The 70,867-nt window shown below is 47.1% G+C and overlaps 2 protein-coding genes and 1 long non-coding RNA gene across 4 annotated transcripts in view; 1 reads left to right on the top strand and 2 right to left on the bottom strand.

Moving 5' to 3' along the window:
• The window catches only part of LOC138112218 (uncharacterized), a 25,482-nt gene extending 13,317 nt beyond the window's left edge, over nt 1–12,165 (bottom strand). The window contains exons 1-3 of one of the 2 annotated variants that reach the window (XR_011151604.1): nt 12,123–12,165; nt 8,407–8,500; nt 4,579–4,724 (exon numbers count right to left, since the gene is read on the bottom strand). This is a non-coding gene — a long non-coding RNA (uncharacterized lncRNA). The remainder of the gene's footprint in view (nt 1–4,578; nt 4,725–8,406; nt 8,501–12,122) is intronic. The other variant, XR_011151603.1, reaches the window with a different exon arrangement.
• Nucleotides 12,166–24,570: 12,405 nt separating this feature from the next.
• Nucleotides 24,571–30,370, top strand: PCBD1 (pterin-4 alpha-carbinolamine dehydratase 1). The gene is made up of 4 exons (XM_069018950.1): nt 24,571–24,689; nt 28,151–28,282; nt 28,621–28,701; nt 29,213–30,370. The coding sequence occupies exons 1-4, from the start codon at nt 24,687–24,689 to the stop codon at nt 29,309–29,311; spliced, it is 315 nt and encodes a 104-aa protein (XP_068875051.1). The 5' UTR covers nt 24,571–24,686; the 3' UTR covers nt 29,312–30,370.
• Nucleotides 30,371–31,107: 737 nt separating this feature from the next.
• On the bottom strand, nt 31,108–62,898 carry SGPL1 (sphingosine-1-phosphate lyase 1). Its single transcript, XM_069018949.1, has 14 exons — nt 62,763–62,898; nt 54,007–54,172; nt 52,076–52,143; nt 50,346–50,493; nt 48,970–49,049; nt 47,585–47,713; nt 39,429–39,517; nt 38,623–38,728; nt 38,082–38,180; nt 37,187–37,336; nt 35,920–36,158; nt 35,192–35,338; nt 34,186–34,306; nt 31,108–34,104 (listed from the first exon to the last, which is right to left on the bottom strand). Exons 1-14 carry the CDS (start codon nt 62,763–62,765, stop codon nt 33,964–33,966), a joined length of 1,686 nt encoding a protein of 561 aa, XP_068875050.1. The 5' UTR covers nt 62,766–62,898; the 3' UTR covers nt 31,108–33,963.
• Nucleotides 62,899–70,867: the final 7,969 nt, after the last annotated feature.

The following is a 70,867-nucleotide window of genomic DNA, read 5'->3' as shown; positions in this document are numbered from 1 at the left end:
ACCCAAATCATTCAATGAGTCCATGATTTCCCTGTGCTTTCCCTCAGGGGGGGACCTCTCCCATTGCAGCACTGCCTGTGATCACTGGAACTCTGCTCTGGAAAACAACAACATTAGTGACATTTTGAGAAAGCATCAGCTCAGTTCTCTCAGTACCTTTTTTGACAGATCCACCTTTCAGTTGCTGCACTGAGCCACATCCACACCCTTTAGTGTTTCAGGAGCATAGACAGGTCTAAGACACTATGAAAAAAAAAAAAAAAAAAAAGAAGCCAAAAGACCTTTTGCCAGGACAGAAACAGTTCTGGGAGAGCCACCTGGGGAGAGAAATCCAACCAACATCCAAAGAACTCTCTGTTCCCTGGTCTGCTCCAGCACAGCTTCACCAAGAGCTTGGTTCCACCGTGGATGGGTTGGGCAGAGGCGAGGATGTCTGCCAGAACAGACTCCTGTCACCCTTCCGGGGTCACCCCTCCCAAATAAGCACACACCATTATGAAGGATCAATTAAAACCAGCAGGAGCAGAGGAGAAGGTGCAATTCCACCCAGTATTCAACTTTTCCATCCCAGTTTTCCTGGGGTTTTTTTTGGGATCGGTATCTTTTGCCTGTGAGCAGCAATAAAACTACTGATTAAACTTGAAAGTGGGACTGTCTTTGAACCAGAGGAGAGGCACAGCAGGAGGGTTTGTGTTTTCTACCCCAGCAGGCACCACAAGATTTACCAGGCAAAGCACGGTACTACTACAGAGTCAAAATCCAAGTGCCTGAAGATGAACATTCCATGGTAATGCATGCCTGAATAATCCCTTTATTACACCTTCTGATTGTAATTTTAACAAGGAACAAGTTTTACAGCTAATATTTTGGAGAACTGCAACAGGATTTTTTAATGGCATGCCAAGAATTCACGGGAGAACGAGTATCACCTAAGTTTACTTCTTCCATCAGGGGACTAAATCGATTTTTCACATAAAATTACCTATCACCTGCTGCCTATAAAAAGATGTGGCTGTAAACATCCGGGTTTTAACCTCAGGGCTGGAAGCAAGCATCACAAGAAGCAAAAAATTCCTACAGGAAACCTGTCTGGCAATCTCTTCCTTCCCTGACCTGGCATCCCAGACACCTCCAGCCCCCTGCCAGCTGCTGGAGCAGGGCTGTGCTGTGGATGTGCAGCGAGCGCTGCCAGGAAGGCGAGACTCTGTGTGTGTTTGCCCATCATTTAAAGTCAACGTTTCTCACTTCTTTTTTTCCTCTTAAATCAAAGAAGAATTAACCTTTGGGGGGGAAAAGATAAATTAAAAAACCACATGGTCCATCTCTTGCAGTGTTGACACAATAGTTTTCATTTGCAAGCAAATGGAAGTTGAACTTAAACGTCAAATATTCATTTATCAGCATTAACCCAGATGCCCCTTCCCTCTTTGTCCTCATTCACTCAGGCATTTTTCTTGTTTGCCTTTCAGTGGGCTCATGAGTGCAAGTGCAGAGTCATTTCTGTGCCCCAGATTACCCCCAAACTCCTCTGATCCACCACTTGTCCCCATGACAGGATTGCCCGTTCTAGGCAGCATTTAAAAAAAAAGAAATAGAATCGACTTTCAAAAAGGCTGCTATCCAGGGAGATCCATTCTCATCAGTGGTAAGCCTCACAGAATCTGTTCTTCATTCCTTTTTCATTTGGAAACGTCAATGCGTGTTGTCAGAGTGCAATTGTTTTCTTTAATCATCCGCAGCAGTGAAGTAGAAAGTACTCATCTTTGCGGTGGGGAAAAGTCACTTGCTTTATTCATACCCCACTCAATTTCAAGAGGATGCTTTCCAGGCTGGCTTGGCCCTTGGGAATCAAGGCTTATACACTCATCTTTTGTACGAGCGATAAAGATCCTTCCACTGGGAAATTTGGGTTTCTTTTACTATGGTTGCTGCTGAAGGAAAGGCACAAGCACAAGGACACATCCTAGAAGGTGTCAGAGAAACCTTAAGGAAAAGCCATCAAGAAATCCAGACATCCTCTTACTTTAGATGCGGCAACTAGAAAAAGAAGCAGGTTGTCGTCTCGATTTTTGTCAAAGCCAGAAAGGCAAACTGCGGAAGGTAGTGGCTTTATCCCTCTCCAGAGCTGTTCCTCGTGCAACAAGCTACTTACAATATTTTCAGTTCAGTAATTGTTGGGTTTTTTTCTCCCCAGCAATCACAAAGAAAAGCTGCTGAAAGGTGCAGGTAATAGACTTCTTAAAGAGCTGTTGACAACTCCGAGGAAACTTTTACATTTTGAATGCATTCTGCCCACATTTCCTGTATTTTCTGTGCTTCTTAAGTTCCTCAATTTAGCACACAAAACTATTTGCATGAAAATAACATCTTGAGAGTTTCTTACAGAAGACATACAATACCTTCCCTTAAAAAAAAAAAATACACCACATAATTGTAGAATTATGTGTTGAACATCTCAGGTAGCCAGGCTAAGAGGAGAACGAAGCACAAAACTGATTGCAAACATTTTTCTTTAATTTTAGATCCCATCGAGTTCTCATTCTCCAGCTGCCACTCACAATGGTATTCCTGGATACACTAATCTAGTGCCATTATCATTCTCTAAAGGCAAGAAGCGCCTTTATTAAAGCAAAGACAAATTAATTTAATGGCTCCACTGTGTTTCTAAATATACATGTAGATTTCCTCTTGACCTACAGAGAGAAAATTCTGTATTGACATATTGGATAAACCCACTGATGAAAGATAAACATCCCATCTGGTAAGCACCTTTTTCCCAAAGTCACAGAGAAATGGCTGGAACCTGTGATGCACCACACAGGTCAGCTGAGTGTTAGCTGAGAGATTAAATCTCTTTCTAGAGGAGATGATCCTCACTAAATCCACCAGACTACAAATTCCACCACGATAAAATGTTTTGGGTAGCCAGCAACTTTCACCTAAGGATGCTGCACCTCCATTCAACATCTTAAATTACACCAGGCAGTAAACAGGACAGTTCAACATGCTCCAGATTAAACTAAAAAAACAAAGCCAGAGAGATGTGTTTACCAAATTTTACACTTGCTAGTGTTTCTGGGTGAAAGTCTCACAAAGAGAGATTGGTCCTAATGCTGGATGTTGGGATGAGCAAGGTATTTTCCAAGTATTTTACTTGCTTAGGTCCTGGAGTCCACATTTCTGCTTCAGAATTCCTAGTAAAGAAGAGCTATCTGGCCTCAAGCTGTGCCAGGAGAGATTCAGGTTGGATATTAGGAAGAATTTCTTCACAGAAGGGGTTGTTAAACAATGGAAGGGCTGCCTAGGGAGGTGGTGGTGTGACCATCCCTGGAGGTATTCAACAAACAGTTGGTGGCACTCAGTGCTCTGGTCTGGTTGACCAAAAAAACCCAAACAACCTTACCAAAAAAAAAAAAAAAAAAAAAAAAAACAAAAAAAACCACACTAAACTAAACTAAACTAAACAAACGACCCACAAAGGATACCAAATCACTGGAAAGAAGCCCAGGCAGCAACTGGAGTTTTCTTTGTGGACATCCCAGCTTCCACACTGCTTTTCTCACAAACAACATCAAGACCATCTCCTAAAATAGCACATAGGAAGAACTTTTTCTGTGCACAAATGCCGAATTATCTTGATGGCTGGCAGTATCCAGCACATCATCACACAAATTCATTTAAAAAAAAAAATGACAAGGTCACCTCCAAACAACTCTTAAGTAGCTATTCTCATGCAAGTGTTTGTGTGCACAAATGCCAGAAAAACACAAATAACAAGAAGTATAACAAGAAGTATTTTTTACTGAAAGTAAAAAAAAAAAAAAAATAATAATTAATTAAAAAATCATTGCATGTAAAGGAGCTCTCTCCCACGAGGCAGCAGGAGGTTTTTATTTTTTAACACTTCTGACTGTTATTGCAAAGGCAGGAAGAAAAGACAAATTAGAAAGATGAGAAGGTAGCAAAGCACAAGGTCAGCAATAATGTGACTCCAAGGTATTATGAATTCAGTCAAGGTTAATCACAGGAGCCAAGTTTTTACCTTGGTGCCTTCACCAGGTGGCTAAACGTGATGTAAGGATTCAGCCCAAGAAACATTAGCTTCTCTCATTTCTGCCTCACAGAGAAGTATTTGCAAAGCCCTGGTTAATTAAACTAATAAACCACAAGTGAAAGCCTGGCCTCGTGCCACTTTTTGACAAACACATTGTGCAGGGGTGTCGCATTAACAGCCCTTATCCCATCGCGAGGGGATGGGAGCCGGGAGCAGGGAAGGAGCAGCACCAAGGAGAACAAGACAAACCAGCTGATTTTCAATTAAGAGTTGAAATAAAAATGAAGTGCTTTTAGTGCTCGGCCTTCAAACTGCCAATACTCTTGAATAGCACAGATACCTGCCGTCCTACAGCCCTGTTAAATCAACTTCATTTGTTTAAAGCAGAGCTCAGCAGCACTTATTATCCAAGCACTGCTTCAAGCATGACTCAACACAGGGAGAAAGCCTTTCGGGGCAAAGGAAACTGTCTCAGAGGGATGTTGGGAGAAAAAAAAATTCTCTTTGGACTAGAAATCACTCACCACAGCAGCTTCTGGCCGGGCTCGGAGCATTTGACAATCATCTGTCTGCTCAGGCTGAGGTAGGTCCTAGTTTGTCCCAGGAAAGAATGCTGATGTCCCCGGAGGTTAAGCAGTTGGTGAGGTGTTGAGGTTGGGATTGCAGGCTCCTGGAGAGAGAAGCAAACACCTCAGAAGGTGGCCGAGTTCAGGACACCCTAAACATCCTCCTCTGTTACTGCTTCCTCCTTGTTGGCTCTGCGTCTGAAGCCTTTAAAGCACCGCACCTGGTTTTGGCCTGGGGGTTGGAGGTTGAATTTGAAAAATGGGTGCTGATCTCATCACAAACAACTCAATGGATGAGAGTCTTTAGGAAAAATGGGTGTTAATGTCCTCGAAATGCGTCTTAATGCCTGTACCGACCTCAAGCCTAAAGGGTTTGGTTACAGAACCCAGGCAGTTTGAACTCCTAAACTTTAGGGTAATAGGAGAAATGGGTCTGCGCAAAGTTTATTGCAGAGCCCAGACGGTCTGAACGTCTGGTGGATCCGCAGAACTCAGACAGCCTGAACTTCCGAACTTTGGGGGGAAATGACATGTTAAAGGGAGGGAATATGTGGTACGTGTTCGGGAAGGCTGTGCCTTCCTAGTACCTCAGCCAGTGGGGAAAGGAAGAGGACAACATGCAGACCGGAGTTTAGGATGAAAGGAGGCTGCACCCTCCAAACAGAGAGAGAAACCCCACGGGCATATGCCCCAGTGGACTCTCCCCCTTTATTCGAATAACGTTGCAGGACTCCTCTGTCTCCTTTGTGGACAATGGCTTTTCATAGCATGGCTTTTCCACACAAATTGGACCCCTGTTTTGGTGGGTCATCAGCATCCAAAGTGTCAGTGGGATCCATTGTTGGTGGATGGCTTCAAAGCTCCGCCTCTATATCCATTTCAGTCCCTGTCACATTTCACAGCCTGTCCCTTGTAATTTGGCCACCTCCCACCACAGGTCGACCTGTGCACACGTTGTGCAGATTCCAGCTGTTTCTCTGGGAGTATCTAGGCATCCATTGCCATCTCCCACCTGTACTGACATCTCCTTCCTTACCAGTTCCATCTGGGTGAATGTACCTCAGGCACCTGCTGCTGCTGCCACCTCACTATCCTGGTTATTTACGGCTGAGGGAAGATCCTGGACCTTCTTCACTGCATTTTAAGTGCTCATGGCTTCACGTTTCATTAGTGGTGACTCTTGCCTGTCATTATCTTCTGCTCTAGTTTCTGTATCCAGATCTCTTTGATCCATTTACTCCAATCCCTAACCCCTCATCTTTTGATGCAACACACAACTAATTCTTTGCAAGAGCCTCTTTCCTTCTGTCAAAGAGCTCTCCAGGAGCAGCTTTGTGTTACAGCCAAACCCATTAAAAGGCCCCTTCACACACTTATCCTGAAGCTCTCTCTTTTAATCAGTTCTCTTCGTGGAAGTGCTCTTGTCCACACGTGCTTCAGGCTCTCATGCTCTCCGTACAAAGCCTCTCAATGCCTCCAGAATGGGGCTTATGGACCAGTGTGCATTAACCTTTCCTCTCAAACCTGAATATGGAAAACCAACGTTATCCCAAAGGCCTAATAACCAGTAGAGAGCAGGAGGAATGGCTGCAGCCTCGCAGAGTGTTGAGCTGTCTTCTTGGGATGCTTGGATGAGGGAAATAAGCATAGAAGTCTTTTGAAAGAGTGCTCCTTCATCTCTCTCAAAACTACCAATAATCAGGAGCTAATTTTCTCTGTCCTGTTAGAGCTTGTTTGACTTCTTGAGAAATTAGTATCTGTCCTTAAGGTTAGGCTGGTAGAAGCACCAGTGATTTTTCAATAGCTCAGCTTCAGGCTTGTAGAACAGCAAAATTATCATCACGTATCATTATTTAAAGCAAAAAGAATATGCATTAATATTCTCTGTGATAAATGCAGAAGCACATCTGATAGAATCATATAATACCCAGAGCTGGAAGGGACCCACAAGGATCATCAAGTCCAATTCCTGGCCCTGAACAGGACACCCCAACAATCCCACTCTGTGCCTGAAGAGCATTGTCCAAATGCTCCTTGAACTCTGGCAGGTTTGGGGACATGACCATTCCCTGGGGAGCCTGTTCAGTGTCTGACCACCTCACTTCACACTTCTGGATACAAATATTTTGGAAAAAAGCCTGAACTCTTCTGTACTATCAACATAATCCGAAATATGGATCAAACTGGAGCTGTGGCAAAGGAGCAGCACCACAGAAACACATGTAGTTTACTTCTCACCTGCCCCCATGCATCTAAACTTAAATCATTATGAGTGCCTCACAGGAAAGGTGTGGAGGAAATGGCAGCATTCAGATCCTGGGTTTAAAACATTTGCTGTCCAACGCTACGTGGCCCTTTCCTTAGAGATGCACCCATGCTTTGGGGAGGGGGAAAAAGGTATGAAGGCATTAAGTGCATAGGAGCACTCTACTCTGCCAGCCACATCAGCCCAAAGCATAGGATGATGCCAAACCAGCCACCCCACTCCGTTCCACTGATGAGCTCCAAACTGCAAAAATTGAGGCTGTGCAAATCACCCCACTCTGTGAGCCCTGCCAGCCCCACAGGACACTCACACAGAGCACTGAGAGGGGTATGCCTTGCACGCTCACCCAGCCTAGGGCTGACACTCTCTGCATGCTGAGGAAAAGGGGGTGTCTCAGCCCTCCATTTCAGAAGCAAGAAGTAGAAAAAGGGAGAAGGCTGCAGTTATTATTCGAGGTTTTGGAACCGGGAGGGATGGGGAGGCTGGAAAATGTCACAGAATTCTTGCGGACATGACACAGGCTGGCTCGTGGGCAAATTAACACAACCAAGAGAATTTGCTCAGGCTCGTCAGGGTAATGAAATGTGATATCCACTGGAGAAAGCAGGGGCAGGGACAGCTCCACTTTGCCGTAGCAGTGATGCCCTTTAGACAAAAGACTCCCTGGTGAAATGCAAAACAACTCTGGGACAGAGTGTATTCTATCAGGATCCAAGGATAGCAAACCTGTAACCTCCTAAGTAGATCTCTTCTGCTTATTTCTGTGCTGCAGGATGTGCCTAAGAGTATTTGGGGAGCAGGCACTCAGAAAACACTGCCATTTTCCTTTTCTCCTCCCTAACAGTCCTGTTGTTCAGGGTCCAGACCAAAAGGTCTCAACCCAAAAATCCTTGCTAACTACACATGTACAGGCCACATTTATCAGCCACAGGTTCTTTAAGACTGACTTACAGCAACTGCTGGACCACTCAGGGAGGCAAATTCACCTGGCAAACAACTCTGCCCATCCAGACAACTCTTTTCTCCTCCAGATCAACCCAAACCTGCCAGCACTCATTTCCTGTGAGAACAGATAAATTTCAGCTTCTTTTAAACTCTCCTGTTTGAGACCACTGGTTGTTAGGATGGTCTGTGTCATCTCAAGACCAGCAAGGAAATATTGCTTGCTAACAAGAGGAACTGCCATTCCCACCTCTTCAGAAATGCTTTTTGATGCTGTCCCTACCTCTGCTCCTATGGCACATCCTTTTAACAGCTCCCAGCCTTCATGACTCTCTCCAGGCTTGTAGATGAAGACTTATCTTTTGAGCTATTATAGTTTTTCTGCAAATCAACCTTATTTCAGGGTCCTCTGCCTTACCCTTAGCTCCCCATCTTCTGTCATTACAACCAGATTAATTTTTCTATAAGCAGGACTGCTGGAAAACTCTTTTAGAGGAACTTCAAGGAGATCATAGGAAAGGTTCTCCAAAACAGCTCTATTCTTGCCCTAATATGGTTTGAGCATTATACACACATACAGAGTAGGAAAATTCCCACGACCCTGTGGATAACACCACCTGAGAACTCCTCTGCGAGTCTGCTGTAGCTCTGAGTAAAAGGGAGTCACCAGACCTAGGGAGAGAAAAAAACAGGGATCACAGCTTTAACTTCACTTTTCACACTTTCCTTTGCAGAGGAAATGCTGCATTAAGATGTTGGGTGAAGCATAACACATCCCACACTTCCCCTCTCAGCTCAAAACCTGTACCCTTCTGTTACAGAATCCCAAATTGCTGTGCTTGGGCAGGTGATTCATTTATTAAATAATTTCTTTTGTGCTGCCTGGACTTGAATTAATTTTAGTAGATCCATAACCAAAGATGCCAACCCTTGTCCCTGAAAGCCTGAGCTGCTGTGACATTCTGTTTTCCCTGAAACTATTGCCTCAAAACCATCTCATGGTCCTTGGTACCAGCAACACACTGATATTTGTTTCTCCGCACATCTTGTTTTGGGTTTTTTAAGGGCTTTAAATAAGCTTTTGCAAAACCATTGACTTTGCAAACAAAGTTTCTACACGGAGCAATTTATTTGCTGCATGGCATCTTAATTTGGATGTGTGTTTTAAGAAGGGTTCTGTGGGCAGCAGCAGCCGGGCTTTGGGAAGTTACATAAATCAGTACATTCATGTCTATATGTGCTAACAAGGAATGAATGCCTCTTTCCCTTCCAGTTAGCATTTGTGTGTGTCACAAGGGCCGCTCCCTCTCCCCACCTTGCCCACTGTCTTCAGGATAAGACCACAGAAATTGTCATATTGAATTACACTGATAAACCATCCTATTTGGTGCCCTCTCTCCAGTCATACCCCACACCAGCTGCTACAGATTTAACACTCCTGCTAGTTGACAGTGATGGAAGAGCACCACCACGAGGGACATATTTCCTTTGCATTAGGGGCCCTCCTCCTTTCCTTCCACATTTTATCACATGGATCTTCATCCTGCCTCACATACCTGTGAATGTTGTACACTGAGAACATCTGCTGTGGGATTTTGGGGAAGGACATGGCAGTATCAGCCACAAAGATGTTCCAAGGGCTGGAGCACCTCTGCCACAAAGACAGGCTGGGAGACCTGGGGTTGGTCAGCCTGGAGAAGACTCCAGGGAAACCAGAGAGCCCCTTCCAGTGCCTAAATGGGGGTGTATAAAAAGGAGGGAGAATGACTTTTTACATGGGCTGATAGTGACAGGACAAGGGGCAATGATTTTGGACTAACAGAGGGAGGTTTGGACAGGATATTAGAAAGAAATCGTTCCCTGTGAGGGTGGGGAGGCCCTGGCACAAGTTATCCAGAGAAGCTGTGGCTGCCCCATACCTGCAAGTGTTCCAGGCTAGGTTGGATGGGGCCTGGAGTAACCTGGGATAGTGGAAGGTGTCCCTGCCCATGGCAGGAGGGTAGAAAAAGATGGTCTGTAATGTCACTTTCAACCCAAACTGTTCTGTGATTCTGGCAAAGAGTTTTGCGGTTTGGCACATTAACTGAGTGAACAACTATTGATTCCTGTATTGCCCCTCAGTTGCAGGTGACCAGCTCTTAAACATCCCAAAAAGGGCTACCTACACAAAGGCACAGGGTGACTTGCCAGTGTTGTTCGGTGACTTGAACATCTCAGTTATGTTCTGTCTCTTCTGCAAATGGGAACTGTCCTTGCAACTAAAGCAACCTCAGGAAGGACAATTTTAAAAAATGTGACACTTGCTGTAGCAGGGAGGCCTTCCCTTGCCTCTAATCACTGTCAGAGCCTATCTTCCCAAACCTTCTCTTTGAGCTGAATTGCCCTTCCTACCCGGCTGGAGGCTCCAGGCAATGCACCAGCTCCCACAGATACATGCATGACCTCCTCCCACCCCAAGGCAAGGGAAGAAGGAGCCATCAGCCCAGCTGGAAATCCTCCTGTGCACTGGGCATGCACACAGCCCCGTGACTCAGATGAACAAAACCCATGGATAATTGGATGTTGCAGGGATCCCATGGCAATGAGGGGATGGGGTTGGGCTGCCTTGCAGAGTTCAGCTTTATCCCTCGGCCAGGAAATTTGAGGCATAATTAAAATGAAATGCTGGTGTCTGTGTTGCACATTGAAATATTGATGAAGGGAGGCATAAAGCATTTTATGAATGCAGGCTTCCATTTTGTGATTTACTGCCCCCAAACATCACTTTCACAGAAACTACTTGGGAAAAAACAGGGAGAGATTAAAGAGCAATAGGGATTTTATTGCTGCAGAAAATGGGAAGGGAATTGGACAAAGTTAAATACAATGTAGTGAGATAGTCTTTGGCTCTGAACTTCAGATACAGCAGGAACTGACTCACACCTGGAAAAGGTCTTCTGAGGTCTATGGGGACATTTTTTTCCCCCTTTCCTTGTGACATAGCAATGCTGGGAAGGGGCTACACTGCTTTTAACTGGAGTTAAAAAGAGGTCAAGCCCCTATTTATGAGACTTGGAGTGAAGTACTCAAAGCTGTGTGGGAAGGCACAGGAAGGACTCTCCATCACCTTTACCTGCCACTCTGTCTTTATTACTCAGCCCTACCAAGTACAGTTCAGCCAAAGGGAACTGGCTCCATCCTTATTTCAAAAAAGGGAATGAGGAAATATTCAGAGAGTATTAAATTAATGACTTAATTACAGCACAGACTAAGACAGAGGCCTTTGCTGTAGCAACAGGAGCAGCTAATTTTGCCTGAAGTTTATTTGCCACAGAAATGAGTGGCAAATTTGCCTCCAGGATGAGAGAAATCCCACATCTGAGTCAAAGACGAGACATTCACTGAAGCACATGAGTCTGTAAGCTGGCACTCAACCTACCCAATCCCAGGCTCCTTGCTCCCAGTCCCAGCCACTGTCAGGTCCAGCTGAGGTCATGGACAGACCCTGGTGGGGTCTGCCTGGTGGGTTCAACACAGCCAGGGGGTGAGATAAGGTGCCCAAATGCTTCACTTCAAGGGTCTCTGCTGGTTTGGGCTCAGCCTAGCTCCAACAACTGGAATACTCTCTTGCTATTTGATGAAGGCATAACCTTGTCTCATTTATTTTAATTCCCATTTCTTCAAGATATGAAGTTCATTAGACTTCAGCTTTACATTTTCTACCTATGTTTCTTTCAAGTTCCATTTCCTCTGCTAAGCTTAAGAATTTAGCTTTCTGAGCCAACTTAAAACCATTAAATTTTGACCGTTCATTTGAATTCAAGTGTTTACAGATACAGCTTTGAACCCCTGGCACAAACCAGCTGTTGTCCCACAAGCTGAGGCAGAAGAGGGAAAAAAACAGAAGCAAAACCAACCACATTGAATATTCAAAGCTGGCTGGGTGGAAGAGCCTTTACTCATCTGGTGAAAATACTTTTTGTTTTAAGGTTTGAGTCTGTTTTAACATAAGGGATTCATCCAACAGGGCAACTTCCTTGCAAGATGAATTTTTATATTCTGAGCTCCCTTTACAAGTAATTCACTCAGAGCCATGCAACAACTTTATGAAGTCCCTCAATTTACTGGTTCCTCAGCAGAAAATATCAGCAAGAGATCTGTGGAAAATTAAATATATGCACATCTTGAGAAAAACAGCAAGTGATAGATACCACTCAATGAAGTTTTATGTGACCAATTGCTGTTGGTGGGTATGTGATTTAAAGGTTGCATTACATATCTGAAGCTTTAACTAATCACTGTATAAATAACTTACAGTGGTGGCTCCAGGCAAACGACTGCTTTTCATCTTCTCAGACCTGTATGAACAGAGGTGGATTCAAATTAAGATCTACAGGAGGACAGAAGAAAAAAACCTAATTCTAGGAACACTGTTGGAAAACCAGAGAGCAAGCCTGAGTACAGCAGCCTGCAAAGAGCAAAATTGTCATCTGTTGTTCATCTCCAACACCCATGGCACCACAGGAAGTAAGGCTCAAAAGGTCTGAGATACACAGGGAATTTATCCGCTGTGCAATCCTTCTCTGGGTCATCCATGGGACTGTTAACAGCAGACAAATCCGCCACCCCCAAGACATTCATGGGGGATTGGAGGATCACATTGTGTAACCCAAGAGCAGAGGACAAACTTCAACATCTCAGGAGGTCTCACTGAGTCCTTTTAGCTCTTCAATTTAAATAATTTTAATCTGACAAAAGGAGGAATTGCTTCAGGGCAGATTCACCTGGCAGGAAGGAAATTACACGACTTCCCAACATGACCAAGTATTTGCCATGTTGCAGGAATGTTCAGGAAATGACCTCATGGATGAGTGTTGGGGTTTTAGGAGTTCTGGGGGTTTTTTTCTGTTAAAGGAATTTTGCCCATACATGTTGCTAGGGGAACAAATGACTGGATACTTAAGAAAAACAAAAGAGCTGGCTGCTCTTTTTCTTTCATCTGGATGTGTGGGCAGTTCGGTCTCCTGCATTTGGACAGAGAGGGAGTCTGCTTTCTTCGGCTGCTTTTCCTTTCTGCTGGAGAAGCCCCGGGACCCCAAGCCCGCCTTCCCTGCCCGGCTGGGAGCTGGGCCGTGGCCGCCCTACCTCTGTCGTTGCTTCGAGCCTTTGCCACGTTGTAGCCATGCTCTCCCTACCTACCCAGGCCTCCAGGGGGGTTCCCCGTTTGGATACATTGCATCTGCCACCCGGGATTTGTGCTTGTCCCTGCCGCTCCAGCCTGCTGTTCCAGCCTGCTGTCCCCGAGGGTCTAGCCGGATACCGGGATCGGCTGCCCAGGGGTTTGTGAAGCTTCTTTGTTCCATCCCTCCCGGGATTCTAGACCACCAGTGCTGCGTGCTCCCCGAGCTCTCTCCGGAGCGCCCCCTGCAGCCGCGGGGGAACCATCGCACCTGCCCTGCTCACCAGGAGCCGCCAGCGCCCCTGCCGGCTGTGAGCGGAACTGCACCCGAGGGGAAAGGGCCCAACAGCCGAGAAGGCTGGGACTGGGTTTGTGATTGTTCGCTATTACTGCCATGGTTATTGTTGTTTGTTTGACTGGTTATACACATATAGATATATAATAGTAAAGAACTGTTATTCCTATTTCCCACATCTTTGCCTAAAGGCCCTTGATTTCAAAATTATAATAACTCGGAGGGAAGGGGGTTGCATCTACCATTCCAAGAGAGGCTTCTACCTTCCTTAGCAGACACCTGTCTTTCAAACCAAGACAATGAGCAAGGACAGCAATATCCTCTCATTTTGGGGAGCAAGAGTGAGCACACAGCCATGGCTTCCCAGGAAAACACCAGATGTTTGGCTGGGTCAGGAAACACTTCCAAAACATTTCCTCCTTCCCAGTTTTGAGGTTATGCATACAGGTTTGGACAATTTAGGATTACCTGTGTGCACATGTGGCTCCACCACTGGCCAAGTTAATTGTTAGGAGGAAGAAGGTAATTCGGATATCGATAAATATTGCTCTTCACTTTCTCTCCTTCATGACCCAAGAGACATTATTGGATTCCTTACAAAACAAGGATAATCATATGCTATTTATCACCTCTAAAGAGCATCCTGTCTCCTTTTTCCCCAAGGATAGTCACTTGGGATAAGGAGAGGAGCTGAAGCTACTGGCCATCTTCTCCTTTAACCAAGACACAAAGGGCAGGGAAGGGAAGAAAGAAAAGTATCATCAAGGTCAGTTTTCACTAGGATGAGGAAGGAAAGTGCCCTTTTACTGTCACTTTTGGCTCCTGCTACTGATGTTGAAATCTAAAAGCTAATGAAGATAGATGGGTTCATCCATACTGTTGGGGTCTGGATACTAATGAATATTATTTAATGGTCAAGAGCTGTCACGGGGCACATTGATTAATTAGCAGAGTTAGGAGGAAAGTGACTCCACCAGCATATCAGCTACTAATAATAGAACCCAAAACAGTCAGGAAGCATAGCCAAAAGGATGAGGCAACTGCAGGCTCTCAGCTCACCTTCACCACAAGAAACAAAGGCAAAAAACTCTTCCAGATGGATTTTTTGCATTTCTTGCCTCCTGCTAGGAAGTGATGTGTTGTTACAGGGCCAAGTGTCCTCAGGAAGGACTAGTGGGGGTAGAGATGAACATGGCCGTGGATCGGTGCTGGGAGAGGTCTGCAAACAGATGCTCCTTTTCCCAAAGGATTTGCTGTTTCCTTTCTGCAAGGGGATCTACCCCTCTTTCAGACCTGACAAGAGACCTCAGCACAGCCCCCCTTTACAACAACTTTCTACCTTTTGAGGATACAAACTTTTACTCTGAATTGAGTCTTAAACACATTGAGGTCCCAATTTCTCCCTGCTTCATTCCCTACCTCTACAAATAAAATCTCCTCGCATCCATTTTGTCTTGGTTTGAAAGACAGGTGTCTGCCAAGAGTGGCAGGAGTCTTCCTTGAAATGAAAAAAAAAAAAAAATGCAATCCCCCTTCCCTCCGAGTTATTATAATTTTGAAATTAAGGAACTTCCAGGCAAAGATATGAGGAATAGGAATAACAGTTATTTATTTATTTGTAAATATAAAACAAGGCAAACAAACAACAATATCTATGGCAGTAACAGCAAACAGAGCCACAAACCCAGTGCCAGCCTTCTTGGCTGTCAGGCCCTTTCCCCTCGGGTGCAGTTCCGCTCACAGCCGGCAGGGGCGCTGGCGGCTCCCGGTGAGCAGGGCAGGTGCGATGGTTCCCCCGCGGCTGCAGGGGGCGCTCTGGAGTGAGCTCAGGGAGCATGCGGCACTGGTGGCCTGGGATCCCAGGGAGGGATGGAACAAAGAAGCTTCACAAACCCCTGGGCAGCCGATCCCGGTGTCTGGCCGGACCCTCGGGGACAGCAGGCTGGAACAGCAGGATGAGCACAAATCCCGGGTGGCAGATGAGATGGATCAAACTCCAGAGCTGCAGCGGAACCCCCGGAGGTCTAGGCAGGCAGGGCGTGAAGAGCTAAAGAGTAGCAAAGGCTCGAAGCAACGACAGAGGGCCGCCCGGCTCCCAGCGGGGCAGGGAAAGGCAGGCTTGGGAATCCTGTGGTTTCTCCGGTAGAAGGAAGGCAGTCGAAAAAAACCCAGAAACCTGCAATGCTGACGAATTCCTTCCAGCCTTCCTCTCTACCGGAAGGCAGAGAGCTACCCCCACAAGCCCAGGTGATAAAGAGTAGCCCATTAGACCCCTCCCTCTATGGTCAGGTCTTTTGTTTCTCCCAAGCACCCAGCAATTTGTCACCCCAGCAACATATAAGGGAAAAATTCCTCAAGTAAAAAAAAGAACAGAAGGGGAACTCCCAAAACCCCAACACATTTCAAGCATAATCTGCTCAAAACATGAAACCTTTCTCCCTGTGTGTCTACACAGCCTAGGAAAAAAAAAAAAACAAACAACACAAACCAACAATCCCACAACCAGCAGCTTGTTATAGAAATTTTCTACACTACTGTAAAACAAACCAAAACACAAATTAACAAAAGTGACCCCTTGGAGAGGAGAGCTGCACTTAAGATAAGCTTCCCAGGTGTCTGGAGAAGTGCAAGGAATGATGACGAAATAGCTATATCATATATACACACATTTGTTAGAGTACACACTGACACAGCTGGGACACACTGACAGCTCTGCAGAGTAAGACTAATTTCTAAGCACTGAAAATCATCTTGGTGGAAGGCTTAGGAGTAAAAATTATCCAGCCAATCTGACAGAGTGGTCATAATTTTGGCATCTAACATCTCAGTCATGCCTGAGCCACAAATTATCTTTCTGCCTCAGCAGAAAACAGAGGTTTTCATGTTTTTTGTTGACATGGCAGATTTGATCACTGGCTACAGAGGTTAGGAAAATAAGACAGGTGGCTTTTGCACTATGCTTACTGCCAATGAAGACAGAGGCACAGGCTCCCTTTCTGGAGCTCTGTAAGGAAAAACCACAATTCTACGTGCTAAAGTGCAACTAAATCTGCCAGCAGTGTAAATGGAAGCAAGTGAAATAAAAGCCAGTAACCCTTAAACTAAAACTGGAGTATATCTCAGGTTGTCCCTCAAATTTCATCAGAAGATGGTACCACAAAAACAGCAAGAAACTTCCCCAGCTCCTCCCTCCTGGTTGGTGACTTCTGGCAACGAACACCCAATATGTGCCCCAGAACCACAGCACCTAGAGTCAGACTTTTCTGATTTGTAGCCCACAAACCAGCAGGTTTGTAGCAGATATTTTAAAGCATTAATAAATGAAAGCTATACACCACTAATCAAAACGGGAGCCTGATGCTGCAGTCCACATCTAAGCTCCAGACACAACAATTCAGATCCCAAATTTTGCTGTGCAGATGAAGTGGGTAAGAGACACCGGGTGGGCTCTCACTCCTTTCCCCTCACAACAGCCACATCTGTGCACTGGAGAACTGCAGCAGAACCAGGAGGGTGCCCAAAACTGCAATTGCTTTCAAATATCATAGTTCTCCCTCCTGCCCTATGCTGAATTTGCCTACAAAAGCAAGACTGAATTTCCAAGGAGCTATTGGGGTGAGGCACTCTCAAACCCTTCAGCTGATTTAAGGCACCCATCAGTCATATAAACCCTCAGTTACCTGCTTAAGAAGGCAGAGCAGCTGCAGTCACCAGGCTTGAGTGAATCAGCCTCACCTGCTCCACTGTGCATCAGAAGAGACAGCTGAGTTATCACAGAGCTCCTTGTGGCCTCAGGCTCAGGTCTGCAGCAACACCACCACAGAACCTCTATTTATTTCCATGCTAGGCATTTATTGTAAACTGCTGATTGATACGTGGAGAAAAACACTCCCTTCACTGACTGATGCCACTGCTACTGCCCACAGTTGCTTTTTGATCCTTCTGGCTTTAGTCCTTGCTGTCATGGTGGTCAATATCACAATCTCCCAGTTGCCCTGGAGCTCTTCATCCTTTTTGTTATTGCAATGGGAATAGGAGTTTGGGGAGAAAAGTTCGTGTTTTGTTCTCCCTCTTCTTCCGCCCTTGGCCTTCTTTACTTTCCAGTTTGTCCAAAGCCACTAATGAGTTCTCCTCAGCCTGATGATACATCAGAGGTAGATTCCCCAGTACACCCTCACACTGGAAACCCTCCCATCCCATGAACAAACATTGTCTGCCCCTGTGGGACACACTCCCACTCTTCTTCCCTTTGTGTGACCAGCATGAGAACCAACCTCTCCAAGGACAAGAACCTTCTGAGGGGCTCATGGCTGAGAGAAATCCTACAAGACACAGAATGGTTTGGGTTGGAAAGGACTTTAAAGATCATCCAGTTATACCGCATGCCATGGGCAGGGACACCTTCCACTAGACCAGATTGTTCCAATCCCCATCCAACCTGGCCTTGGACATCTCTAGGGATGGGACAGCCACAGCTTCTCTGGGCAACCTGTGCCAGGGCCTCACCACCCTCACAGGGAACAATTTCTTCCCAATATCTCATCTAAATCTTCCTAACATCTAATCTAAATCTATTCCCTTCCAGAAAACAGTCGGGTCTCTTTCCCAGCACTACAACACTGTCACCAACATCTTCACTCCCCATGGTGCCTCGAGCAGGCAGCAGCAGCAGCAGTTGTAGTGAAAGCTCTCTTGCCACAGGACATTAGCTCTGAGATGATAACCCAGGACAGCTGGTGCCACCAAGCAATGTCCTGCAGGAGCTCACAGCACCAGCGATTTCCTGCTCTGGATCAGAAACAATCACCTCCCTTTCTCCTTCCTCCCCTCCAGCTCCAAAACTTCAGTTTTGCAAGGTCATAAACAGTGAGGAATAATTTCCAAGTCCAAGGCACCACTCAGACAACCTTCAACAGCACTTCAGAGGGATGTCAGCAGAAGTCCAAGAGCTGAAACAAACCACCATGAGTGACAGGTCCCTCCTTTTGAGCCCAAAACCCTTCCAAGCAATACAAAGCTGTCACAGAGGGAAGCAGAGCTGGCTGAAATCACACACAGCTCCATTTTGCTGTAGCACATCCACAAACTTCCCAGCCCAGTGAGGAAAGGGCAGTCAATAACTAACTCGTGTAAGCACAAGTTAACTATTGGGAGACAGCAAATGTTAGTTCAGACAGCAGATGTTAATTACAAAACCTAAGAAGCCGAATTCACCCTAATCTTGTCAAGATAGAGGGGAGAAGGATTATCTCAGAGACTGCTGAATCACTCCTCAAAGGACTACGCATGCCCAGGGAGAAAGGTGAAAAGTGCACTGTGAGGAAGACTACTGATCTTCATCAGAAAGACCCCCGAGGAAGAAGAGGAACCTTCCTCAGCGCGACCACCAGGACACACAGCGCATGCATGACCCGTATGCTAATGATACTAATGACTTCCGAGAAATAATTTGTATAACCACACCTGTCCCAAGGAATGTGAAGAATATTCATAATTTAACCCTTAATACTGTGTTGTAGGGAGCACCAGCGTGTGTGTTTGGAGAAGCGATCCCCACACACCCGGCGTGCCGAATAAAGCAAATACCCACTTCTCTGACTCTGAATCTGAAGTGTCTCCTGGCCCGGTTTCAGTGCAATTCACCAGGCTGTGAATCAATGGCACTTTGTAGTTATTTCTTCTCTCCCCTCCTCACCGTGCCTGCCTCTGGAATTCTTTATCCCCACACTTTGAAGCAAGCTGCTACGTTATCTAATTCACTACCCCCAGCAGTTGAGGCACAGTGGCATTTTGGGTTCTTAAGATTGCCACGTACACAATTTTCCCATTAATTTTGATCCTGCTTCAAACAAACAGTGCAGACAGTGTAGTCCAGTGGTCCTTCCCACTAATAGCAAGAACAAGCAGAGCAGAAAAATTCAGTTTCTGAGAAGCAGCACAAAGCTCATTAGGCTGGGGAGGAAGAGAGGTGGTAATGTAAGCAAGAGAGTAACCTCATCAAAAGAGTATGTTTAATGCTAACAAGGAAAAAAAAAGTCAGTGCTGCATGGTGCACCTGACATGAATATCATGAGTTTCCAGTAGCAGGTTCTGCACTAGGAAAAATACACAATTCGACAATGTATCTCCAGCAGCTCCCCGTACACCACGCTCCACGCCTGGATACTACAGTGTGCTTCCAGACTTCCCCAGCTCACCTCCTGGGAGGGCTGCAGATGAAGCTGAGCACCTGAGCACACTCCCACAGACAATCCGTGACAGACAGGCACACCCCCCAACCAGCAGGGGACCATTTATCACAAAAAAACCAAAATTACTCCATCTGCTTTCTCAGCCCTGATCCGGGGGGGGGGGGGAACACACCAAAAAACAAACAAAAAAAACCCCCAACACTACTATGAAACAGCACCCAAAGGCAGATTTAGGAAATAAAGTACAGCAAAGCTCCTGGAGTTGGCCCCTATGCCGTTTAGCACCTCATCATGTGCCACGGCGCATAAACTGCTTCTCTGTCTCCAAGGAAACTGCTGCTTTAGCATATCTTTTCTCCTCTCACCATGTCCTGTATGCTACAGTCACTCCTTCCTTCTAAAGCATCCCCAGGTGTTAAATACCTCACTAATCTCTGAGCAACTGTTTTCATCTGGCTTTGGAGCCTGATGTTTCTGGTTCTGATCAGAGGGTTTGTTTACTCAAAAGCTTCCCTGCCTTCTCTAATTCTGCCCAATAAAACGTTTGTATAGACAGACCTCACCTTTACATCCACACCCAGGGCCCCTCTCTTGTCCCCTTACTGCTTTTTTTTCTGCAACTGCAAAGCTGGGAATAAAACCCGAGGACTTCCAGGACTTGAAAACAGCAATGGCGGCCAAATTATATGGGGACAAGATTTTAGCAGAGCCTGTTGCAATAGGGACCCACAAATTGGACAGGGTCTCTTCATCAGAAACTGGAGTGACAGGACAAAGGGGAATGGTTTAATACTAAAAGATGAGAGATTTAGAGGGGATATTGGGAAGAAATTCTTCTGTGTGAGGGTGGAGAGGGACTAGAACAGGTTGCCCAGAGAAGCTGCAGCTGCCCCATCCCTGGAAGTGTCCAAGGCCAGGTTAGATAGGGCTTGGAGCAACCTGAGATAGTGGAAGGTGTCCCTGCCCACAGCAGGGGGTGTAACTGGATGATCTTTAAGGTCCTTTCCAATGCAAACCATTCCATGATCTCCAGCAATCTGGCTGGAGAGACATCCTCAATGCAAGCATGTCCCAGCAATGGCACTGATGCTTTGGAATACACCAAAGGATCTGGAGATGCTTCTCATGGGAAACAACTTGATCCCGAAGGTCCAGCTGAAAAGCTGCTTCGCAGAGCACAGCCACACTTTCGCAGGGGTGGCAGTGCCAGGAACCACTGCCGGTTTTCAGGATCAGGCAGGTTTCTGAGAGCCCTCATCCTGTGCCCTCCTGCAAGGGACTGCCGTCTCAGGAACATCTCCAGTTTTCCAGCATTTTCCTGACCCCTAGTGACAAGATGTGGCTATACAGCAGCCGCCTAACATGGCGGTGCCGAACTCTCCCTGAATAAATAAGGAACAAAACTCTTTAACATGGGAAAACGGTTTCCAGATCTGTCAAGATACTTACCCTCCGCAACCCCTGCAAATCTGCCAGAAAATCCAACCGGTTTAGCCAAGAGATTCAAATTTGGACTGGAAGTCAGAAAACAAGCTGAACGAATACAAGAAGCTTCCCTTGCACTGGGCTCCAGCTGTGCCCAGGGAACCCAAGTTACAGGACTAATCCATCAGCAAACCAGACAAAACAAGGGGTGGGGAGAAGGCAGTTTTGATGGACTGCCTTCCCCCGGGGCAAATGCATCCTGTTGCAGGGACCTGGGTGACCTTGGCAAGGCCACAAACTCCATGATCTCACCACTGTCTGCTACGGACCATGGAGCAAACTCCTGGGAAGCTGGAAGACAAGATCTGTGATACAGGGGTACATTAGCTGCCAGGACCCAGGGCCCTTGGTTTCAAGGGCAAACACAGAGTCCAAACAGGATTATTCTGTCCCAACTCTGAGTTTCCAAATCTAAACCATGCCAGGTTTCTCCATGCATTGGCTTGGAACAGGCAGTGTCTTCCAGCACTGTTACAGCGGGGGATTACTGCAACACCTGTATCAAACAACAAGGCCCATGGAAAAGAAATATATATGGACAGATTCTTGATAGATGTTTCAGAGAGATGTTTATTTCTCCAGCCGCATGGCCGGAGCTCTGCCCAGGAACTGCGGCAATCACAGGACCCGAGAGTCCTTGCCCGCACAGGGGAACATAAAACAACCAATGGGGAACGAGGCTGACCAGGGGCCAGGGAAACCCCGTGCTTCCCCCCAGGGCCCCTCTCCCAGGACCACATGGCAGGGGGAAGGGACCCTGACACAGCACCAGTCTGACACAGAAAGGATACACAGCAAAGTGCTTTTGGATATTTTGGACAACTCAGGTTTGCATCATCCTCCTCTGGGAAACCTCCCTTCAATGAAACACTGCTCACTCCTTTATGTTCTGATATCCCTTGGAAACAGTCACCTCCCACTTTGGGATTCATGTTTTCAACATATTAGAAGTGGTTATGCCATTTTATTGCAATTTTTTCCACCTTATTTTCCACGCAGGGTACCTGCACTCTGCCTGACACAAAGAACCTTCACCTAACATCCACTGTAAGCAGAACAAAGCCCCAGTTTCTGCCAGCCTCCAATTTATTTTGTTCATTGCTCTGAGGGCCTCACTGATTTTGATAAAACACTGCTACAAGAGGAAATCTCACACATAATTAATTAATGCTTCATTTCTGTTTATTGGGCCCTTTTGTCAACTTAAACTTGTCACACCTGCCATAACCCCCCTCCTTCCCCCCTCCCCATGCTAAACAAACTCTTTAATTAAGTCTATTGTGCCATGAGAGCAATGCTTCAGATTGCAGATGGTGAAGGAGTTTGGCCCACCCTGGCTTAAAACACCCTTTGGGTCACAGCTTCTCTGGGCAACCTGTGCAAGGGCCTCCCCACCCTCACAGGGAAGAATTTCTTCCCAATATCCCACCTATCCCTGTCCTCTGGCAGTGGGAAGCCCTTTCCCCTTGTCTTGTCCCTCCAGGCCCTTGTCCAAAGTCCCTCTCCAGCTCGTTGGAGCCCCTTGAGGCACTGATTTGCTATTCTTGTTTGCTCCTCTCCCAGAAAGACAGACTGGGAGAGCTGGAGGTGTTCGGCCTGGAGACCCAAACCAACCAAACAACACTTGTTGCTCTGTTGGGCCATCAAAATGTTTCAGGGAAAGTGAAATGAGGAGGGAGGGCAAAATTCAAAAAGCAAATATTGAGATGGGAGACAGAACACTGCTCTCAAGCAAAGCAGCTTTCAGGGTCAGATATATTTCGTTAAAAAGTTATTGACAAAATATCTGTAGGTGAGTGATATGAGACCTCCCTCCAAATATGCAGAATCCTGTACGCATGTGGGTTTAGCTGCCACCAAAAGCAGCACAACTCTAAAACAGACAAAATGGAGAGGGAAAAAGAGCAAAAATCCAGTAAACAGGTTCACCCCTTGCACAGGGTGAAAACTGCTCTGAGCAAACACCTTGCCCAATGCCCCTCAATTAATCATTAAAAACAAACCTAAAGGGTCCCATCTCAGAAAGGGAAATTAAGGCTGTGAAAATGGGGAACTTAGACATTCAGAAGTTTGAGTCAGCCAAAGGATTTCCCTGGACACAATTCCACAGTGTAGAGTGAGGAAAATCACGGCTGCCCTGTTGTTTTTCAGGATCAGCCCATCCCTGTGCAAGAGACCCCTCTCACGGAAGGCTGGCAGTTAAGGCTGGATTTATCACCCAGGAGAGAAAATGCCATTACAAAGGAGCTGAGCAATGAAAAAACAGTGTAAGGAATCCTATTTCTCCTCATGTTCTTAATCTCTAGGGAGATGAGGTGGCCATCAGTTACTCTGCACTGGCAGCACACGTGTCAACAAGGGAAATAGGATCAGCTCCCAGGTAGGCTGGAATAAAATCCAGTGGAGCAAAAGCCAGGTAACATGAGGGATTTGCTTCCTGCCCATCTCCAGATCAATAGGGAGGCTAACAGAGGCACTGTTACCCAGCCCAGCTGCCCTCAGTTCACCTGCTCAAACTATTATTTACAGGGACACTTCTGCTGGACTGTGATGAAACTGTCAATCTTGCAATTCCAACTTAGGCCAAGAAAATATTCTGCTGGCCTTTCCCAACCTTACAAGCAACCCCACTTCCTGATTTCATTGCTGGAAACCTCAGAGCACACCTCCTCCTGCCATCCACAGCAAAGCTTCCAGCCTTGCATCTGCATGTAATTATTTTCTTCTGAGATGCTTCATTGCTCTCCAAGTCTTTTCTCCCCGAACATATGCTCAGTATCTCCCAGGACACAAAAGATGCTCATTTTCCTTTTCATTACCCTGGCAAACAAACCTACGGGGGGGGGCAGGGGGGAGAGGAGGATTTACTTCCCTCTATCTTGCCCACAAGAGTATATACAAGGGATGTTATGTCACACTGTATTAAAAAAAAATCTGGAATTAGTTGCTTCAAAGGTGAAAAAAGCCATGAGGGAATAGCAGGGGGCTAAATTTCTGTGTACCACATACACCAGTACAATAAAAAATTGTTGTCAGCACTGGTAAATTGCCCATCACGTGAGTGGGTTTAGCAGACAATGTGCTGCAGGACATGGGTACAAATCCACCTGGCCTGGAGAGGTAAAATGCCAGGGAGCAGCACTCAGCATCCACGAACACACCATTCCCTCGGCAACGGGAGAAAACAGCTTTAAAGCGCTCGGAAGTGTTGTGGGGCACTTCGCCTTCTTCCGCCCCATTTCCATGGCTCTTCGTCTACGTGCTGCGATATAATCCCAGTAGCCCCAGACAATGCATCTGGTGATTATGGGTACACTGAGCTCATGCATACGCTCAGCCAGGACCACCATCACACTCCTCACGTGTGCCAGCAGCATCCAGCGGTATCGGCTTCAACTACCCCCTCCATCCCGCTCCACCTTTTCCTTGTGCCCCAGGTTAAGGAAGTGACCCGCAGGAGAGGGGTGGACGGTTCAGGGGGAAAACGCATCGGGGCTCCGTCGTGCAAGGCTTCCAAGAGATCCTGTCTGGGCATCCCCGGAGCCCCACGGCCCCGTGCGGCCCCTCAAGCAGGCGGCCAGTATTAGGAAGGCTCGGCTGGCCGTGGGTGGACCCAATAGCCTCGCCACGCCTCCTGCCATCCCGGACAATCCCCGGCTCCAGAGAGATCCGGCACGGCGAGATCACCCGACCCGCACCGCGGAGGGAGGCCACGGAGACCCGCGGGCCATGGTAAGTCGCTGCTGGGAAAGCCGGCTGTTTCTTCTGCCTTTTCGAAGGCAAAAATGTTTCAGCGGCAGATCCACGCTCTGAGGAGAGGCAGGAGGGAAGGGAGAAAGGAGCAGAGCGCTGCGAGTGGTTAATCAGTAACGCGGGAGCTCCACCAGCTGCTGCTGAATTTCCAAAGGCAGCGCCCTCCAGGCTCATTCCTCTGTAAGGGGGAGGGAGACGGTCCGCCAGCAACGACCTCTCCTCACATTCTGTAGGACAAGGACGACCCCTACCTGTGCTCCATCTGCACAGCCCTGCAACATGCCCGGGCCGGCTGGAAATCGGCTTTTCCACGAAAGCATAAAACCGGGGGCCTTGTGGAATACACCATTCCAGTCCTGCCTGCTTACCCAGGGCTGTCCCTTGTACCTTCTCCTAGGTGGAAAGTCATACCTTTCATTAGGAAAAAATTCCTCCCTGTGAGGGTGGTGAGGCCCTGGCACAGGTTGCCCAGAGAAGCTGTTGTTGCCCCTGGATCCCTGGAAGTGTCCAAGGCTAGATTGGACAGGACTTGGAGCCACCTGGTCTAGTGGAAGGTGTCCCTGCCCATGGCAGGGAGGTAAAACTGGATGGGCTCTAAGGTCCCTTCCAGCCCAAACCATTCCGGGATTCTATGAAAGGGAAGATTCTAGTTAGAGCAGAGGGTTCAAACTCTCCCAATTTCCCATTGTTCCTTTCCCTCAGTTGCACAATGCATCTACTTGGTTTCCTGCTGGCAAAAAACCAAAAATTAAAATCCCAACTCCTTGGCATTTGAAAGCCAGCAGAAGAAAACAAAATAATTTCATTTCTCTAATGAGAAGAGTGTGTTTTAAAGGAGTGAGAGCACATGAAAGCACTAACATGCCATCCTGACAAAACTAGCAGGCTGGCCAATGTCCTGGGGTGAAGAAGGAGGGATTGGAGTGGGGTGGAGGGCAGGGCGGTGCTCCAGGCAGAGGGTTTGCCATCACAAGACACAGCCAGAGGAGCTGGCTCTGTGTGGTCTGTGGGCCAAACCTCAGCCTGGCCCATGCCTCCCATTGGTGCTGGGATGCCTGAGAGGAGCTGGGCTGGAAGAAGCCTCGGGGGCCATCCTCCCACATAGTCACAACGGAGAAAAGGGTCCAACAACAATTATACCATGTCCCTTTGTTGCTCTGCCCAGGGAAGGTTGGTTTGGAACCCAGCCCCCTGCATCCATACCCCTCTGCTCCAAGCAACAACTCCAGCTTTTACCTTTCCTCTCTATAGCACTGATAAAGAGCAGGTTTTAGCCCCTGGCCCCAAATCCTGGTGCAGCCCCTGCTCTATTCCTATCAGACCCCCCTGTGGGTGCCCCCCTGCCAGCACCCCGTGCAGAGCCATCCTCTGCCCCACGTTATCCAGTTGCTAAGCAACCTGTGCCCAGCTTATCACACCATCAGCAGGGAAGGGCAACGGCTGAGGGTTTATTGAGCTAAGTCATGTTTACTCACTACCTTCCCTCCCAGCCCAGGACTTGAGAGAGGACAGGGTTGACATTTGGTGGGTAGGGAGGGGGGTGACAGAGGCAGGGCTGGCAGGGGGTCGTCCAAAATGCAGTGAGGCCAAAATATGCAGAGGCAAGGAAGGCCTTCCCCAAAACTCCTGCAGCTGCAATGCCAAGGGAACAGGAAGCATCCCACCCCCAGACATCCTGTGCTAAGGTTCAGTGACACCCTGGCAATCTCCATTCCATGCAGTCTAAGGGTCACGGATACCACAGACAGGTAGGCACCCACACAGCCAGGGGAATGAGGTATCATCTTTCCAATCTTTCCAAAAACATGCAAGAACCACCCACAAAAACATCAGCTTCACAGCTGGTTCTTTGCTTTTATACAGCCTGTGAACAGAGAAACCATAGGAGAGGATGATCTACCTCAGTTTCTCAGTTGTTTAAGGTGCCATTTCTGAGCACTGATGCCCAAGCAAAGTGTCTCAAGGGGCTGCTGACCAAATACCCACAAAAAACTGGGCCAGATTTGTCAAGACTCATATCCAACTTGCCACACGTGGCTCTACAGCACATAAAGGAAAAGATATCGTGAAGAGATATTGTTCTTTATCATCACCAACTGGAAAGATCAACTCACCCAAACCTGACAGAGCTCAAGGAACATTTGGACAATGCTCTCAGGCACATGGTGGGATTCTTGGGGCTGTCCTGTGCAGGGCCAGGAGTTGGAGTTTGATGATCCTTGTGGGTCCCATCCAACTCAGAACAATCTGCAATTCTGTGAAAGAATTTTAACTGCCAGAACATAACATTTCAGAGAGCAGTGCCCCTGTGCACTCACTTCCCTGCAGAGCCAGAGCAGAGCTGGCTCAGGCTGCCCCCATGCCCAAGAGCTTCATTTTAGTTTCATCTCTGCCTATAAACACTCCGCAAAGCCAAGAACTGCTGCTTCCCCACTACCACCCCTTAAAAACTAAGTACCCACAGCTCTGCCCAAGGCAGAGCTCAACCACAATCCCTCCCTCTGCCCTTTGTTCCTCACAGACAGAAACAGCCTCTTATATTACAATGGAGTTTAAAGGAGATGGGAAAAGGAGCTGAACTGCAGCTTAGTGTGACTCATCTCTGATCTACATCACTTCTTTCTCCTCAAAAGCAGGCTCCTAATAAATAAATAAACAAACAAATAAATAAAAAGCCCTCCTGCTTTGGGAACTCTAAAGCAACTCTCAGATCTAGAAATGATCACAAGAGCTTCAGCTTTTTAAGATTTATTTTTTCCCCCAGAAGATTATATGTAAAATAAAATATAACTTGGAGTTTAACTTTACACAGGTATCATTTTGGAGTACCTCAGGCACTGTGTGAGGTGTTGTAGGTGAGAGGATAGAAGGGACCTGTGGATACTAAAAAGCTAGCAGAGAGATTTTCTAGCTTTCTGCAGCCACCTGTGAAAGTCTCCTTTCTCAAGCAAAGTAGCTGGGAAAACAGTTTGAGGTTTTGTAAACTATTCCACAGGAGCAAGCTGTTTGTGTCTTTGTTTTCCACACTGGGAAAAATATTTTGGAAATGGGTGTTATACCGTTCAGCCAATCACTCTGGGAGGCGGATGGTCAAGCACCCAATGATGTTATGCCACTCTTGTGAACAAAGTTATATAAGCTGATTTATATAATTAAATATAGCCACTTTTGGCCATTGAACCTCATCCTGGACTTGCGTCATTTATCACCGTTCTTGGTACAACAGTGACAGGGACCAGCTGGACTTCCTTGGTACCTGCAGAAAGTATTCCAGGCAGGGAGCAGAGGACACTGATATTCCAACCTTCCCACCCACTCTGCAGATGCCTCCTTGTTCCCGTAACTCCATGACCCATGGGATGCCTCATTGCTCTGAACATCTGCTTCATCCCACCTCTGCCACACTGATCTTCTCTTCCCTTTTCTTCCCATGGTGCCAGGCAGGAAAAGCCCACAGGTTGAGCACGGAGGAGAGGGAGCAGCTGCTGCCAAACCTGCGAGCTGTGGGGTGGAATGAGGTGGAAGGCCGAGACGCCATCTTCAAAGAGTTCCACTTCAAGGACTTCAACCGGGTATGAGCACCAGGGGCATGAAGTTTTACAGACTGGGACACTCGGTTTGCGGAGCAAGGAGTCCCCTCTGCAAAGCTCAGCCAAAGAAACCCCTTTGTGTCTCTCCTGAAATGGAATGGCTGAGCAAAATAGCCTACCCAAGACACCCAAAGTGCTCGACCCAGCATAGAGTTTGTCTGGGAAACACTCCTCAGGAAGAGGAAAACCCATAGAAAACTCCCAGAATATCCCAGGCCTTGCATTTGGTTATCTAGACACGGGCAGTGTAAAATTAATAGTAATGGGGTGAAAACCATTATATTGCAGGTTCAGAGTTAACTTTTCTTCTTATTTTGCAGGCCTTTGGCTTCATGACCAGAGTGGCTCTACAGGCAGAAAAACTGGATCACCATCCTGAATGGTTCAATGTGTACAATAAGGTAAGAAACAGGGATGGTGGGGACAAAGCAGAGCACTTTAAGGAGCAGATCCCTTTTCTGAGGGATAAAACAGGAGCAGCGAGTCCTGTTCACATCAGAAGGACCTCTTCCCTCAGATGCTATTTCCATATCACAGCCAGCCTGCGGCTATCACAGATCCTTTCCTCCTCCTTTTTCCCTGTCCAGCTGAGCAGTAGCTGCCATAGGCTGGCACCAGGCTTGCTTTTTAAAATCAGTATCAAGTAGCAGCCACAGAAAAAGCTTCTGGGGAAAAGAGTTGAAAATGGGCACAGGTGGCTGCTGTGACCAGGGTAGGGGTGGCAGTGACAGCTTGTGGCCAGGATGAGCTGTAGGAAGGAGAAAAACCAGGCAAAGTGCCAGAGCACCTCTCCCACCCCAGGGAATTTTGCTAACAAGTTTGGAGCTACTGCCTCATCAGGTGCAGCACTGGGGGAAACCAGCCCTGCTGTTTCTGTCAGCAATACTCAGCCTGTCTGTCTGTCTGCCTTAGGTTCACATCACCTTGAGCACCCACGACTGCGGGGGTTTATCAGAGCGAGACATCAACCTGGCCAGCTTCATTGAGCAAGTGGCAGCTTCCCTCTCCTGACCAGGGATACACACAGCCAAAAATCCACTGTGCCACTGTGTCCTGCCTAGATGGCTGCACCCAGAGCCTTCTCCCACTTCCAAGCTAGATCCTGGATACAGACTGCCCGACACCTCGCCAACCTCCCCAGTGCAGCTCGGATGGAGGCACTTCTCAGGGTGCATGTATCCACCTCTGATCTTGCAAATTCCATCCTTAAACCCATTAGCCATGAGATCCCACACCTCCTTCACTGCTGAGCCTTTTACCAGGAGTCAGTCATAGAGTCATGGAATATCATAGAGTCATGGAATGGTTTGGGTTGGAAGAGACCTTAAAGATCACCTTGTTCCAGCCCCTGCCATGGGCAGGGACACCTTCCACTAAACCAGGTTGCTCCCAGCCCCATCCAACCTGGCCTTGGACACTTCCAGGGATCCAGGGGCAGCCACAGCTTCTCTGGGCAACCTGTACCAGGGCCTCATCACCCTCACAGGGAACAATTTCTTTCCAATATCCAATTTAAACCTATTCTGTGTGAATCCATTCCCCCTTGTCCTGTCACTACATGCTCTTGTAAAAAGTCCTTCTCCATGTTTCTTGTCAGTTCCTTCAGGTACTGGAAGGCTGCAATTAGGTCACCCCAAAGCTTCTCTTCTCCAGGCTGAACAATCCCAATTCTCTCAGCCTTTCCTCATAACAGAACTGCTGCATCCCCTCTGATCATCTTGGTGCCTCCTCTGGACTCACTCCAACAGGTCATGTCCTTCCAGAGTCATGTTACACCACTGCACCAGTAAATCCGTCCAGCGTGCCCCCGCCCAGCCTGCCCCCATCCAGCCCCTGTGTTGTTGTTTTTTTACCTCCTGGAATGTGCTTTCTGCCTAAAACATGTTTTGTGAACCCTCTGGCTTCTCTGTAACCAAGCAGCAACATGCTGTGCAATTTGTCATTGCTGTAACCCCTCTCTAGCAGTAGGCACGTGGTCTCACCCCCACTGAAACCAGCCTTTAGTAGGATACCAACTGAAAATGTTTACAATATTTCAAGATGTTACAATAAACATCTTGTTTAACCTGATGGCTCTTTGGAAAGAGGCCTCACTGATCAAATGACACCAACAGGTTTTCCCAAGGGCAGGTACTGCCCTGACTGCTCTCAAGAAGGTGCTTCTGCCACAGAAAAACTTCACACAGAAATGGCAGGTCTCTTCAACTCAGAGTGACTGAAGTCTGAAAGACAAAGAGATAGTTAAAGCCGGAGCAGGTAAAAACTGCTTATGTAAAGTCCCAGCTGTGCAGTAGCCAAGGCACAAACACAGGGAAAGTACAACTAAAAGGCACAAAAGCAACACAGCACCTGACCACGGGCTGCTTAGGGTGGAATACTTCCCAAAGCGAGGTTGTGGGTGGATTTGGTGGTGCAGGGTCTTCACTGACACAATGAACTATCTGCTGTAAAATCAACAGCATTTGCTTTCAGCACAACAGTCTGGGGAAAAACACTACAAACGCCCAGTTGAGGTCTTTTTCTCTTCTCTTTTTTTTAACCCTTTAAAGTTCTACAAAGTCTTAATAGCAAATCCATAGCTCTTAACTTCCAGCATCTTTGAACACCATACACGAGATGCAGACACGGACACCACCTTCATTTTGACAGAAGCACAGAGCAGCCCTCAGGCAGAGTTAGCAAGATTCATAAGCCATCCTCCCTGCCACAGACCAGGCTGTGCATGAGGAAATTCCAGGAACAACAGGTCCTCCTCATTCATTCAAATAAGCACTGAAGCAGAAAAATAAGAACTCAGTGAGCCTAGATAGCTAAATGCACCATTTTAATACAAACAAGGCCCATTTTCACCACCTCTCCAGCTACTTCAGCCTCCAGATCAACAGTGGCATATCAGAGCAATGCAGAAAACTGCCATAAGATCAACTAATCCCATTTGTCCATTAAAAAGTCCACATGGATTTATTGGGCAAGGTATTATTGTGTTGTACGCAACCCGTCCGCTTCCCTCTCCCCAAGTCATCAGAAAAGTGCAGATGAAATCCATGGCATGAAGACACAACTCTCTTCTTGGTCCATCCCATTGGATATTCTTCATTCTAGTACCTAAGAACAGGCAAATCCCTTGGGAGTGCTTTGTACAATCAACAAATTGAATGTCCCGCTTGGAAAACAAGGACCATCCTTGGAAAATCCTGCAGGAATTAACAGTGGCAAGGATCCCTCCAGGTCTAAAAGTACCATCCAGTTTCAGATCATAATCCAGTTCATCAAATTCTTCCTTTTTTTTTTTTTTTTTTTGTCTTTTAAACAATCACACAGCCTGTAAATCCATTTTTCCAAGACCATGTGGCATGATAAAGTAGATGCAGATTACATATTAGGTGACAAGGATGAATAAAAACTACACACCAGGGAACTACAGTGGCCTATTCCTGACCACAGGATTACATTTACAGTATAGGACAAATACACATGGAACAATTAAACCCACAAATATTATTAATAAGCAAAGCCCAGAACAGAATACATTGACTTACAAATAACATCTTCAAATACATCCAAAAATGTGAAATGGAGCACTGATCTGTTAGATCCATCTACTTCCTGGGAGGAAAATGCAACTAGGGAAGGAAGAGAAGGGAGTTTCTCTCCTTCAGCCCACCCCATTCCACCCCTTCTTTCTTTTAAAGCAGAAACAAAAAGAGTACCTCCCTTTTATTTGTTTTGTTAAATCTCGGTCCCAAAGAGAACCATCACAGCAGCCACACACTCAAGACTGTCTCCAAAGTACTGCAAACTCAGAGATACAGTAATGGTCACATTGGCAAGACCTTGAGAGAATAAATAGGTCCAATACAAACTGCCAGAGCTGATATCACCATCAAGAAATTCTCAGGCAATTCAGTGATTTCAAAAGGGCTCAGAGACTTGCATAAAGTCATCAATTTCAGGGCCAAAGTACTTGCATCTCCTAGCACAGGGAATAAAGCTGTTGGAAAGCCAGGATCCTTCCCACAATGGCTGGGCCCAAGGCTGCAGTGGCTGGTAAGTGACCTTCTCACTCCTTAAAATTCTGTGCTTCAGCCAGGGTCAGCTTCAGGATAACAGGCTACAGCAGAGAGATGCTTTCAGATGCCTTGCACAGGACAGTGCAGACAGGGCATGAAGTCTTTGCCCACCTGTGGGATTCTCCCTGGGAAACTCTCTGTTCCATGCAAAACGCTGAGAGGAAACATGGGAAAGCCCTGCAGGAGTAACTCCAATGCTGCTTAAGAGATTCTGGCTTGTCCTTGAGGCCACAACTGCACTGAGAAAACTCTCTCACCCTAAAAACAGTGAGGAAAAATAGGAAGGCTGAGCCACACGTCCAAGGCTTGAACACTTCCGACCTGCATCCTTTCCTCTGCTTCTCCGAGCTCTCCCAGCATCTTTGTGATACTGTGAAGGGACTTGGCTCATTACAACTACTATCCTACCCAACAGGCAAGGGTGCTTCCTCTGAGGTCTTTGAGGTTTGTTTTCAGAATTGGTACCATACAGAAATGACCACAACCAAGGTCACGGTCAACAGCTGAACCCTCTAACCCTCTCTGGCGTGCCACAAAAAAAATGCCAGAGAAGCATCAAGGCACAATGGTGAATGCCCTTTTGAGAATGTGCCTTAAAGAATCAGTGCAAAGAGCTGAGATTACTGCTATTACAAAAGTCACCATTTGATACTAAAAGACCATGGTAAAAAAACTGTCTGCACACGACATCCCTGTCTGTGACATGGGCCAGGGCCTAGCTGGTTCTGCTACAGCATCATGAAGGGACAGTGTAAAACCTTCAAGTTCTGAACAGTGAAATGAGCTTTGCACCTCCCTCCAGATTTGTGCAAGGGAAAACAGCACTCCTGGGTGGTCAATGCATGTCATCTGCAAGAGGCAGGGGAGCAAAACAGCCATGATGTACCTGGGGTTTTCAGTACCATCCAGTTCCTCTCTCTACACCGCCTGCTTCATTTCTATTTCTGCTGTTGTTCAAGAGATTTCAGAAAAGGCTTTTGTGTTGGTTTTTTCTCCCCCTCAGCAGATACTGATTGCAGTCTCACTGAGATCTCCAGAGGGGATTTCAAAAGGAGGCCATGACTGCCTTCCCTCTGCCAATTTATCAGCTCTGCATTAACAGATATAAGGCTCCCAGCACTGTCTGTTAAATGCAGCAGATTAGAGGAATACTCCAAAGAAAACAAAATTGCCAATTTATTGTCTGCCATTAATTTCTGGGAAGATTGGAGCCATGGAACACAACGTGAGAACTCAAATTTAACACTTGGCTGGACACTGACTGAATACCAGGTCTGAGGAGGAGAAACAACACGGAATGAAGTGACATGCAGAATACCTGAGGAATTTGGAGCTGTGGAATGGACATTGAATTCACCATCAATAGCCATGATGAAAACAGGCAGGTGGGAGGGAGGAAAAGCCCTAAAACTGAAACTGGGCATGAAAACAATGCAGATTTCAGAACAGACTAAGATAGGGAAGGAATTTTTCCAGATTAAGCCACCCTCAGACCTGCAATTGTAGGAACAAAGGAACTGTAATCTCTTCCCCTACAAAACCTTTGGAACCACCGCAGTGCTCGCTGGCAAGGCACCGATTATTGCATTACAGTCAGTGGTGGCCGGGAGAGCCGTTCATGTGCTTTTCACTGCTGGGAACATCTGTGCTGTAGAGGCCATCTAGGTATGCCTGGGAAATCTCCGCTACCAGGCTCCTGTCTGGGACGGACTGGGCCATTCCATAAATGGCTCCCTAAGCAGAGAAGAGCAGGCTGTTACACAGGAGAAATACCCTCAGCCCAAACACCCCCTCACTGTGTGCTGGCCTCCTCACCATGCCAGTGGTCTTGGCATTGAGGTCCTTCATGATGTCCTGGATGCTGTCCCTGACATCCTTCAGGAACTGCTCAGCAACGCCGGGCTTTGTGTGCAGCTGCGTGATGCAGAGATGGATGCTGGGCAGGCAGGGTAGAGGGCAGAGATTAACTACCTCCAGAACACACAGCTCCATGTTTTCTGAGCAACCAACAGCAACGGAGCCCTTCTGTGGCCACTGATAACCGTGTATCTTCTTAAAATAGCATTCCCACTAAGGGTAATCCCTGCAAAATGTTTGCTAAAACCATCTCCTTCCTTCCTGACTTCACAATTAGGTTAAAGTTTCTCACCTCATTCCAAGTACCCATGCTGAGAAAAATGCAGCTGCCTGCAAGCATGGGGACCCCAGTATCATTTCCCTCTCCTTCCTCTGCAGCTTCTAAGCTATCACGAGAAGGAGGCACCCACCTCTGAGCTATCACCTCAGGCTCTCTAGACTTTGCTTCACATGGCCAGTCAAAATTTTTTTCAGTGCAGCTACATCTGGGAGCACTGGCCACTTCTGTCCACAAAAATCCAATTTCCCACTTAAGGAAAGTCTCTGACAAAGATTAATTTTACATTGAAAATTATCAACCCTTCACTGTTCTTTTAATTGCCTTCATCTTCAGTGGGCAGGAAGAAGATAGTAAAAATAAATAAATCAATCTACAAACCCTCAGTTAACTAAATATGAGATAAAGCCTTGGTTATTTATATTTTTCTGCTTGTATTAGATAAAGGTAAATAGGGAGCCTCAGATATGTTCTCTGCCAGGCTCATTAAAATTATTATTACTTTATCTTCACCGCTGTATAATGGCAATTACAAAAGTGAGTCCTGCTCTGCAGAGGAAAATTCTACATACAATTTATTGGATATGGACAACAGCCTCCAGCAAATAAGGAGAGCTACATGGCCTGAAGTTGACCATCTTGCATACCCTGGCTAAAAACATCACTCCCTGGTCTCCACAGACTCACCTTGGTGGGAACTGTAGGACATTCAAGTTCCATCCTTTTGCAGCTAAAAAATTAGATAATCGATAGATGTCAAAAGTGTCCGATCCAATGGAGAGGACAGACACCTCTGGCTTCCCAAAAATGAAGATGCTGTCAATTTTTCGCAATCTTGAAAAGAAGGAGGAGAAATGAAATGACTGATCAGGGTTACAGGGTTCAGACATTCTGTTCACCCAGCTGAAGCCTTAAAGGAAAAGCTACAAAAGGGAACAGATGGCACATTCCCACCCAAAAATCATGCACCCAGCCCAGGCCACTGCGACTTGCCAGAGGACCCAGGTCATTACATACCCTAAAGTCAAGCAAACTCAGGAAGAACTGGGAAAGAGGGAAGACAGAAAAGCAATGGAAGACAGAGCAGCAGAGAAAATCAGCTTCTCTCACATAGTCACCCAAGCACCCCAATAAGCAGGAGTATAACCCTTCTTTTGTCCTCCCTCCAGATTCCCCCTCAGCCACCACTGAGGCAGAAGGAATTCTCAAAGCAAAGTCAGCTGAATGAAGGTGCCTGCACCCCTCCCCTCTGTGCCCCTCAGCTATCTAGGCACAAACAAAGCATGTTCTCCCAAAACTGCCCAGTAGGTCCCTACCCAGCAGGTACCAGGAAAAAACAAAACACAAGCAGTTTGGAAGTAGGAGTCAAGCCCAGGGTTCAAGAGCAGGATCCAAACACTAAAACACCCACATACTCAGATTCGAGGAAACGGGCTGTTTTAATGATCCTCTTCGTAGCCTCAACGTAGCCTGACTCTCCGATGTGCAGCAGGGTTGCCCAACATGCAGCTATGATCCCACCAGGCCTAGAGCCTGCCACAGAGGGGGAGGCATAAATTCCCCCTTGCCAGTCAGGGGCTATGAAGAACTGGTACTTCCTGTACTCCTTGTCACTGTAGAGCACCACCGAGGAGCCCTTGGGAGCATAGCCATACTGCAAGAGGCACAGAAAGGGTTAGAAAGCAGCAAGAGGGCACAGGAATGCATCCAAGTCCTCACCAAGATTCCATTTGTTTATCTGCTGGAGAGCAGGAAGGCTCTGCAGAGGGCTTGGGACAGGCTGGATCCATGGGCAGAGGTGCAGCAAGGCGAAGTGCCAGGTCCTGTCCTTGGGTCACAACCACCCCCTGCAGCTGCAGGCGTGGGCAGAGGGGCTGAAAAGCTGGAAAAGGGCCTGGGGGTGCTGGTGACAGTGGCTGTACATGAGCTATTGTGTGCCCAGCTGACCAATGGCACCTGGCCTGGATCAGGAATAGTGTGACCAGTAGGACCAGGGCAGTGATTATCCCTCTGTGCTGAGGGCCTTTGAGCGCTGCATCCAGTTCTGGGCCCTCATGGACAGAGAGACATTGAGGGCCTGGAGCATGTCCAGGAAAGGGAACAGAGCTGGCAAAGGGTCGAGGAGTGGCTGAGGGAGCTGGGGGGGGCTCAGCCTGGAGAAAAGGAGGCTCAGGGGGACCTTCTCACTCTCTGCAACTCCCTGACAGGAGGCAGAGCCAGGTGGGGGTCAGGTTCTGCCCAGAGAAAACAAGTGACAGGGCAAAAGGAAACAGCTTCAAGTTGTGTCAGGGGAGGTTAAGGTTGGAAATCAGGAGAAATTTCTTTGTGGAAAGGGTAGTTAGGGATAAGGGGCTGTCAGGGTTGGAGGGGCTGCCCAGGGAGATGGTGGAATCTCCATGCCTGGAGGTGTTCATAGAGTAACCGGATGTGGCACTCAGCGCTCTGGTCTGGTTGATAAAGTGGGGACTGGTCACAGGTTGGAATCAACCTGGGAGGTCTTCTCCAACCTGAGGGGTTCTGCACTTTGGCACACTGCACAACGCATGTGAACAGAGCAGCCCCTACCCGTGCACCTCAGTGCTCCTCCACACAGTAAAGAAGAAATGCCTGAAGGTTGGGATGGCAACACGAATCCCACCCCAAAAATGAAAGCACTGGAAGACCCTTCTCCCCTCTCCTTACCTTGTGGGTATCAGCAGAAATGCTGGTCACACCTTCCACACTGAAGTCAAAGGGACGCTTTAGGGGGAACCCTGCCTTGTCCATGAAAGCAATAAGGAATCCACCCAGGCAGGCATCCACATGCAAGGGGATTTTGTACTTCACTGCAAGCTGCATGTGAACAAGAGATCAGGAAACAAAATTATGTACCCATGCTCCAGTCACTAAAACGTATTTGGCATTTCATGGTTAAATGTTCACTGAACCCTTTGAAAGCATCACACCATTCTCAAGCTGTGAAGGACAGAAGATCTGGAAGGCCTGGCTACTTGTGGGATGCCTTTTTCTGCCTTCCACATAGAGGAAAAACAATGTGGCATTTTGGTAGTTTGCTGCACTTGCCAAAGGAATGTGACAACATTGTCTGAAAGGAGTATCCTCAATAAAGTAAAAGTGCATGAGTCAAATCAATGTAAGGTCAGAGGCCCTGGCTGGTCACATAGAAAATAAATAACTGGAGCACAGAGAGGAAAGAAATCAGTGTGTTTGGAAAATAAGATCTCAGGCCTCTGATTCGTACTCCCTCCACACATACCTCAGACTTCCACGCAAATTTTGCTACAGCCAGCAGGCCCTAAATCAAAGCCTCTTCACCAAGTGGGCCATTTAGGTGTTCTTTCAGGTAGCAAAGAACGAGCACTTCTGGTTGGTCTCACAGTCACACATTCCCCCTCACTCCCAAACTACATCCTGTGTACCCTGCTGTTGGTCAACACCTTCTGAGGACAGTAATACCCTTCCAACCAGTGGGATCCCTCCATCAAATTCACTGCTTGGCATCCTGGAACCCCTCTACTCTTCTTGTGCTGGTTTTACTGCTACAACACACAAGTTCCTAAAGGTAGGGGTGTCTTACCTCTGCCACCTCTTCAACGGGGTCCATAATTCCATGTGGGAACTGGGGAGCAGAACAGACCAGCATGGCTGTGTTCCTTGAGATAGCTCTCCTCATTGCCTGAAGATTGAAAGAGAGAAGATGCTCACATTCAATTTACAAAGTGCCATCCTGCCAAAAAAGATAAAGAGTGACAACATGCAGAGTCTGGTCTTAAAAACCAATGCACAAAAGTGTACAGAAAGGAAAGCAACGAGCTACAACCACTCATCCACTTGGAAATACCATAATATTTTTGTTCACCCTCCTCTGAAATCTGGGGCTATTTCTGAAATACATAAATTACTTAATTCTAAATGAATCCCATGGGACAAAGGGATAACATCCAGTTATTTCAAATAAAACCTCATCTGCAATGACAGGCATTTATTCATGCTGTTTTATTTTGTTTCCAGAAAGCATTCCTCCCCCTTTATCCACTGACTTGCTACCTGGACAGGTAGATTTCTTGCTAGTTGCTGTAGTATGCTAATTTCCTCACAGAAAGAGCCTAAAGTGATACCTGAACATCCACTTCCATAGCCTTGGTCAGTGGTACTTGGATCAGCTTCATCCCAAAGTAGTGTGCTGCCTTGTCAAACGCTGCGTGGGCACTCACTGGGACCAACCTGGAAAAGGAACAGATCAAATGAAAATAACATTTTGCTATCTCCCATCTCGAGTGGCAGTGGCTGAACAGCCTTAATTAACCCTGTTTTCTGAGACGTCATATAATTATCAGAGCCTTAAATGTTAGAGAGGGAAGAAAAGAACCACCAGTGTTTCATTTCTTTTTACATTTTCCCCCTCAAAGCAATTAACCAGAAAAATATTTTCCATGCACCGTCTAGAAAAGAGGCAACACATCAGAGACAGCAAATCCTCTATTAGCAGTGTGATGATTAGCACAATTCCTCATTTGAGCTCCAACCAGCCCAACTCCAGCCTCAGAGTTTTCAGGCTAAACCCTCTTTGATCTGAATAAATCCAAACCCTTGAATACTTCAAAGGGTCTGACAATCTCTGCTCAAGAGCAGAACTGATCAGAGCAGGCTGTCTAGAGCAGCAGACAGGTATTGCCAAAATACATCTGCTCAGGACTGCCCCCCCCCCCGCAACACCTCTGCCCCCAGGCTGCTTTAAAACTTTTGTGCTTTTGAACTGCTTCTTTCTACACAGGTTTCCCTCCTCCAGACAGAGATAGACAAGGAATAGGTGGTAATGAGCTATGAAATGAAGGATTATTGAAGTCCAGCAGCCACCTCAGCGTAAGGGGGACAGTAAATCCCACAAGCCCCCAAAGGAAAAAGCTGTGGTGGCACCACTCACATTTCTGGCTGTTTAATGCCTCTCTCATAAGCCAGGTCTCTGTATGCCTTGCAGGCCATCAGGATACTTTCAGTTCCCCCAGATGTCATCTGTCACCAGAAAAGAAGCAAACAAGGAAAAATAACAATGGATGTTGCAGGAGGAAAAAGCAAAAAGGGGATGCAGACACAGCATCTCGTCTCTGCTTCAGAGATGCTTGAGACAGCTCAGGGTTTCAAGGGCAGAAGCCACTGAACAGCATGAGGCAACTTTCTGACACTCAGCTTGAAAATGCACATTTAAATGTTAAATCCTCTGTTTAATTGGGATGGGGGAAAGGGAAAACAAAAAGTATTGAATTCCAGAGCCAAACAGGAGGGGACCACATTGCACAGTCACTTCACCCCAAAAAACTACTCATACTTAAGCTCTTGATTACCTGGGGATTGTTTATCTGCATTACAGATTAATTATGCCACGTATATGGAAACAACAAAGTTGATTCTGTGTTAAGTCAGGTGAAGTCCAGCAGGGTTTATTAGGTCTGGAGCAGTGCCACACTAAAACACAGTCAGCTCAGGGTTGGCACCACTCCTGAGCTACAAGACCTTCCCAGAACCCAGGACACTGCAAGACTTGGAGCTCTCTCCCACCTCCTCTCTGCAGAGGCCAGCCAAGGTCTGCTCAATACCAGAGCTTCTAAGCCCTCAGGGACCCAAGAAATTTTACACCAGGAGGAATTTGGCCATTCCTCTCCCCAGCCAGTCCCTCAGTATCCACACCACCCACTAACCCTGCTGTCCCAGTCCTCTTCATCCTGACCACAGGGTTTGCATCAGGAGGTGGAAGAGAGGAAGGCACACACAGGTTTACTATTGCATACTTGAACTCAAGAGCTGGTGCAAATACATGAATTAAACTCTTTACAGGAAGGAATTCCTCAAGTGGGACCGTCTCTTGTGGGTAAGCTTTTATGAGTTCTGGCATGCATAGGACACTGGGCACAACCTTCCCCAGTAAAATTTTAACCTGGGAAAATGTGAGATTGGTTTTTCAAGCAGCCTGCAGGACTGACTTAACTGGGTGAGCCATAACCTGAGGATATGGGGTAGCTGGGACAGTTATACAGAGGTTCAGGGAAATGAGGAATCAAAACCTACTTACACTGTTTATGGGGAACTAATTTTGCTCCTCAGACCTGCTGAACCAACTGCAGCTTCCCCTTTTAACCTCTTCTGTCTCAAAAATAAACATAAAAAGGACCCAATCACATTTGTATGCCTTATGACATCTCTAAGCTTGTTTTCCTTTGGTTTTTCCCCGCTGACGTGGCTGCAACCCCAAAAATGCCAAGACGTGTGACTGGATGACAGTGACTGAACACTAAGTTTAAATATTAAGAGATAAGGAACAAGGTTCACAGCCTGCTAGGATTTGCTCCTAACACAATCCAAGCCAGCAGCAGCTGCTGCCACAGGCAGCGCAGAAGCGACTGCCACACCACAGACAATTTCTGCTTTTTGGGGGAAGTTTAAAAGCAACAGCTGTCAAGAGATAAAACCTAACGGAGCCTCACACTGGATAAAGACATCGCTGCATTAATTGTGAAGCAAATGGATGGCAGCAGGAACACAGTGTTTTAAGGGTTTTATGGGCTGTGTCACTCACTTCTCAATATCCTTTATGAAAAGATCTGTCAGGTTGTCAGTGATTACCTTCGGGGAAAAAACCCCAGCTGGTGGTAACACAGACTGCCTTCCCACTAGGTGGGAGAAGAGGAATGGGATTATTGCATACTTGTACCTATCCTTGCAACACTGCTTAGGAAATTGCAATGATTGTGAAAACTTTACTAGGAAGGACCTGGGGATCTTGGCATTCGTGTTACTGAACACCAGGCCTGCTCCTTGTTGGGCAGCATTCCCTACTCTCACCTAGATAATCTGCTCTTGAAAAAGCAGGCTCTGTACAGTCTTATTCCCATTTCAATTATTCCACCAAAACACCAACATCTTGCCTTCATATGTAACAAGCCTTTCTTCAAAGCCTGGCTTTATCCCCTGCATGGAAATGCTGAGCCACACACAGTTTTGGGTAGGTCAGAGCCAACACTTATCAGCCATCAGTCACATGCAGGGTAAGGAAGCGCATCCCAGGATGGATCCTTCTCCCAGGCACCCAGACTGGCATGCAGACAACACCACAGAAAGCTTGTTTAGGCAGCTGAAATTCCACCCAAAAAGCTGAATTTCAGCCAGCTCAGCTTCCTAAATTGGCCCACAGTCAGCACACCACGAGTCTCCACCACAGAGAAGTGCCAGAGTCTGGAGCAGCCTAGCACAGCTCCAACAGCAGAATCCTCTTGGTCCACATGGATTACACCTGTGGATGGAGCCTGCTCCTTTACAGGAGGCTTTATCAGCTTAGCCACCGACAGCAAACTCGTTCTTCAGTAGCCAGAACCTGAATCACTGTCACAGGATCCATCCAACTTCCCCAGTGCCTGCAGCGCTGGCACCCAGCCAATGCACGGTGATTCAGCACCTGCCAAGTGCTCACACACATTCTTCTCTCCCCTCAATTAAAGTGCACAGGCTCAGGCCATGCCAAGGGGAAAAGGCATTGGAAACAGGCATTGTTTTAAGCAACTCTGCAACCCTGCACTATCTTCACAGGCCAGGCAAAGTGTGGGGAAAAAGGAAAGTAAACAGACATTTTGTGTTCTCGATTTATTTGTTTTCCAAATGGGAGGGGAGAGGAGAGAGCACAGGGAATAAATATACCTCCTGCTTTATAAACTCAGTATATTCATTGCTCCCTCCCTCCCTCCAAATCCCAGTGCTCTGGAACCTCAACATTACAACCGCAATAAGAGATGTGGTCCCTATTCTAGGGTTTATTTGGCCATGTGTTGGGGTTATTAGGAGTTCTCCTGTTTTCTTTTTCTCTTCAAGAATTTTCCCCATATATACTGCCAGGGCAACAAATTACTGTGTGCTTAAGAAAAACAAAAGATGTGGCCGCAGAGGGAGGGGTCGAACTGGCTACTCTCTTTCACCTGGAGGTTGGGTACACCCCGGGCGGGCTGGTGTTCTCGAGGCTGCCATCGAGGCTGCCATCGTTGTGGAGGGATTTCATCAGTGCTGCAGGCTTCTGCTTTCAGCTGCCTTCCTTCTACCGTGAGTGGAGTTTGCTCACTGGAGCGGCTGTTGCACTAGGACCCTAACACCCCACCTTATTAAAAGAGGTTCACCATCTGCTTGGGTGCCTCAGGGAGAAACCCCGGGATTCCCAAGCCTGCCTTTCCCTGCCCTGCTGGGAGCCGGGCTGCAGCAGCCCTGCCCCTGTCGCTGCTTCAAGCCTTCGCTACTCTGTAGCCCTGCATGCCCTGCTTGCTGAGACCTCCCGGGGTTCTGCTGCAGCTCTGGAGTTTGATCCATCTCATCTGCCACCTGGGATTTGTGCTCGTCCCTGCTGTTCCCGAGGGTCTGGCCGGACAGCGGGATTGGCTGCCCAGCGGTTTGTGAAGCCTTTGTTCCATCCCTCCCCAGGATCCCAGGCCACCAGTGCCGCGTGCTCCCCGAGCTCGCTCCGGAGCGCCCCCTGCAGCCGCGGGGGAACCATCGCACCTGCCCTGCTCACCAGGAGCCTCCAGCGCCCCTGCTGGCTGTGAGCGGAACTGCACCCAAGGGGAAAGGGCCTGACAGCCAAGAAGGCTGGGACTGGGCTTGTGGTTCTGTTTGTTGTTACTGCCATAGATATTGCTATGTGCCTGTTTATCCATACATATATATATATTCCTATTCCTCATATTTTTGCCTGAAAGCCCCTTAATTTCAAAATTATAATAATTTGGAGGGAAGGGGGTTGCATTTTTCATTTCAAGGGAGGCTCCTGCCTTCCTTGGCAGATGCCTGTCTTTCAAACCAAGACACCATGTCACTGTCAAACTATCAGACATTAAAGATCCACTTTGGTTCATGGTCTCTGAAGTTTTGCTTCCATTTTCTCCTGAATAAACATGTCCATTCAGACCCTGGAGACAAAGCTGACGGAAAGTTTCACTAAGCTGAACTACCTCACGAATAAAAAAAAAGCAAACTACAACTTATTTCTAGGGTAACAGAGTAAAAAAATCCCACCACAATCCACTGCACAATCATAACGTTGTGGCAGCCTCCCATAAAACCCCTGGAAACCTGCAGGTTGTAAATTCCACAGCTTATGTCTCTCAAGGTAACCTGCTCATCACTACAGATAAAATCTGACAGATCTGCACAGTTTAAGTCCCCTCAAGACACATCACTCTCATTTCCCTACTTCAAATGTGCAACAAAGTTTGGAAGCCCCAGAATTTTGGGAGAAGAGACAAAACTAGTTTCTACAGGAGGTTTAGGCTTGCATCTGGTGATTTTGCCTTCTCTCTCCTGTCCTCAGCTGTAGAATAAGTGGAAGAAGAATTCACAGAGAGATCCACATCAAATACATGTCACCCACACACAGAATTTTTCCCTACACTTCAAAGCTGCCCTTTCTTTTTAAAGTTCAGAAAGCTACTTTAAAAAAAAAATACTGAAGCTTGCATAAAAATGGTGATTTCTCCCCAAATTACAGGGGAAATCCACAGAGCCAACACTGCAAAACAAAGCACCTTGTGAACATGAACACATGCACACATCAGACAAGAACAAACCCCCTTGTTCCTCTTATGTGTGCTGAGCTTAATTAGTCCTTCCGAATCATTTCAAGAATGTGATTAGAATCATCTAGGTGTCCAAACTCACCAATTCCTGTCTTTTTGCTCTTGCATAACACAATTAAAAGTAAGAACAACAGTAGTAATTAGTGAGAAATAGGAAGTATCCATCTACTACTGAAAATGAGTCCTTCTAAAACTGCTTAAAAACCTGAAACATCCCAGAGCAATTTAAGGCAAAGGCATGTCTGAACCGCCCCCAACCACCAGGGCATTGTTAGAGCTTTTATGCCCATGTTTAAACAAAGGAGAATTACAGCCCACATGGCTCAGCTAAAGGTAACTCCTGTAAATAATGCAAGCTGCTCATCTAACATTCAGAAAGAAATGTAAAAAAGACAGGTTTCATTTTAGCATTTATGAAACACACCAAAAACCTTCAAAGAGGAAGCTCCCCAGAGATCCTGCTGAGGGACGTGTCCACATGACACAGGGCAGGAACACACAGAGATCCCAGGCTGCTGAAAACCTTGGGAACAGCATGGATGTGTCACTAGGCTGCTTTTCCCAGACTGAGAAGCAGAGTATTACTCCCACAAAGTGCTGTTCTGCAAAGTGCTGTGGAAATCAGAGCACAAAGGAAGTGAAACTGCCTCACTGAGAAGTCCAGACAGAAACTTTTTTGTGCTTTCCATGCAGCACAGAAGCAGACACCCTCTCCAGAAACACCAACAAGTTCCATCTGCCTTCAGGGACCACCACCAGGCACCAACAAATTAGCCAAGCAGTCCCTGCTGCTTAAATCAGGTGAGTAAATCCAGTGGACAGGGGCCTGGCACTATGACACTCTGCTTCTCAGAGGTGGCAGTGAGGAATTTTTGGGGGAAAAAAGCAGTTGTTCTAAATTTCAACCCTGCAAAAGTCAAGTCAAGTAAACCAGAGGCCTTCTAAGTAGAATGAGCCAGCAGGCCCTCTTGGACAGATTAGTTTAAAGATAAAGATAACTCAGAGCATTGCACCTTCCCTGGTTTAGCATTAAAACCTCTCTGCTTTACAGCCTCACCGGTTATAGAACTGCAGCACTCTGAGCCACCAAGCTACAGCAGGGCCTTCCTAAGACAGAAATCATCAGTTTCAAAAAATGCTCTTGTTAAATTACTTTGTAATTGTCCAAGCCTCCAGAAATTATTCTGAAATGTTAATTCAGTTCTCGGAAAAAAAAAAAAAGAAAATAAGAGAAGTCTTTGAGTCCAACTACTTAAAGAGCATGTGACCTCCATATACCCACCCACATCTCTCCATCAGTGATCAGCAGCTCTGGGCACTTGTACTGGTTTGGCCAAATTTAGAAATATATACTCTGAGAGAAGGCACAACCAGGACCCTGGAGACCAAGACCCCTCCCCCACCAGGTTCGGGGAAAAAAAAAAAATTTTCCTCGAAGGAAAGTGAAGAAGATAAAACTATTTATTTAACAAACACACAGGAAAGGAAAATGAGGTTAAATGGTAAAATCTTTTGCTGTGGAGGAAAAAACCTGGGAAAGTGTTAGAGTCCTCCCTTTGGTCTCCTCGGAGCTGGGGCTTGGCCCAGGGCCAGGCCCCCTGTGCCCGATGAAAAGTCCTCCCGATGTGCTCTGAGGTTGAAAGCAGTCCAGTAGCAAAGGGAGAAAAATCCAGAATTCTAGAGAAGGAAAAGCAAAGTCCAACTCTCTGTCTCTCTCCGGAGAACCAGAAACTGAAAACCACTGGCCAAAAGCTGACTGGAACACAGCAAGCCGGGTGCTTCCTCGCTCCCCTGCCGCGGCTGGGAAGAAAAAAACCTCCTATCTTTATGTGACCTTGAACAAGCTGCAAACTGCTTTGAGAAAGTTTTGCTCAGTTTTTTTCTTCTCCCTCTCAGGCTCAGTTTAGAGGCATAGAAAGGCACAAAAATTAATTTCTGGGCATAGGCAGCAATATGGGACACACATCATAACATCACCCCAAGACAGCACTTTATAGTCAGGAAGAACAGTGGGAGGAAGACAAAAAGTCTACTGGAAACACTCATTTGGACATGATAATTACAGGGGTGCAATTAATCTTCTGTTTCCAAATGATCATCTTTCCAGCCCTCCCCTTCTCCTTGCAAACTGGGCTGTGTTCAAGCAGTTAGGACAGAATCCCACAGCAGGTTGTGCACTTCCCCCTTTGCTTTGCGGCACCATCCTCGCGAGGGAGAGGAGGACAGAGGAAAAAGCAGAATTCCCCAGAGTATAGTTGTGCAGATCTCACTTTGCCTGTGGCAGTTTTATACCCGTTCTGACCTTCTCTTAGGCAATTCCACTTTCCCATTTCAGTGGGAAAGCACCCAGGGCCAAGGCTGACACTTTTACAATGCATTTTATGTAACAAAACCCGAAGGGCCCCTGGTGCAGGCTTCAGCAAGCAAAGTTTCCCAAGCACCCATCAGTCGCACAGCTCTCCGCCTGTTTTATCAGCTGATGTACCAACTGCTGATAGAAACAAGTTCCAACAGCCTTATGCCCAGTGCCTGCCCCACTCCAGGGATAATTTCCCTGGTGTTCTCAGCACTGCAAGCCAGGAAGGCGCTGAGGTGAGGTGAAATGTTTCTTATAAGCGAAGAGGCACTTTCCTCCTCTAAACTTGAGGGTGGTACAGGGAACACAGTCCTGAGAAGAAAAAGTCAGGTCAGAGGGTGCCACCTCCTCCTATCAAAGACAATCACACCTTGCACTCCCACACAGTCAAGCTTCATCTTCAATCCCACTGGGAGTCTGACCCCAACCACACCTTCTATAAGGCTGCTCCAGTACTCAACTCCTTAACACAACCAAGCCTCCAGCTGACAGGGAAAGCCCACTCAAGGCCAGTTCAGCTCATAAGCTCTTGTGTCAACACTGCCTTCCAACACTGAAACCATCAGTTTAAAAACACACATTTGGACTCTTGCTGAGAATTTTATCGAGGCTGTAAAACTGGTTTGCACTGGAAGGCCACACAAGCCTGGAAACGCAGCTTTCCAGCTGGACAGCTGACAATATATGCCATGCCTGCTTGTTGGTGAGTAGCCAGCCATCCGGCCTTGCCTTTGAGCTTAGCAATCTGGCAGGCTCACAGATTTCCAGCTCAGAGACCAAAACTGAGGGGAGCTTCTCAGAGTGACACTTCTCTGTTCAAAACTCCCCACTGACAACTAGTCAGGCTGCATTTTTCTTTTCTAATTGCCATCAAGCAGATGTGTCACTTAAGAGTGGGGGAAAAATGCTGAAGTCTTGTTTAGACAACTGTTTCTCTGAGTTAAATTGTCTCTCATAAAGCTTCACCAAGAAGAGGAATTAAGCAACCTACACACAGCTGGCATGAAATACACCAGAATGAGCTTAACCTCAGTCTCCTCTGGAGAGCACAAGGTGCATTTGCACTTATCAAAGTCAAAAATACCCAAAATGTTCAGGAGGCAAAGACAGGCTACTTACAGCACCACAAGAGTTGGGGCCCCCGTGGAAGAGCGTACAGGCAATCCTCACTACTTCTGCTTCCATCTTCCTCAGACCAGGGAATATATCTGGATGGAGAGGATTACTCCAGGCAAACTCTTCATACACCTTCAGAAAACAAAGAGAGAAAGTTAAGACCTGCAGATGAGGCTTTGAGAACTCCCCATGTGCACTGTAGAAGCAAATTAGCTGCATTTTATCATAAGAACACTACAGAACTTAACTGCTCCTGCAGGTAGGTACCACAAGCTGGGAAGCTGTAGCTGAGGAGTAAAATAAAAAAAAAGTTTTTCTAAGGCATTCAGACCTCTGGAATGATTCTACAGCACAACAATATCTCTTGTAAGAACAGATATAACAATTTTGTTGTTTTTAAAAAAGAATACAGCATACATCCTGCAATTGCTTTACACAAAACAAGCAAAAAAAGTGACTTTGCAGAACTTGTTCTCAAGTTTACTGTTAAAGAGAGGTTCTAAAGCTGGTAGAAAAGCACAAATGCCCACCCAGACCACAACAAAAGTAGCTGTGGAAACCAGTATTTCTGCTCGTTCCACAACTGTGGATTCACAGGATTCAAGGCTGGAACAGGCCAGTCTCAACCTCCTGCAGGGATGTTAAATAAAATACAGCAAAACAAACCAGTGAATAATCAGCACAAACAAGGGGAATGTTTCCACAAAGTGATCCAAGCCAAGGCCCCTCCAAAAAGGCTGCTCTGAGCTTTGTTTCCCCAAAAGCAGCACAGAAAATGTCAACATGAGGAGGAAAATAGCAATAGCAACCACCAAACGGAGCCCATTACAGCTGCTACAAAAGCTGTTCCCAGAAGCAAGAGGGCCAGACTTCCCTTTCTAGCAAAACAACTATGGAAGGAGATGTACTTGAAAACAAAGCTTTAGACTGTTTAGGTTATTTTCCAGCCTTCTCAAAGGGACAAGTTTCTGAGCAGGTAAACAGACCTCACAAAGACACCACTGAAGCGTGCCACTGCTCCATTGTTTATAAGTTGGACCACACAGCCATGGCAAAAAAACATTTCACAATGCTTTTCTTTTGCTTAAACCAAGAGGGGTTTAGTTCCACTCAGTGACAATTGTTCCAGTACCGGCCTCCAGTTCATTTGTAATTACTACTTACTTTCTCACTCAAAACAGCACCTCATCTGATTGGATGCCAGTTATCTCTACAAGGTGTTTTCACATGGACAGTTACATGGCCAGCGTTACGCTGCCCAAATTGCCACTAATTCCCCTTCCCAGACTTAAGTTTTAGATCTTCTCTATTTATTTTGGGATGCTGGAAGAGCTCTGAGAGGTTTCTGGTCACCCCGAAGATGCAAATTTGGCCTCCTTGCACTTTACCTGCACCAGCAGTTGGGTGAGTTTCTCTTCACCACTGTACACAGTCCCAGAGACTTTCCCATCCTGCCAGCGTACATCTCCTGGAAGAGAGGGAAGAGCACACTGCTCACAAACACAGCCATTCCCAGCCAGTGTGGAAAAGCACACAGAAAATCACCTCAGTTATGCAGAGGAGGACTCAGCTTTTGAGATTTCCCTGAGTTTTGTGGCCCAGGAACAGCTGTGTGTGAAGTTGAGCCTCTGGCATCGTGTGAACTTAGCGAACAGCAAGTAAATGATGACTAAAGAGTCAGCACATAACCAACATGTAGCTGCAGCAAGCAGTTACATTAATATGTAATCCACTTAATCCCCATCAGTCTCCCCAAACTGCTGTTCAACCAACTGGACACTAAATTAAAACCACCTTCAAAGAGCACCCACCACCACTGTAAGCTGAGAAGAGATGGAAAGGCCAAGTTTGTACTGCTAAAATCCACAGTGCTGGCACCTCAATTAAATTTCACCTAAACAGGTATTTCCAGGCAACTTCTAAAGGGGAGTGGAGAGTTCAATGGGGCCTTAAGAAAAGAAAAAAAGAACCCCGTGAAGGAAGGAAACAATAACTTAAGAGAAAACACAGACAGAAGTAACATTAGCAATACACAGCAGTAGAAAAGAAGGAAGTTGTTCCAGGATACTCAATTATGAAATTGTTTCAGAATTTGAAGCAGATGCACTGTTCTAGCAGAAAATTCAAGGCATTTCTCAAATTTGGGATAGCAGCAAGGCAGTCATATCTTCTCCTCTAGACAGGAAGTCACCCACATTTGCTCATTAGGAATAACAGGTACACAAATCAAGGGGAACATATTTACATGAGAGAGGCAACTCAAATTAAGTGTCAGACACTGCTTGAGTGGACTCAAGCCAGAAGAACACCATCATGACTCTTCCTTAAAAGGCTTTTTCAAAGAACAAACAATTGCCCCTCTAATTGAGGTCATAGTCTTGGAAACTCCCTAACAATCCTACTTGGAAGTTCCTTGTGAATGTTTTCTGGGGCTTAATGGAAAATGCATTTTTGGTAAAAGTCAAACATCAAGGTAACTGCAGAGAAATGCAACCCAAAAAGAGAATTTCCTCCATGTTTCTCTTCTCCTCAGCTCTCCCATCTCTCCATCAGCCTAGCATTCCTGGGGAAGGAACAGAATTTCAATGTAGACACCTGAACTCATGGATCTTAGTCACGTCTAGAAAGAAAACAGACAAAAATTTGCAAGGGGACAAAATATTTAAGCTGAAACCATGAGCAGGAGTCCCTGGGACTCATTTAAGAAAGGAAGTGTCATGTTTGGTGTCTGAGCAGACCCACCTCTGCTGCAGTACAGACTCACCTTTTGAGCTGTACTCTTTCATCTTCTGCAGCACTTCAGGCTGGCTCATGCCTTGTTCTGGCAGTGCTTTGATATAATCCTTTTCATCTTTCAGGAAGGATAAACTGGAAGTGACGTCATTCAAGGCTTCATCAATCTTCTTTTGAATCTAAAAAGAAAGAAGAAAGGTTATCAAACAATGGCAGTGGTCCAATTCTAAATAATAGTTGAGTGTGTGCAGGACAGGACCCGCTGCCTACATCAGTGGTGTTGATGGAACAGACAGGAACTGCTCCACTGGGAGTTTTGACAACTTTCTTTAGTGCTTGAGAAGATAAAACTCAAAGAAAACAACCTGCATTTTTATCCAGCTTTTTAAGTCACAGTTTAATTTGTAGGGGTCTTCAGATGCATTGGTTTGTACCTTACCTTCTCTACCACCATACATACAGTTTAGAAACTCATGAAAACAGAGACACAATAAAGAAATCTCCACACAGACACAGTTCAGAGATTTCTTTCTTCCCACCCACACCTTGCACTCAGGAAACCCCAGACTTCTTCTCACAACACATACCAAAGTAAAGATTCTTCTTCCAAGCAACACAGGTGTTGGGATATTGACTTTTGGACATTGGAATGTCTCAAAGTCAAGGCCTCTTGTGAGCAACTGATAAGTTATCAGTATCAGCCTATCAAAGAGCAGAAAGAGGACACAGATAGGACACAGCAGGAGTGCCCTGGCACAGGGGAGCAGTGTTAGCCCTGAGAAGGGAAGTCTGGACACAATAGCGATTAAAGTGTCCTTTTCTAACAGGCAGGCAAAAATAAGCAGAAGAGAATTTGTCTGATCAAGGGCTACTCAGTTTAGGAGGTGAAAGCTGGGGCACTTAACAGGACAGGGAGGGAATTTAACCCCTTCCAGAGGAATGTGGGAGGAATTGGATGACTCCTTCCATGTCCACAGCAAAAGGAAAAAAATTCATCTGTGCAACTCTCTTTAGACAAAACTACCTGGAACAGATCTGACCCCCGGAATCAATGCATAGATACACCAGCACAGCAAGCAGCAGGAAGTGCAATCAAGTGTGATACCATCGTTTACGAGGTAAAAGAAACCCTGCTGTGCATTTCTTCATCCCAGAGTCGTTAACGTGCTAAAATAAGCTTACAGTTGTGGTTTCAAGTTTTTATGCAAAAGCAAAAAAAAAAAGCAGCTCCCAAACACTACAGCTTGTTTGTCATTTTAATGATTACACAAAGTGCTGATATCCTTCTGCTAACTTTTGCTAATAGTTATCTGAGCCCTAAACTCATCATGGCCAGTTGCTTGGTTAAAATAAATACCCTTCCATGTTGCACAACAAACCCTTGGCTATCTCACACTTCACACTGTTTCAGAAGAACAGCTCCAGTTCAATTCTGTCTGTTCTTCCAGAAATAAAATTATTTTCTTAAAATCTAACAATGAGGAAACATTACTGGAGAATTCACTCATTCTTGGTTGATATAAATAGCTCAAAAGTTAAAAAAGGCAGCCCCCCCTTTTTTCTGAGAGTGATACAAAAAGATTGGGTAGAAATTGTATCTATCATTAAACCAGGAGGCAGCAGAAGACATTCCAGATCTATATTCTTGGACCACTAGGATCACAGTGACATGACAATGAAGATGCACAGAACCGTATATTCTCCAACAGAGTTGAAACAAGGACCTGGAATAATCCTATAAGTAGTTGTTCAAATACTTACTATAGCCCCAACAAATGGCATTTTTCTCAGCAGTTTAAAGAACTGCTTTTTAGTTCGGGATGTCAAACCTGAAAGACAAAAGGCAGAAATGAACCTAAAAACAAAATAAAAGAAACTTCTGATGCAGCTCATGATCAGGCTCAGCATTCCTGACCCAAGCTGAAATAACACAGTGACCCAGGGGACATGGTGAGACAGATGCGTGAATCCAAGAGCAAGGTTTTCAGGGATGGACCATGCCATGGAAACATCTGGACTGCAGAACAGCAGCCATCTACAGGAATGAGTTATTTGACCTGCTTCCTTACTTACCTGGGAATTCACACCCATGTGTGGAATTTTACAGGAAAAAAATTACTTCAGGGTTTGCTAAAGGTAAGGAATTACTATCATTTCCTTCCTCTTCAAACCAGAATAGTTACTAGAAAACAAAAACAGCAGTGTGAAACGCTCCCAGACCAAGGGAGGGAACAGGGACATTTATGACAATGTCAGCCACAACACGACGTGAATTTGCCCCATTTGATGCACCAGGAAGTGACTCAGGGAAAGGGGGTGGACAGAGGAAAGAGCAGAAATTCTACCACAGCCCAAAGACTCAAATGAGAGAAGCCACTGATGACAAGCACTGGAAAAATCCTTGGGTAGCTCTAAAGGCAGAAACAAAATCAGGATGACACAGATGCTTTATAGCTACCAAAAATGCCTTCCCAGTCCTACTTGCACACCAGCAGTTACAGGACACACGAAAAAATAACTGAGTTTAAAACTCAACCATTTTAAGACTTCGCAATTTTATCTACACTTTCCCTCCCACTTCATATATATTTCACTTCATATATACAACTGGAAAAGCTACCCAAGGACACTAATTGGCACATTCTGTAGCAAATACTCATTAGTGCTCTGATAATAACATTTCTGTTGCACATCTTAGTGTGCACACTGTTTCATTAATAATTTTCACAGCAAGAAAAGACTGCAAACTCCCGAAAAATTCTGACAATCTAATCAGAACTTCTAAGAGTAGTCAATACTTAAAAAAGATACATTGTGCAACAGTACAAATACTAGCCAGTAAGATAAGTGTCCTGAAAAAAAGTTTCATACCAATTTGTTCCTTACAGACATTCCCACTGTTAATCTACTCCCAGCTCTACAAAGAGAAAGGGCTCTTGAGAAACAGACACACAGGAGGCGACATCAAGTTAAAAACGTGGCTATTTTTAACAAGCTGCCACCGGAGTGTAACCCTAAGGCCTGTGGGAACTGAAAAGCACCTCTGAGGGCATGGCAGGGACCTCAGGCCATCACACGACCAGAGAAAACTGCAGGTTCTACAGAGTTCAGCTCCACTACAGAGCTGCCAGTATCAGAAACCACTCAAAACAGGAAGATACTCCAGAAATATAAAAAAAAAAAAAAAAATAGAAGAAAAAAATATCCTCACACCATCACATGCAATTACCTTGAACACTCTGAGGATGAAATGTGCCCCCAACACAGAACCAAGACCATGTCTCCTCCCCCGGCAGGAAGGGAAACAACCAAGTGTTGTTATCCAGACGCTTTGCAGCAGTGACAAAGCCCACAGGAACCCAGCTCTCCATAAATCTCCCCAGGGTTTGGGCAAGAAAAGTGTCTTGTGACAAGAAAATGGTTTAGCCAAAGTAAAAAGGGAGACAAGGGAAAGGGAAGGAGACAGAAGCACATTCCATGCACCCTCTGAAGGAACAGGGGAGCTTCATGTACCAGACAAGCCTTGACCTTAATTTAGATGAGAGTTTGGTACATATTAGGTGACAGCAGAAAGTCTATTTTAACAAGTGTTTGGCCTTGTTCCACCCTCTTTCCTTCCACTGTCCAGGAACAACTCAGGCCCACCTCCCCTCCCTCCAGAGGTAAGAAAATCCCCCCTTTCAAATACTTACTCTCAGGCTGGCAGAGGAAGCCACGCAGCCACACACTTAGAAGGGTGGAAGAAAAGGTCAACCCAATGAGCTGCCAGGGTTCAAGTCCATCACACCGGGCATTCACAAAGCCTGTGACTTTCTCCCAATACATCTGAAGGATTTCCTTGTAGGGAATAATGGCATCCTGTGCAAAGGAAAACCGGAAGGATATTGAGGAAAACACAAATGAAAACAAGTAGGGCATCAAAAAGCCTACTGTTGATTAAAAAGGTGCTCTTCCATATGCAGACCCCATGCTTTCCTTAACTCCTACAAATACAACAGGTAGGAGATAGTTTTCATTCACTTCCAGTCAAGTCACAGATAAAAATACACACCTTGAGAAACTTCAAATATTGAGAGAGAAGCACCAAGAGCAGATGAGCAAAGTAAGGTTCTCTACAGAGCTTCAAGAACCACCACCAGATCTTACCACTGCCCAAGAGAAGTAACTGTGTTAATTTTTTTCTAAGAAATTATCAGGTGGTGAGTGAAGGCATCACAAAAACAGGTCTATTAAGTACCTTGGGCTGGATTTTTAATTAAGATGGAAGCACTCAGCAAGTCCTTAAGTTAAAGATCTAATTAGTACATTACACACCAAGGGAGGACAGGAGAGGAAAACACTACTGCTGCCAAAATAACCCCCAGAAAATGGTGATGCAAGAACAATTACAATGTCAAACCAGGAATTACTGTCGGGACACAGCCCAAGTTCCTAATCAATAGCTTCAAACCAGATGATCTTCAAGAGCATCAGAACAGGGCAAGGAAACTGGATGTGCACAGAAGAAAAAGGACATTTCCCCCTAAACAGGGGTCTTCCATCCAATTCTCTATGAAAAGGTTTCTAGAGACAAGAAGAATAAGCAAGAACAGAGCCCTCTTCCAAACCCCTCCTCCCTTTTGACCAGCCATCCAGCCCACTTTTGCCCAGTTTTACTGGGGAGATCTTCACCCTGCAAACAACAGGGAAAGTATGCGGGGCCTTTCAAAAGATTTGTAACTAAACCTTGGAAGGAATAAATCCTTGATTCCTGTGCTGTTTGACTTTAGATGGGAACAGAGCAAATTTTCAGTAAACCACTAAATAAAAAACCACTAAAACGTTGCTTCTCAGGACCCTTCACAGGTCTCACTTCTGGGTCAAGCCAACAACAGAAGCAGCATTTAATCAACTTTTTTTTAGGGGGTGACATGCCATTCCAACACAACTGGATAGGCTACTAACAATCTAAAAAAAAGCCAAGTTTTTCCAAATAATCAAAGGAGGAAGGCAGGTTTTCTTTTCAAAAAGCAACACTAATGAATACTCACTACTTTGGAAAAGCAGTAAAATGCATATAACATGGCAGAGTTTGAAAGTATTTAAGCAACCCAAACATAAATTCCAGCAGAATTAACAGCATTTACCCTTAACAGAGAAGGGTTTTGACCCATGTCCTAGCACAGGCTGAAGGGACACTGAAGGGACTGAATTCAGCAAAAGCAGGCAGCGCTCAGCTCTGAGAAGGCAAATTAGCACCTATTCAGTTGGCAAAGGGCAATTAAAAAATATATCAGAGCCACTTCAGCCTCCAAAACACAGGGGTCCCACAAACCGCTGCAATTAGGCAATGTCCCAGCTAATGAATGCCCAGTCCTCCAAGCCACTAAGCACACAGCTGATTTAACCCCAGAATTTAAGGGAAGAGCCACCTTTTCCAGCTAACCAGAGGTGGTACTTAAGTTTCAGCGCCTTTCAGCGAATTTGCACAATCTTCACTGGCAAATCCCTGGAAATGCTCGTTTAACCAGCAACAATGACTTTGATTCTTTGCCTAGGAGGAAATGCTAGGATATCATTCAGTTTTGGAACTGTGCTTAAAGGATGGAAATGGAGCCACTAATGGGCTGGTGTCCTAATAGCTGTTCTCAACTCATGGCAAGCTGCAGCATCAAATATAAAGTGGGCTGTGCTTTTTTTTCCCCTGAAGATGGAGGATGCTGTAAGCCCTGACTCAAAATGGAACATGACCTTCATAACAGAAGTCACTCCAGTCAATGGCCAAGTTAAAATAAATAAATCTGGCAAGCAATTGACCTCACTCTTCGAGAAAGCTCTGGACAGAAGATCCCAGCTGACTGCACATTTTGTTGTCACTGAAACCCCTAAGCACTGACATACAAGAACTCAATGGTATATCCAAGTTTTGAACAAATAACAGAAGATTTTCATTATGTTCATTCTAAGACATTGAAGAATTTCTTCCCCTTTCTTGTTTTAAAAAAACCCAACCTGAAATCAATCTGCAAGTGATACAGTTTGACCAGGTAAAGTTTTCTCTGTATTTCTCACTTTCCTTCTTCACTCATTTCATACTTGGAGAAGTTTGAAGGATGAGGTTGATCATTTTAGGAGGATATTAACAACTGGGATTAAAAATCCCAGTGAAAACCAGCATGGAAGATGAGTTAGTAGTGAACTACAATTTCTCAGATCCCTGGCTAACCGTGCACGCCATTTTTCCCACGTGCTCCTTTCCCTGAAAGCATCCAGAAAGACATGAGAGATCTTTACTTTCTGAGTTATTCACTTAATTCCACAGAAACCACAGGGCATTTAGAAGGTTGCATTCAAATGTTTTTATTACACCCAAGAACATGCTGGGCTAAAAGAGAGCTTACAAAAAAGAGGGAGAATGACTTTTTACATGGGCAGAGTGACAAGACAAGGGAGTGTTGCTTCACACTGACAGAGGGAAGGGTTAGATGGGTTATCAGGAAGGAATCCTTCCCTGTGGGGGTGGTGAGGCCCAGAGAAGCTGTGGCTGTCCCATCCCTGGAAGTGTTCAAGGCCAGGTTGGACAGGGCTTGGAGCAACCTGGTCTAGTGGAAGGTGTCCCTGCGGATAGCACGAGGTGGGACTAGATGATCTTTAAGGTCCCTTCCAACCCAAACCATTCTGGGATTCTCTACGATTGCAGTCCCATACCACTTCCTCATTTTACAGGGAGGAGGCAGGGGGAATAAACAGCTTCTGTGTAGCCCAGCCATCGGAATCCCTTCCCCTGCAGCCCTGGAGATGCTGCTCAGAGTGAAAAACTCTTACTGCTTCCCCAGCTGGGCTAAAGACAACAGGCTGACCTGATTTTAAACCTGTCTACAGAACAGAATTTCATGTAAGACAATAACCTGCTTATTTTTGAAGGCATCAAAAATTAAAGGTTTCCCTTCCCGTTAGAAGAGAGTAGATAAGCTGGTTTTATTTCTGTAAGAGAACCCTCCCCACACAAAAGCTTCACAAGACACAGGATTATTTCAGAAGCAGTTTAATAACCCAACTTATTAGCACACTAAAGAGCGGGGAGAAAAAAAAAATCTCCACTGGAGGATTTTTTTTTAATTCTCAGAGCAGTAAGACAGACCTAGGTATCAGATAAAATACTAATTGCTATCATTAGGACTTGCAGTGCTCGTTTGTACTGACATCAATGCACTCAGCTACCTAAGCAGTTTACATATTGAATTTTTAGCTGCATAGATTAGGAATACATCCTTTGTACTTTATTTCTAAAAGCCATTAGCTAGCTGAGCTGGTTCCAGGGATAGCCCTTACACCACTACAAAAGAGCACAAATTAACTGCAGTAATGCTCTTCTGTCCCAGATGATAGAAGAGGGAGAGGAGAGGGGAGGAATGCCAAAGCTAATGAGAGCACATTTTGTATTTTTGCCAGAACAGCATTTCCTCAGCTGTGAGTTTTAGGACATAAAAAAGCTTAAAAGAAAAAAAAAAAAGCAGAGAGAGAAGAAGAAAGGCAATAAACTGAAGAACCTCAGAGTTTTGTTACAAGTGTCTTCTGTTTCTGTGGAAATGGAAACACTGTCTGAGTCTACCTGTGACAAAAATGAGAAGAAAGATTTTATCAGCTGAACTTTCCTTCCTCCAAAAGAAGTGGATTTAAAGTGGATTTAAAATGGGGCCACAGAATAAAAGTCACCTTTTAAAGGAAAGTTTATGTTATGCAATACCATGAGGCTGACTGTGGAAGGAGGAAGTGCTAAGATCAAAGAATCACAGAAAGGCCTGGAAGACACCTTAAAGACCATCTTGTTCCAAACTTGTGCCATGGGCAGGGACACCTTCCACTAGACCAGGTGGCTCCATGCCCCATCCAGCAAGGCCTTGGACACTTCCAGGGAGCCAGGGGCAGCCACAGCTTCTCTGGGCAACCTGTGCCAGGGCTTCACCACCTTCTCAGGGAAGAATTTCTTCCTAGTATCCAATTTAAACCCACTCTCTGTCAGTTTATACCACATTCTCAGCTTTCACTTGAATCCACACAGATTCCCAAACTCACTGACCACTTCCCCACACCCTAACCTAAACGTCTGTATCTGCCTTCAGCTTCCCTCACGTCCCCAGAGCTGAGGCAGGAGGTGGCTGTCACACAAGTCAGCACATAGTAAATCAAGGCCAAGGGAGATGGCTCCAACAGCACAAGTTAGGTCAGCTCCGATTACGGGAGCACGTGCAATACCGGTACCGCCACTGTAATTAAGGCCTCTGCTCCAATACAACGAGTTTTTCCGAGTAGAAGCTTCCTGACTGAAAACAAACCACAGAAAGCCAGCAAGGACACGGCAGCTTTGCTTATTTATTCTGCTCCTAAGCAGAAGGAAAGCTTCAATTAGCCCTGCCTTCACTGACACCTCGTTGCCTGCACGTGCTCTGTCCACAAAAGGCACATCTGACCAGCATAACCAGCCCGGCTGCAGGGAAGTCCTGGACTCAGAGCCACCAGCCTGCCAACTTCCTACTGGAAAGCCGGGAACGGGATTGAGCAACACTACCCCAGCCTCTTCAGAGGGTGCTTATTGCTGTCTGTGCCTACAGTGTTTTGATTCTCACCCCAATAATGACTCTGCTCCTCCATCCCTCTCTGCCTACCCCAGCCTGAAAAATATCTTTACATCAGCACCAGGCAGGGAATATTTGTTAGTCAGCTCCTAATTACAGCTCGAGGTTTGGACCATGTGGCGTCCATCCTGACCAAAGGATGTGGGCAGACAGAGCGACACTGGATGCATGATCTCTCAGAAATCAAAAATCATGAACTTTCGGATGTATGGGCGGAACTAAGTGAAATTAAAACCACATTCAGGCCACGCTCATCTTACCACAGGTCCCCAATACCACTAGTTTCATCTGCCTTGTATTTATTTCCACCCCTGCCATACTGAAACTTTTTCTTTTTCCAGAATGACAGCAGTTTGGGGGGTTTCTCTGGCCATGTACAATGTCTGCAAAATGAATGTATGAATATACTGTCCCACCAGCCCTGAAAGTTCAAGAGGAGTGGCTAAACAATGGCTAATTATAGCTTCAGCACAAAAACAAACAAGGCAGCAAGTCAGAGTAAGAACAACAGCATTCCAGCTTCCACTGCGGAGATGTAATGTAAAACTACCAAAACAAAATGGGAAAAGGCTGATTGGAGGCTCAAAATATGTATGATTTTACAGGAACCCAAAGGCCTCCAAAAATCAGGTGCAAGTTCAAATTTCATTTAACTCAAAATACACACAAGGTGTCATGTTCACTTTGCCCACTTAGGCAAACCAATTTATAAAAGTTTCTGCAAACATCTAGGTGCACTCCAGGCAGCACAGACCTCATAAGAAACAGGATCCACCCAATGGATGCTGCAGATAAACTCATCAAGGATCTCTGTGGGTCACCAGCTCCAAGAATGTGCAAGGAAACGTCCTCTGCTGACACCCACAATAATTAGGGTAAAAGAAGCACCCAGTTCCCAGCATGTAGGGGCTCATCTGGACATATATCATTCCTCCACTTGGCCTCCCCTCAGCCTCAGATCACTGCATGCCTTCTGGAGAATAAAATGGGTGTTTCTTGGAAATATTTTGAGAGCACACACAGAGGCACCTGCAGCATTAAGACATGAAGTCTTGGCAGAAGCTGTCCAGAAGGAGACCCTAGCAAGGCAACTGTACTGGGAGCAGGCATCCATGAACAAAGGCAGCACCAAGCCCTGGCACAGCTTCCCAGCAGCGTTACGCAAGTCTTGGACAAAGCCCCCAGTATCAGCACAAACTGAATGTTGCTATTATCTATTAAGGGCCCTGCTCTTGGGCAAGTCCAACCATAGGGCAGAATCCTCAAAAATTATCTTATCAACACCAACACACAGAACCCTTCGACCCCTGCAATATCTGTCACATGCCCTTTCTAATATGGCATGGATAAATCTTGATGAGCAAAGAGAGACAAAGGAAATGCTCAGAACACAAAGGATTCTGACTTTTACATGCAAATTTCTATATTTCAAATATTTCATAGTACAGAAAACTGTATCACAATCACCACAGCAAATAGACCAGAACACCTGCTACTACATCAATTGGCAGAATCCTAAATCTCAGTTCATGCTCTAAGGGCAGGACTAAAACACATAGTAGGCCTGCTAGTACTTGAAAGGGAATGCCTTTCACTGCCTGGGATGCAAAGAGCAGGAGCAATAGAATAGTAAAATCACAGACTCATTTGGTTCAGAAGAGACCTCTCATTCCATCCCCCTGCCATGGGCAGGGACACCTTCCACTAGACCAGGTGCTCCAACCCCCTCCAACCTGGCCTTGGACACTTCCAGGGATCCAGGGGCAGCTACAGCTTCTCTGGATAACCTGTGCCAGGGCTTCACCACCCTCACAGGGAGGAATTATTTACTAATATCTAATCTAAACCTAACATTCTGTCAGTGTGAAGCCATTCCCCCTTGTCCCTTGTAAAGAGTCTCTCTTCACCTATCTTGTCAGCTCCTTCAGATACCGGAGGCCACAATTAGGTCACCCCAAAGCTTCTCTTCTCCAGGCTGAACAATCCCATCCTCCCAGCCTTTCCTCATAGCAGAGGTGTTCCATCCCTTTAATCATCCTGATGCCTCCTCCAGACTCACTCCAACAGTTCCATGTTCTTCCTGTGCTGGGCCCCTCCAAGCCGGAGGCAGTTCTGCAGGTGGGATCTCAGCTGAGCAGGGGCAGAATCCCCCACCTGCCCTGCTGCCCATGTTGGGGATCAGCCCAGAGCACGGGGGGTTTCAGGTATGGCCAGCCATCACCCACCAGCACCCCAAGTCCTTCTTAGCTGTTCTGTGGTGGGAGCAGCTGGTGCAGGAGAAGATGAGATGGAGACATCTTTTTATTGGCAGAGTTGTGTGTTTGGAAGAAGAGACAAGCAGAACCCCAAAATCATTACTCAGAAAGGGGCTCTACTGAATCCCTTTGACCACAGGAGTCACAGCAAGGCTGTGATTGCTGCCACACCAGGCAAACCACATGCAATAAATGCTGTGATTAGGTTTATCTCCACACCACCAAACACTGCTGCAGAAATCCAAGGAGGGAAGTGAGTGAGGTGTTACCTCAGCAGACCCTTCCCTGCTCAGTGATTCAGACACAACTTCTAAGGGTAGAAAGGGGGTGAGAAGTTCTGAGTAGACTGGACATGAGCAAGACATGAAAAAGAAAGATTTTACTCTGTCTAGGTAAGAAAAATTCCAGTGCCTCACACTACCTTTTGCTAAGATCACAGGAAGGATGGCAAAGTGAAACCACAGTTTAGGAAAAACGTTATGTTTCAGTGTTTCTCCAGAGGAAACCTCAGTCTCCAAGTACAAAGCCAACTTCCTAAGCTTTCCAGAAGCCACAAATCCTATGCAATAGCTTCTGAACAGTCTAGTGAATAGAAGAGCAGACCTGAGCAGATCTTCAGGTGCAATAAGTAGCAATTTTCTTTGCAAAGCTTTGGCACAGAAGGGACTGAGGTGAGAACAGCTTCACCACACAGCACGGCTCCAGCAACCCCAGGCCAGTCTAGACCACCCCCTACACAATTAGCAAAGTATTTACCCAGTGCCAAATTCTGGCAGCTGAAAGCAACCCAAACACAAGCTGTGCAGGCCCTTGGTGCTGTCCCAGGCTACCCATGGCAGCACACAGCTCCACACCAAAGCAGGAAGAAGCAATAGCACTTGGGTTCTTGGGAATGGAGTAACCAAGTGGGACAAAGGAGTGAGACAAAGATAATGTTTTGTTTATCACTCAGCAGCTGTGATTTGAATTTCCCTTGCTGATAGGGAAAAAATCCCAACCAAGCAACCAAAAATCTAGTACCCCTTCCAGATTTGAGGAATTGCAAGATTCATGCCATGCCAGCGTGGGCTAGGGCCAGCTATATTCCAAGCAGTCCTGAAGTTTGCTTCTAGATAAAAAATAATAGCCAATAAGCAAAGAGTGTCTCTAAAAAAAAAAAAAAATTAAGCAGCAAACACGATTTCTCTTAGCCAAATCAGCACCTTCACCAAAATCCTGAGGAAGATACCATTCTGCCCCACCCAGGTGAAATAAACACAGACAAGCGAAAACACCGTTTCTAATCCTCTCTACCCCGAAACTAGGTAATTGTGGGGAATAAGTAAAGCAGTGCATAAATAAGAGAGACACATTTACGTTTACGTAAAGGGTATGAGCCTCGGGTGGGGGCCGAAGAGAGGACCTGACCACCCACCCTCGCACCCCGCCGGCGGCCGAGGCATCCCCTGAGGCCCAACCGGGACCCCCCAGCCCACACCCGGCCCCTGCCGGACAAGGCCCGGGCCTCGCTACCTCACAGGCCGCGACGGGACACCCCTCTCTCTCTCCCCCCATACCGGCCTCGCACTCCCCGCTCACCATCGCTCCTGCTACCGCCGGCTCTCTCCTTCCTTCTTTCTTTTCTTTCCTTTCTTTCTTTCCTTCCTTCCTTCCTTACTCCCTCCTCCTCCTCCTTCTCGCGGGGTCCCAGCGCGGCCGCGCTCCGCCCCGAGCCTGCCGCTCCCCGCTGGCCGCGCCCCCTCAGGGCGGAGGGGCGGCAGGAAAGCCGCGCCCCCTCAGGGCGGAATGGCAGCGGGAAAGTGGCGCCCTCACTTGGAAGGAGGCGGTAAAACCTTAAAAAAGAGGTATTTTTTGGTTAAAATACAAAAAAAAACCCAAAAAACCCTCAAACAAACCACCAAAAAAACCAGTCTGTAAGTCCACCCTAGTTATTAATTATCTGGGGCTGGAGCCCCTCAGCTTTGGATCTGGCCTGAGAGAGCTCAGGGTGTTCATCTGGAGAAGAAAAGGCCCCGGGGAGATCTCAGAGCCCCTTCCAGTGCCTAAATGGGGCTCCAAGAAAGCTGAAGAGGGACTTGGGATAAGGGGGAATGGCTTTCAACTGACAAAGGACAGGGTAGATTGGATATTAGGAAGAAATTGATACATGTAGGGTGGTGAGGCCCTGACACAGGTTGCTCAGAGAAGCTGTGGCTGCCCCTGGATCACTGGAAGTGTCCAAGCCCAGGCTGGACAGGGCTTGGAGCAACCTGGTCTAGTGGAAGGTGTCCCTGCCCATGGCAGAAGGTGGGGACAAGACACTCCTTAAGGCCCCTTCTAACCCAAATCACTCTGTGATATCTTTTGAGAAGAGTTTATGTTCTGCACAAAATATAAAGCAGGAACTACTAGCCACTATAGCATTATCCAGTCTGTTAGTTCCCTTAATCCATGGATTAAAATCTACTCTAGTCTGCGTGAATCAGGTGGGACCCCTCATCACCTTCAGTGGCCACACCTGGGGCTGTCCCACCACTCATCAGCGTAACTTCCCACACCCGGGGCTGACATTTACTTAGACCACAAGGATACCAAAAACAGTTGATTTGAAGGAGAAGGATTTGAAGGCTGCTGACTCCTGGGGCTATTCCATAAAACTTACCAGTGGGAAGAGTGGCAATAGCCAAATTGCTCAGGTGTTCAGGAGAGTTCTAAGAGGTTAAAGGTTTCTGTGGCCCCTAGGGTTAATTCTGACCTCATGATATAAAGGCTGGGTTTCAAACACTACAAGTGGAACGTTGGGACCATCCTCATACAAGCACTGTGGTTTTTAGACATCGAGGGCAAACCTTACAAACACCCCAAGGCATTTAGGTTATGCAAAGGAACATTTTGAAGCAATTGTGTTGCAGAATAGTTGCGGGGGGGGGGGGGGGGGGGAAGCAGAGATGGGCAGCAACAAAAGAAGGGAAAACTTTTCACATCAGTAGTTCCTTGTGCAGTGACAGCAGAGCTTCAACTAAGGCTGTCTTTTGAGGGCAAACACACAAGCGGGTGCTCTGGTTGCCAGTAAGTGTGAACTCAACAGATACCACAGCAGCATTTGGCTCATTTCCCAAAAATTAACACCTGGAGCAATTGCAGCGCACTGTGCCATGGGGTGCTGCCTCTGCTACCTGCAGGACACACTGGAGAAACTGCCCTTCTCCTGGGAGATGGCAGCAGGAGCAAATATTCATATGAAGCCATTTCTGGTTAATCTCTACAGAACACACCCTGGCTTTAGAATTTATAAATCTGTACACTCTTTTAGACAGAGCCTGGTGCAGCATTTTAAAATTTTGCTCTTAACCTCCCTCGCTTTTTTCTCTACACTCTTTTGAAGCAGATGCACAAGCATCAGCTCTTGGCATTTGTAGTTTGCTGTGTTACAAGCAGTGACTGTCTGCTGTCACTGTGCCATCTGAGCTGCCTCCTCACAGAAGATGGCACCTGGCGTAAGCCAGCAGACAGTACTTTTATCTCAAGCAAACTGCCCTCATGGGATTGTTTTTAGAAGCATGCCTAGACATCGGATGCTCTTTTTAGCAGAAAAGGGAGGCCGGAGATTCCCTCTGGTTCCGCAGTGGTGCCTCAGTGCACTGTGATCCGTCCTTGTGTCCACAGAGAGCGAGGGATGCTGTTTCTGCCCCACGGGCTTGGTGCTTGGCAGGACCAAGTGCTACCGGGTTTCCAACAGGATGAACCCTTGGAACAGGAGCTGGGCTGCGAGAATCAGGGGTCTATACTGCTGGTGCTGTGGGATCAGGATGAGCTGATCCCATGCACATGGTGAAGGAAATTATGGTGCTGGGGATGTGGCATGGACCTGGGGCTGCACCCGGCGGGGGGCTGGTGGTGCCGAAGGGGCTGGAGACACCCATGGAAGGGTTAGGGGGTTCCCAGAATCCTGTGATCAGCCCCCTCACCATGTTCAAGCCTCCCCGTTGCCTGTGGAAGAGTGCGGGGGACACGGGTGGGGCTCAGTTCTGGGCTGAGGACAGAGCCTGTTTTGGGGTGACCAAAACAGCATCATCATTTTTCCTTTCCCGGGACAGGAATTCCTAATTGAAAGCCTGCAGAAACCCACGCGGCACTTCTGGATCGGCCTCTTGATGCCTGTGGCCGGAACAGCCCGGATGTGGGAGAACGGCTCCGGCCTCGACCAGGACCGGTGAGCACCAGGGGGAGCGCTGGGGGTCAGGGGGAGCACCCCACTGTCCCCGAGGGACCCCTGGGGGTGACACCCGCAGGTTCCAGCTGGACCTCGGGAAGCAACCTGGAGCCTGTGGAACGCTCAAGGGTAATGGGATTGACCCTCAGAACTGTGACACGAGGCTGCAGTTGATCTGCCAGAGAGAATCTGCTGAGATCTGAGCCTCCATTGCACCCCAAAACAAACCAGCATTAATGCAGGAAAAATCCCAATTCCTGCAGATCCGCCAGCTCCCGCCGGGATGGACAGAGCCGCAGCCAGTGAAAGTCTCTCTGAGGTGGGCGATGTAGGGAGAAATTGACCTAAAAAACCAAATAAAACCTAGAAATAACTTGGGAAGTTGCACTTCTGGGGTGAACATTGAGAAGAGGGAGGAAGAAAAGTGGCATTTTAACGGGTGTTTTGGTGCTGGGATGATGCGAGGTTCAGCCAGAGGGGGGGGGACCTTGAGACTGATGGTCCACTGTGTCCCTGCCCGTGTCCCCTGTGCTCCCCGCCATGTCCCCCCCCGTCTTCCTGTGTCCCTCTCTTGTCCCCCGTGTCGGGGGCAGTCTAGAGGCGGCCCCCGGAAGTCCCAGGGCCAGTCACAACCGTCGGTCCCGGCAGCTTTTGTCTGGGAGCAATGCCCGGAGGTTCGCAATTTTAGGAGGCTGAATCCCACCTTCAGCACCCGCAGCCTCTGAGCCCGTGTTGCCTGTGCCTGGCAGAGGACCAAGGCAGCTCAAAGACAGTGAAACAGCTATTAATTACCTTAATAAACGGCTCCTACGTAGCGGGTAGGTGAAGTGAGGCTCCAGGGCTTCCCGCTGAGGTGGTGCCACTCCGCACACAGGGCTGGTAAACTGGGCCGTGAGCTCTGCAAAACGGTATGTCCATTTTCAGATATATCTAGCATTTCATGGATCAATTATTGACGTTTTATGCCTCTTCCAATGATACTTCCTTGATTATCATCTCTTAGAGATCAGGACGGACATTTTGATCTTTTATTTTGACCATTTTTGAGGAGGGGTTTTGCTCTTGCAATAACTCATGCTGCAGCTCCTTGTCCTTTCCCCCATAGGGAGCAGCCCTGTATGCCGGTTTTCCTTCGTCTGGAGACAAACCCCCAGCACCAGCAGCCCCTCGGTGTCCCTCACCAGGGCATCAGGGCCAGTCCCCCCAGTAGCTGTCGGGCTGCGGCGGGGGCAGGAAGCTCTGGTCCCACTACCAGCTCACACCACACTGGGCCAATGCCAGCAAGCATGGGTGCTTTGACTTCCTGTCCCCTTCCCCGTGTACCCAGCCCAGTGTCACCACCCCCGTGTCCCCAGCCTGTGCCTCCCCGGCTCTGCCATCACATGAGGACGACGATGGCTATGTGGTCTTAGACCGACAGGGCAAGTGGGGGAGTGCGGGGAGCTCCCCACCCCTGCAGGGTTCAGGTACTTGGGGGGTCATGTCCTCTGGGCCGCCTCAGATCGTTGGGGGAGAGGAACTGGAGGGGGGCGGGGGTGGGGGGGGTGAAACCACCCAGGAGTTGCCAAGAGCTGCTCAGGTTGGGGAAAGTGAGGGTCTGGGGGGCTTTTCTTGAGGCTGTGGTTGGCTGCTGTCCCATCCCCCCAAGCCATGACCCCAAAAGAGGGAGCAGAGGGGGTTTTGGGGTCACACAGCTCCTCGTGCTCCTATGCAGGGGGGGGTCTCACTCAGTTGCTTTGCCCCAGCACTTCCTGCCTTGGGCTTTTTGGGTTTGGGGGGGGGTAACAGGTGCTCCTGATCCCACTCTGTTTTCCATATCCCTTGCCCAGCAGCAGGATCTGACTTTCAAGGATCCTGAAGGGTCCCCGGAGCATCCCTCTGCTGTCCTCGTCACCTCCCTGGGGCCCTGACAGCCGCCCTGGCCCTGTCCCTCGTGCTCTGCTATGAGTTTGCAGGGTGGCAGAGGCATACGGGCACTCCTTCCCACACCTCCCCTGATTTCCCTGACTGGGCTCAGCATCTCCCTCTCCCAGTCTCCTGGTGGGTGGCACAGCTGTGGCAGCCCAAGGGGACCACAGGATACGGGAACGCCTCACTGGGAATTGCATATTCAGGCCAGGATGGCATCCTCAGGATCCTGGGCCCCCCCCAGGTAACGTTCCCCCAGGGGCTCCTTAAAGCCTCTTCCTGCATGCTTGCCAACACAGAAAGCATTCAAGAGAAAGCTGTTCAGGACAACCCCAAAGGAGCTCACTATAAAAACCTCTGCAAACACCAGTGACCCCAATCTTCAAGAAAAATGTTACTCTTTGGAAAATAGCCTTAAAACCCACATTTATGTATTCTAAATAACAACTTCCTCTCGAGGGGGTGAGAGGAAATCTTATTTGTTCTTCAACCCTGAAAAGAGCCTCTTTGGATGCATCATTGCGAACTTTGCTAATCTTCACGCACACCTTCACATAATGCTAGGAAACAGAGGGCTTGGTTTGTTTAATATGGCTAAAAGTACAGGTAGAAGGGAATATCTTGCTCTGAATATCTGGGTGGAGAGGAAGAGCCACACCAGGCAGGGAGAGGAGCCATTTGAGTGAGGGGACAATGGTGGCCCAAGAACAAATGGATGCAGGTTGGCCCTGAACCCATTTCTGTTTTTCTTTGGTCTGTCACACAGCCCAGGTAGAAATTGGTGTTCCCACTATTCAAAAGAATTAAAAAAAAAATAATAAATCACAGTACCTTCGCCTCTCCTCACAGGTGGCAGGATTAATTTTGAAACTGTGCCAAAGTGACTGCTCTCCCAGGAGAGGCCAAGCATCACCTGGCCAACATTGCCCATGCTAAAACAGAGATCTCACACCTTCCTTTAAAGGCTGGCTTGGAAGGGGGCTGGAGAGAGAAAAATCCAATGGATTCTTGATTTTCCAGTGCTCCAGGACCCTGTTGGGAGTTGGCATTACCCTGTGCACTGGTATTACAGGTTGCATATTTATGAGAGAAAAACTGTCATGGAGACCAATCCAGCAGGACCAATTGATTGATGTTCTGATGCAGAAGTCAAGTCTGAAAGCAGTCAAGTTTGAAAAAAAGGAGGGCTTTTTCCTCTTTCCACAAAAAAATGGGAAGGGGGAATTATAACTACTTTCTGAATGGAACAAACCCCTGTTTCTTACTTGGACTTGCTTTGGCCGAATCCCACTTCTGGCCAGGGTTGCCTGTCTGCGAAGGATGGCTCTTTTCCAGAGGATGGAAAGCACATCACTCACAATGTCTTGGGGGCAGCCTGAGGCAGCCCCTGGGAGGCCAGGGCCAGCCAGAGCTGTTGGTCTTTTTGTCTGGGAGCAGCCCTCCAGTGTTTGTGGGCTTCCTGGGAGGGTCCTGGAAGGTCCCAAGGCATCCCAGGATGTCCTGGAGGGGTTCTGGGAGGATCCTGATATGCGGAAAAGGCTCCACTACTGGAATAAGTAGTGAAGTAAGTATGTTTATTCCAGTGCTGGGACGCATGGGGGATAATTCCTCCAAAGTCATGCATGCCCACAGCTGCATTCAGCTTGATATATATCAGGTTACAAGTTCCATATCCATTTCGTTTCCCAATATGCCTATACATATTCATTACTTAGCCCCACCTAGCCTTGCCTCATATTACAGTGAGCCCAAAAGTCATTTACATCCACGTTGCACTTGCGCAGTGTCGTCTGGTGCTCGTGGGCAGGGGTCACTGAGATGAAGTAAAGGGTCTTCCTCCTTCTGAACTTTTCACCTTGCTTCCCTGCGCATGCTCTTTATGTCCCTGGCCCAAGTCCAAACTTCAAGGCTGGTTTAAGTTAGTTTTAGGTTGAAAACAGGATCTTTGGTTAAGATTCTTTCTCTTTATCGATAGTCTTCTATCTTCTCATCCTGCTTTGGTAGGCACAATTAAGTGTTGAGCAAGCTGTATGCATTGCTTTTAACAAACAGCTCCTTAGCAAATCATTTAACCTCTGCTTCCCCATCCCCCCCTGGTTCAGTACCATGAGGGTCCCAGGGGGGTCAGAGGTCCTGAGAGGTCCAAAGGAAGTCCTGGCTGGTCCTGGAATTTCCTGGGGGGTCCTAGAGAGGGTCTCATAGGGGTGTTGTGGGGGTCCCACATGGGGGGTCCCAGGGGCAGTCGGGAGGAGGGAGCATCATGGGGGTCCGGGGGATCCTGGGGGGTTCCTAGTGATTCTTGAGAGGTTCTGGTGGGGTCTGAGGGGGTCAGAGGTCCTGGGGTATCCTGGGGAGGGTCTTTGGGAGGGTTCCATGTGGGATCCTAGGGGTGGGTCCTGGAAGGTCCCAGGATGTCCCAGAGGGATCCTCAAATGTCCAGGAGGGTACAGGGGCCGTTCCAAGAGCAAAGTCCAAGGGGTAAGATGGAGAGTGGGCACGGCCTGAGGAGGATGAGCGGGGTCACAAAGGGGCATGGCTGAGGTGGGTGAAGCCAAAACGCTGCTTTGCCCAAGCAAGGGGCACATAGACCTGCAGCACAGCAGGGCGAAGAGCATGTGGTGAGTGACCACTGACCCTTGCATCACCAATGACCCCTGGTGTGCCCCCCTGCTGACCTCTGACCCCCCCCCCAAGCTGCCCCATCCTGCTGGTGGTCAGTGACAATTCCCCCCACAGTAGGACGCAGTGGTGTAAAAGGGGTAAAAAGGATAAAAGGGGGATGGCCAATGGGGAGGGGGAACATCTTAGGATGAAGGGCATGGTCAGAGGGTGAAGGGGCATGGTCTAAAGTCAATGGATGTGGTCTTGGGATGGGGTGTGGCCAAGGTCCCGCCCCATTGTCTGTCTGAGGGAGTGGGGTCATGGCCAAGATGAAACGGGCATGATCTAAGGAGAGGAGGCATGGCTTTAGGCAAGAGGGCGTGGTCTGATGGGAAAGGGCCATGTCCTGAGCAGCCCCTCCCACAGTGGTAGCATGGGCTGTGGCACCCGCCCTGCTCCCGCACCGGCTCCTGCAGCGCAGACTCCCCCTCCGCCCCTCAAATATCACCTGTGACTCTTCCATGACGCCTCTAACTTCCCCAAACCCTCCAGGACTCCCCCAGTTCCTTCTGGGACACCCAATCCCCACCATAGACCCCACGAGGATTGCCCAGACACTGCCTCAGGACCCCCCCGGGACCCCCAGGATACCCGGGACCATCTGGGAGTGTCCAGGGATGGGGGCCGTGCCTTGAAGGGGATGACTTTGGGATGGAGGGAGGTGACTTTGAGATGGAGAGGAGGTGTTAATATTATTATTAGGGTTTAATGAAGCGAGTCCATCCAAGGAGAGAGATTCCGCCCCAGTCGCTGGGTCGGCTGCAGGACACCTCCCCTTCTCTCCCCTGGTTTATCAGCAGCAAAACCACCACCGACTTCCCCTCTACGTGCCTGGATTCCCACAGAGCCAGCCTGCGGTGCCTCCACTCTGCCTCACCCTGCGTTCCTTCCCCCTCAGTGGGTGCGTGTGGATGGGAATCAC

This window comes from Aphelocoma coerulescens, chromosome 6 (genome assembly GCF_041296385.1).
Source record: "Aphelocoma coerulescens isolate FSJ_1873_10779 chromosome 6, UR_Acoe_1.0, whole genome shotgun sequence".
Taxonomy (NCBI): domain Eukaryota; kingdom Metazoa; phylum Chordata; class Aves; order Passeriformes; family Corvidae; genus Aphelocoma; species Aphelocoma coerulescens.
Note: the sequence above shows the minus strand (reverse complement) of the source record. Positions and strands in the feature narration are given on the sequence as shown.

Bases quoted from the DNA above. Each gene is read 5' to 3' on its own strand.
- PCBD1 (XM_069018950.1), top strand. The intron at 28,283-28,620 runs GTATGAGCACCA...CTTATTTTGCAG, and splicing joins ACTTCAAGGACTTCAACCGG to GCCTTTGGCTTCATGACCAG. The intron at 28,702-29,212 runs GTAAGAAACAGG...TGTCTGCCTTAG, and splicing joins GGTTCAATGTGTACAATAAG to GTTCACATCACCTTGAGCAC.
- SGPL1 (XM_069018949.1), bottom strand. The intron at 47,714-48,969 runs GTAAAGTGCAAG...TGTTTTCTGAAG, and splicing joins TCACCCAACTGCTGGTGCAG to GTGTATGAAGAGTTTGCCTG. The intron at 35,339-35,919 runs GTATGTGGGTGT...CTTCTTTTCAAG, and splicing joins GCCCGTTTCCTCGAATCTGA to ATTGCGAAAAATTGACAGCA.